Raw genomic sequence first — 56793 nt, forward strand, 5'->3', positions numbered from 1 at the left:
ATTTTAACTACAAAGAAATATAAAATAGGAGTGAGGAGAGGGAAGAGTGACTAGGTGGAGCACAGAAGACATTCAGGTCAGGGAAACCATTCTGTATGATACTACATTGGTGGATACATGTCACCTGTTTGTCAAAACCCCTAGGATGAACACCACCACGAGTGAATCCTAATGGAAACTCTAGACTGTGGGTGTTAATGATCTGTCAGTGAAGGTTCATCAGTTTCAGTTGTAACAAATGTATCATTCGGGGGGAAGGAGGGCATTGATTATGTAAAGGCTAATGCATGTAAGTAGCAGGAAGTATTGGGGAAATCTCTTCATTTTCTGCTGTGAACCTAAAACTGCTCTAAGAAAGTTTATTTAAAACTAAACATTTTTTTTGTGAGCTGCCTGTTTATATCTTTTTTTTTGAAAAAATTTTTTTTGCCCCCTATCAACTTTTTGATATGTTGTGCTCCTCATGTTTAAGAGTTTTTCTACATATTAGAGATATAAGACTTTGTAGTATGTGTTATGAATATTTTCTCCAGTTTGGCTTGGTTTTCTGGCATATACAAGTTTTATAATTTTTTTTACATTATTTTTTATTTTTTAATTTCTTTCAATTATAGTTTATATTCAACATTATTTTGCATTAGTTTCAGGTGTTCAGCATAGTAGTTAGACAATCATATACTTTACGAAGTGTTTCCCCTGATATTTCTAGTACCCAACTGGTACCATACATAGTTATTACAATATTATTGACTACACTAGAGGCCTAGTGCACAAATTCATGCATAGGTTGGGTCCGTTGGCCAGGCCAGTGATTGAGGCCTATCAGGGGGCTGGTTGACCAGGAGGAGGGACAATGGGAGGTTGACTGGCCCAGAGGAGGAACTGCAGGAGGTTGGCCGGCCAGCCCACCTACAATTGGGGTTGATGAGGGAGTCGGCTGGAGGTGGCCTGCAGGAGGTTGGTCAGCTGGCCCCTCCATTGGGGCTGATCAGGGTGCCAGCTGAGGGTGGGAGGGACTGTGGGAGGTTGGCTGGCTGGTGGTGGTGGTGGTGGGGGTGAGGGGCCACAGCAGGTCAGCTGTGGGAGCTCACTGAGCACCAGAGGGCAGTTCTTGCACTGAGCATCTGCCCCCTGGTGGTCAGTATACATGATAGCAACTGACCAACCAGTCATTCTGGTTGTTCGGTTGTAATGATCTCTTAGGCTTTTATATATATAGATTTCTTATGCTGTACTTTACATCCCCATGACTATTCTGTAACAACCAATTTGCATTTCTCAGTCCCTTTGAATTTTTTACCCAATCCCCAAACCCCTCCCTTCTGACAACCATCAGTCTGTTCTTTGCATTTATGAGTCCTCTTCTGTTTTGTTTGTTCGTTTTGTTCTTTATATTCCACATATAAGTGAAATCATATAGAATTTGTCTGACATACACAAGTTTTAACTTTTATTTTGTAGTCAAATTTATCAGTCTTGTCTTTTCCTGGATTTTGAGTCATAGTTAGAAAGCCATTTCCACAAAAGTTAAAGAGGAATTGACATATATATTTACTAGAGGCCCAGTGCACAAAATTCATACATGGGGATGGGCAGAGAGGTCCCTCAGTCTGGTCTTCATCGTCTTTAATCCAGAATCTCTCTCATAATCCAGGACCTCTGGCTCCTAGCCACTCACTTGCCTGCCTGCCTGATCACCCCTAACCAATCTGCCTGTCTGCATGATTGCTCCTAACTGCCCTCCCCTGCCAGCCTGATTACTCCTAATTTTAAATTTAAATATCTATTTCTTATAGCTATTTAAATTTTTAAATAAATTTAAATATCTATTTCTTATAGATTTAAATATCTATTTCTTATCCCATTGATTTGAGATGTTGCCTTTAACACATTCTAACTTACTGTAGGTATTTGACTATAACTCTGGACGTTTTATTGATTTTTTTGTAGATTAATTTTATACCTGTTACTTCACTGGATTGTTTGACTTGCTTTTTAAAAATATATATTTTTATTGATTCAGAGAGGAAGGGAGAGGGAAAGAGATATAGAAACATCAATGATGAGAGAGAATCATTGATGGGTTGCCTCCTGCACACACAACACTACGGATGAGTCCTGAACCTTGACCTCCTGGTTCATAGGTCAAAATGCTCAACTGCTGAGTCATTCTTATCATTAATTTTGTATGGTTTTCCACATACATCTTACAACATCTATAAATAATTTAACTTATTTTTTGACCCATTCTTATTCTTTGATTGACTTGCTAATTCAGTCAGTGGGATGTTCAGTAGAGCAAAGATAGCAGGCATCTTTTTCTTTTCTTAAGTGTTTTAAAAATATTCTTATGATGAATGGGTATTGGATTGTGTCAATGGCTTTTCCATCCTCTGTTGAGAAAATCATATAAAGCAGTTCCAACTTCCTATTTGAAAAAGCACAAGCTTTCTGAATCCTAGTGTTTTTTTTTCGTAATATAAAATGTGAGATTTAGATTTAAATGATCTCTAAATTTCCTTTCATTGATTACCTGCCTTTCTATTCATAAAGAAAGAATTGGATTTATATTTACCTTCCAGGTCACTGAATTTTTAGAATTAATTAACATTTATGCTGAGATTTATGCAAGTAGAAGAATATAGATAGAACATAATTTTAAAGCAGCCATTGAGAAGCAGAACAATGATTTTAAAGGATAAGAAAGTAAAAGCTAATGGAAAAAATAAATACATTGTTTATATTTAACTTTGCCACTGGAAATGTTCAAGGGTAAAACTCAATAAATCTGGAGATTCAAAATATTTACTTTTCATGAAAGATAATGATATTCAAGATGAGGTGAAAAAATAGTTCAGGAAATCAAATGGGACCAATTATTGCATTTATTTGGGAAGTAGAAATTCTGTGGTGGAAAAGGGACTCTAATTTGCTTGTTAAGAAATTAGAATTGGATTTTTTTTTTTGAAACCTCCAGCCTGTGTGTTCATAAATATCATAAAAATGAAAGAATTAAAATAAAAAAGGTCACTAATAGGCAATAGTGATGAGTAAATCTTTTGGGAGTTTACCATTCATTATTCTGTTGTCATCATGACATTGTAATAAAATGACATGGCACAAATAAGTGAAACCACTCAGACCTCCAGTAGTTGTAATTCTGATGGGAAGAGATCCTAGAAAGTTCCAAATATTGCATTCATTTAAATGTCCAAAGGAAATGCATAAAACATAAAAGAGAAGAAAAAAGTGGAGAAGGTAGAGAGAGAACAGAGGGTAAATATTTACATGTAAATAGGAAATGTAGACTAATTGAATTCTTTTGTGCTCTGCTCAGAGTGAAACAACAAAGAATATCTCAAGAAGTAAAAATAGACCTAACATTCAAAGCATTTACAATGAATTATCCATGACACAACATGCAATTATGTCATGGAACTTGCTACTACAGGATTTTATTCAAATAGATAACTTAGATTAGAAGAATTAGATATGGTAAATACAGTTTATAACAAAGTGTCAATCTCTGCAGTTCAGAACAAACAAAACACCAAACACACAAATAAAACACAAGTGACTTTAGATTTCAGGGAATATTTGAATATATTTTAGGATGTGAAAGAAATTTCTCTTGACTAATGTCTTATTGCTATTTTATTGATGGATTTTAATAATTGCCCTCTTCCCCAAATAGTGCTCCTGAATAAAAGGAAGAAGTGATGTAGTATGAAATTCATTGCTTTTCAAAGAGGAAGGTCAAGAAGTAGCCATAAATGTATTATAATAATTAATTTCCCCATCTCAATTGTGCAAAGAGAAACTTCAGGGGAGAAAAGTGGAAAAAAAATCTTATGTCAATGAATACAAGACAGTTTAGTGTAGTGAGGAGGATAAGAATTTTAGAGGCCTGCAGATCTTCATTCCAATTTTCATAAACTTCTCTCACCTTTGAGTTTGCCTCTTCACACCTTTGTTATGCCTAGTCTTTAAATGTAGGAACTTCCCAAGGAGTCTTCCTAATGAGTTGTTCTTCTTCTTACTCTGGACTCTGTGACCGAGAATCTCATTCATGGTTTTAATTATAACCTATGTGTAAAAGGCACCCAAATTAGTATCTCTATCACCAACCACTTTTATATACGGACCTAGATTTCCAGCTACTTTTCCAACTGGATGTCAGATGGGCATCTCAAGTTTAATATATCCAAAGCAGAGCTTATTATTTCTTCTCCCTCTGTCATGCATAGTCTTACTCCAGAATTTTTTCTCTCTGTTAATGACGTCCTCATACATCCAGGCGACAGAGCCTGAAGTTCCACTACTCTTTGCCATTGCCTTGCTAAGTATTTGCTAGCTATTTCCAGAACACATCATGTACATAAATTCCCATGAATCTTTACTCGTGCTGGTCTCCCTGGCATGCTTCTCATCTTTATTTTATAAGTTCCAATTAAAATGCTTGGTCATCGGTGAAACCCACTTCCAATGAATTATGCCTTCATCAGTGCTTTCATTGGTTTGCCTTCCTGTCATAACACGCATTCTACTCTAGGTCACTTTATTCATTCAGTAACATTCATTATGGTTGATACTATTATATACATGGGGAAAGAAAGGGAAATAAGTCTTGGTTTCTTGCTTGAAGAAATCTTCTAGTATCTAGAATATATACAACATATAACCTTACAATGGGGGGCATCTCCATGTTAAACTTGATTAAATAATTTTTAATCTTCAAAAAATGAAAACAAAAATGTTGTTCAGGTAGCTGGAGAACCACCACAAATAAAAGCTTTCCGAGATGGGCAGTCATGACATCAAAGCTATGTGGCAAAACATCCCTTTCCTGTGGAGTTAGTATGAGAATGACTATGAGAAAGCAGTGTTTGCATCACAGATGCTGGGGTTTCCCCTAATTACTTACTAAATTACTCCCTACTTAGATAGGGCATACACAGTTTGAAGCAGAAAATGATGTTTGGTCTAGATAGACCATTTTTGTTTTATTTCCCGGCCTTCTGTTGGGAAAGTTGAATATTTTTCTTCACTTTGTACCATGTCTTTAAAGAGAAAATATGGCTAGTGGTTACAGATGAAACCTTCATATAAACTGTTAAAGATGGGAAATTTATTTATAGGAAAGAAAATGGGTTATATGATGGTTTAGTGGTTTCCCTATTTTTGATTGTTCTCTTAATTGAGGCAAGAACCTACAAGAAGAATGTTTATGCACGGGCATCTGTGGGTATAGTGGGTCAATGAAGAAACACAGAAGAATCTCTGTTATTCACCTGGTCCCAAGGATAAGCCTCAGGCAAAGAGACTGTGGAGATGATAAGCTCTGGAAGATGTAGGTGCAGTAAGCATCCCTGCTAGGTCCTGGCAATAAGAAGTAAGAGTGAGGAAGCAACCTTCTTCTGATTTTTCAATGCAACCAAATGAAGGTGGACCCCCTACATGGGGTCTGTAAGGGCACCAGGAAGTAGTATTATTAGTAGGGACACTGGTGCTCTCTCAATGAGTACCAGAAACAGTGACAAAAGTGAGGAACTCCCCAAAATCCTAGAGTTTGAGGATGTTGATGAGAGTACCTGAACAGAAGAGAAATAAGGAATACCTATGTGATGGCTGTAGGTGGTAAACAAAACTTCAAGCTTCATAGCCAATTTCAGTTGTGGGTAAATAAGTGAAGACAAGAGACAGCCAAATTTAGGTTATTGAAATTCATGTGACCTAATCTGTACAGGAACTGGTAAGCCCATGGAAATTTGGGTTATCACTGTACAGCAAGGGAGAAGAATGTATACGACATGCTAGTTCCCATGGCTGAGTTTCCTTCTCAGACTTATGTCACTTTGGGATTGGTTAGTTGGGAGTAAACACAATAGTAGGAGGGTTGTCTGGATTAAAGTGGGGGAGAAAACAATGGTGAGAAGAGCTTTAATTATGGGTAACTGGTAATTCCAGGAGGATTAGCCATTTTGTGTGTCACTTAGATATCTTACCTTTTACCTACTAGCCATTTCACCACTTGGAAGTCCTTTATCCCTACAATAGGTAGATAATAGAAAGGATGTGGCTTAAAAAATACTTCTGCTCATTTTGGTCAATGATCACTGTATTCAGAGAACAGAAAAATTTATTTGTAAGCATATATTTTTCATATTAACAACAATTTTCTCCATCAGAAAATTAATGGCAACCACTAAATCAAGATTAATTTTTAGGCATTATTTGTGACTTTATTTCCGTCTGTTATGTTACTCATAAACTATCTGGAAGTAAGCAATAGCTGCTCTATTTGATTTTGGAGAAGCTCCAGGATATCCTTTGTCCTGGAAAAGAGGCAAAACTAGATGAAATTGAGAAGGAACTCTAAGATGATAGTCCCTGAAGATTCCAATAGGCTTTCAAAATAGAGGGCCCAGCCATCTGGGTAAGCAGTGGCTATGATTTAGAAAACATTCATCCAGAAGAACCAGGCTTGATGTTCCTCCCGTGCATAGCAGATGCAGGTGGGTGCAACTTCTAGCTCAACGAGGTGATCCTGGTGCCAAGCCTGGCATGCATTCCTCTCTGTGGCATGTTCTAATGGCAAAGGTCCTAACCTATCTCTGCCTAGACCTGACCACTTCTCAAAGGGAAAACCCAGATGTGACTTTCCATTGCTAGGTCAGAAGGGTGGAGAAGAGGCTGGCAGAGTAACAAGAATGAACTAGCACCCCAAGTTTCAGCTCCTATCTGAAACTGCTCGGTACAGGTAAGCGTCCAGGAGAGATTACTAACCTGACAGATAGGTCTCTGGAAAATTCCAAGTCAGAGAAAACTGGGAAGAAGAGGGAGTCGGGGAAGGATGGAGAATAGTACAAAGAGAAGCCACAGCCAAACTAGTTTGGGTTCCAAATGAACATCTGAGTTTAAGGAATGATGAAAATATTGTATTAAATTCAATTTTAGGTCTCTATGCCAAAAGTCTTTACACAGGATAGGGTTGGAAGAAATCCGACTACAAGAGCTCAGTGTCACATTGCAATAACATTGTACGCTAAACTCCCAGAGTCACTGCTGTGTTGCTTTAGTCAAGTGATGTCCCTCTCACAAGCAGAGGTATGTGCTGACACAGGCTGATAAACACTGTGGACCCTGGCATTCATCGGTTTGGCTACATTAAATATAATACATTGACATTGGAAGAACAGAGAAGGGAAAGTTATCTCTTAAATCTGATTCCCACACAAACTGAATGAACCTCATAGTGACCTCCTTAGATACTAGTTTGAAACCTCGTGCAAAGGCTAAATGTTTATAAGCTTCTTTAGGGATAGCACTTACTTTGACACAGGGAAACCATCTGAGAAGTTAGGCTTACACGTCAACAAACAGATGCTTGGGCAGGGTGTAGTTTGTACCTCAGGACAGCCTTTTGGGGTTGCCAGAGGGACTACCTTGAGCCCTGATTTCTGTCATGTGTCATGTCTGTCAGTCTTCCTGGTTTTAAAACCCAATTCTAAGGATTTTAGAAAAAAATATCAGTTTTGAGGTGCTTTCTTGGTTTCAATAGAGAGTAGTTAATCAGATTACTACCCAGCTCTTCGTTGTCGCCTTCTTAAGTGGGTGGGGAAAACATTTACCTGCGAGCAAGAACGGACCACTTTGGGGAAGGAGATCTGATTCTCATCATTGTTTCTACCAGATGCAGTGTGCACACATTATTGATTTGCATATTCAGATAGGCTGCTCCCATCTCTGCTGCCTTAGGTGAGAGATAAGCTCACTACTGAATCTCGAGAAAAAAGAGAAAATGCCAATGATCACATTCAGAAGCCTGAAATCTCCTCAGGTGGCTCCTCTGGAGGGATTGCTCTTCTGGGGAGGCAGCCTGTGTCACTGCCAAGAATTCTTGTGAGGTTTTGGGGTTGCCAGAGGGAGTACCTTGAGCCCTGGTTTCTGTCACGTGTCATGTCTGTCAGTCTTCCTGGTTTTATTTGGCGTATTTTTTTTTTCTTCTTTTTTTTTTGTGTGGCAATTTATTCTTTATTTCACTGCTACTCTGTTTATTCTTGGCTCAGGGTCCCTGCCCATCCTCCATCAAATCCTGCTCTCAGATCTATTACTATATCACAAGCACTGTGATCCTATCTCAGAGGCATCTTATTTTTTAAAAATATTTTTTGATAGACTTTTAGAAATTACAACTTGGACACATCGAAGTGCATTCAATATAGGCCTGAAGCTTAACAAATAAAACATTGCCAGCTCTTTCTCCATCTTTTTACCAATAAAATTCTCTCTTCCCATTAGAGGCAAGTAGAGGCAATCATATCCTTAACTAGCCTGCCCATTCATGTAAGAATTTTTAAAAATACGATTTTGCTTGGCTTGATCTTTTCATAGAAGGTACTCTGTTGTGTATTCTTTTGTTCCTGACTTGGTTCCTAAGCCTGAGTTCTAACTGTAGTGTGGGACCCCACATATCTCCTTTCATAGTGATTTTGAGTATCAGTGAGCTGATATGAAAATATTTTGGGGTGTTAGGAATACATTTAATGTGCCTCAGGACATGAGAATAGAATACCGTGTTATGGCATGGAGCACAGATTTGGGGTGCCTCAGGTAAGTGATGGTCTGGAGAAAGCCCTGGAAACTGGGGCAGACAGAATGGAACCATCCCAGTGGGAACTTCACCAAGACTGGAAGGTTTCCAGGATGTGAAACTTTTGGTGCTAAAACCAGGGAAGTCTCATGTTCATCACCTTGTCCTTCCCTCCACATATCAACCTCCATGCTGTCAGCCATTGCCTCTCCTTGCTCTTGACTCTGAGCTTTTACTTACTATTGTCCTCGACTCCTGAAAGCTCTCCCCACTCCCGTAATGATAAAGCAAGTGTATTATCTGCCTCAGATGGATAGTACTATTACACTGAGGGGTAGTAGCAGTAAAACCCAGGTTCTGGGAGGTAAATGCTATAAAATGGCTAAAGTGATCCAACCTTGTATGTTGTAGGGTAATAACCTTTAGTACACTATAAATGCCAGCCAAGTGGCCAAGGAAGGCAGGCAGGAAGGATGAAAATTATTGAAGGTTTATCCTGCACCAAAGCCATGCAGATGATTATATACTTACATGCACATATATGAAATATGCATTTAAAATGAAAATATAATTGATTTGAATTCTTATTTTCTGGATGAGAAAATGGGGGCTCTGAGAAATGAAGTTACTTGCTCCAGATCACACAGCTACTAGAGCTGCTGAGTTGGGATTTAACCTCCACCTAGTATTTTATCCTTCATCTATGCCAAGCTTATATATTATCTAAGGAGTGAGGAGTCCAAATGAGACCGAAAAGGTTACGTAAAACAAAAGCTATCTCCCCTCCCCTTCCCACTCTGCCTCCCTCTTAACAGGAGCAGCAACTCTCAACTGCCTTAAAAACAAACAAACAAACAAACAAACAAAAATCACCAACAACAACACTTTATTGAGATATGATTGATTCTTAGCGATAGTTTCAAGGGTCTATGTATACTTATTTCCAATCTCAATGACTTTTAATGCTGCTTGTTGTATCTTCCTCCAGGAAACTAAATAACACGCCAGTGCTGGTCTTTTAGGCTTTTTATACTTAGAAACTCACTTCCTTTCTTGGGAGGATCATTGCCTCTTGGAAGCTCTGTTCCCACATTCCCACCACAGTCTCCTCCTGATACTCCTATGGAGATATAAGTTTGCTCAATACAAATCATTACAAAGAAGAGAATATTATCCGCAGATGAACTATAAAGGATGATATGATACACATTTCACAGTGTAATCTTTGTTTTCTTTGGAGTTATTATCATTTTGTTTATTTTTTGTTTGGTTAGTATTCAGTGTTCCCATCTCTAATGTATTCCTTTAGATGGGGGTAGATAGCTCTCCAAACACATCTGTTCATCTGATAGAATATTCATCTTAGAGAACTTCAAATGGTCAGGCTATTCCATTTAGCATTAAAGCATACAGTTAAAGGTAGGGATGTCTTAGCTGGTTTAGCTCAGTGGATAGAGTGTTGGCCTGTGGACTGAAGGGTCCTGGTCAATGGCACATGCCCGGGCTATGGGCTGAATCCCCAGTGTGGGGCATGTAGGAGGCAGCTGATCAATGATTCCCTTTCATCAGTAATGTTTCTATCTCTCTCTCCCTTCCCCTTCCTCTCTGAAATCTATAAAAATATATTAAAAAAATAAATTTAGGTGTGCAAATGCTTGTAGGAATAATGTGTAAGGTAAGGTCAGAAGCACTATGTAAAGTAAAACCTTTCTCTCCTGAAACAGTCGGCTCACTTACCTCCCTCAAATCCAGCAATCCCCAATACCCCAGGCAGAGCTGCACTTCCCCCCATTCCCACCTCCTCCAGCACTTTGCTCTCTTCATTCCCCTCGGACTGCACTGATGCTCCTCTGTGATAGTTACATTTAGCCCTGTTAGACCAGAAAACCTTAAAGGTGAGGCTTTTTCCATGTTCCTTACTAGGCAACAGAATTGGAGGAGAAGAAGGAGGATAAAGAGGAATATAACAAACAATAACTAAAATAAAATCTGTTCTTGAATTTGAAAAGCATACCTTTCTACATATAAAAATACCAGTTGTACTACAATGCATGATTATCTACACATATAATAGGAAAGAACTGTGATATTAATGTGATATTAATATCAAAATGAGTAAAATTTCATGCTGAAATTTGGTTCATTACAAAATATCTATTTGACTACTTTGAATGGGATCTGTAGCTAATACTCTACCAGATTCTTTTAATTTGCTCCAAAAAGGGCCTGAACACAAGTCCATCTTAACGACATTATTTAAAACTACTATGGTCATCACAAAAGCAAAGAGGGAGTGTCTGAGTCAGAGGCTTTATATTTCACAGTCGTGCAAGGAACTCTTTCAGACTCACCCAACCAGCTGCTAACTTCCTCTATGAAGAAAGTAAGGTAAATATTTCTGAAGCCCAGAACTTAAAAGTCTTTGCAGACACTGGTGAGAGAGGCAAAAGAGAGCAGTGAATGAATCATGCTCCTTCTCTGTATCTGATAGTCTAAACTCATCAAACGATATCCAAATTGTTGCCTGGCCCTGTTCTCAACTTCTCTATCTCATGGCTCTGTCTATCGCTGGCTTTCTGTGGTATCCTGGTAGCACGGTGTTCAGGAGATCAAGACAGCTGAATACTTCATGTTCAACTCTTGGAATGATAAATAGCATTTGGGGAATTATGTACAAAGCTAGCCTCTATATTTCCAATATTGTAGGTTGAAATATACTAATTGCTGAGATTAGAATTAAACTCTATTTTAATTGCATAGCAAAGTGTACATCTGATTAGGGATTTGTTAATATTTGAAACCACATTTTTAATATAAATGGAAAGATTAGAAAATATTTGTATAAAGGAGTAACTCTATTTATAGCACTTAACTTATATGGTAATGATAAAAATTAAACATGCTATATATAACATGTAGTTATTCATTTTTTCCTCCAATCTGTGTATTTTGATTTGGTAAATACAGGAGTTTTTTTCCTCAGTAATATTCCATGAAATATGATTATTTTTCCTTTTATAGACAAAATTATTCTATGATTAGATAATATCTTAAACATTTAAGGCACATAATAGATTAATTAAGTATAGTAAGCTTGGATACATGAAATATTATCATTGTAAGTTCTTATTTTATTGAATGTGTTTTGGCTCTGTTTTTTCCTATGCTTTACTTAAAAATTACTTTTCTTTCTTTTTATCAGATTTTAAAAGATGCTTTAGTGAGTACATACTTATCCTTTTGTGTTGACAATAGGAAGAAAGGGATCAAGCATTTCTTGGGTTGAAACATACCATAAGTAAACAAATAGGCTTCAGGCTTCTGTGGACTTCTAGGTCCTCAAATCTGATGTTTGGGATTGAAAACTTGAGTTGTATTAACTTGAAAATTATAAATTAACTACATATCAATATATTGAGCTAAAGTATTTATGTAAGGAACATAAGAATATGGTATGCTTGCAGTAAAATATAAAGTTAATAAAAAGCCAAGTACTTACCATATGAAAAGAATTTTCCTTCATCAATATACTCTGACAGTGGCATAAAAGGTAGTATCATATGATATCTTTTCTGTAGCTTAACATTATTTATTTTTCTTTTCACTTTCCTTTAGTTATTTAGCTAGGACCCAACTCATCAGGTACTTGTTGATGGCTTGTTGAATTTTGCTGTGTGTTTTTCTCAAAGAGTTGTTTTAAGAAATTAAAGGAGAAAGAAAAAAAAACCACACAGTTTTAGTACCATGTTAACATTTATTTTTCTGTCCCGGATGGAAACTTAGCTGCAAAACAATTAAGTCAGCCTTAAATATAGTTCTCTGTTTGCCAAAGAGATTCCAACTTTATGTCAGGTGAGAAGAAAAGTATCTTGCATTCATTTCTGGAACTTACAGTGCACCTATATAAAGCTTATAAAATTAATTATGTGACTTGAACATACTTTTTGGTATTTATTTTCTATTTATAGCACTTAACTTATATGGTAATGATAAAAATTAAACAGGCTAAATATAACATGTAGTTATTCATTTTTTTCTCCAATCTGTGTGCTTAAAGATTGCTTAAAGATATATTGCATGCACAAGATTGCTTAAAGATATATTATCTAGTGCCATTTATCATTTTAAAAGCCATTGCTTGAAAATTGGTAATGGTCTAGGAATGTGTTGGTTCATATGTCTCTGTAATGATTATTTTTTCTAGTATGGTTTCTTTGCCATAAAACTTACCTAAGTGATTACAAAAATGTACTTGATGCCTAAATCCACATGTTTCTGGGTAGTTTTTTTCTGTTATGCATGTTTTGTGAAAAGTTGCCAGAATGACTAAAAGATTAGAAACTGAAAATTTGTGATTATTGTTTAGAAAGTAACTTAAAGGATGATTTGAAAGAGGTTTTTTTTGTTTTTTGTGTTTTTTTTTCCACACCAGAAGGTAAAATAGAAAAACATAAATTTGTAAAGAAATAGGATAAGATGAAGTCTGAGCAAAGAAGAATGTACAGAAAATGTGTTTTTGTGCTTTGGGATATGGTAGTATAAAGTAACTTCCAGACCCCATTGGACCAAGCAGTCAGGTCCCCTAACAGGGTCACTTAAAAATCTTTCAGGTCTTATTTTAAAGATTTTTATCCATATTATATCAAATATATTAAAATATACCCACAACTCTCTCTTAAATATAATTTTCATTGTAAATAGTTTAAAAGGATTATTATTACTTTGCATTTAATGTTAGTTTTCAAAGAGTGATTTATTGCATATACTATGATTTTTAGCAATCAACATGAAGTCTTAGAAATTGTTTCAAGATAATCTAGCTCACAATTTCTCTCCAAAATTAAAGAAATTTTATGACTATTAAATTTAATATAAAAACCAACTTGTGCTTCAAATTAGTGTATTTACTTATATGCTCATTAACTTTAATTTTACCATTTTTCATACTTTAGAAACAATACTTATATTTCAGATGCAAAATATGATTTTGAATCCCTGAAAAGTTTGGGGACTTTAGACACTGCCAATGTTGCTCACTGGATTCAATGTGAAATTAGTTAAATGTGTTTCAGATAGCTATTAAAGGAACATAGGTGTTCTTTCTCGGAGTAAAGTTTGTGTGGAGGGAGATTTTATCACCCTGTATTCCTGGGGGTATAACTGTAGAGTGGAACTTACCTGGAATTGATAAGTGCTAAATTTGATCTTGAAAGACATTCTCATTTATGGCCTGTGCCTTGGTGATGTTCTCAAGGCTTGAAATTCCAAAGTACAGAATATGGGGTTCTCAAACACTCTGGAAACGTTCAATTTGTTGGTTTACAGGATAGAACAGATTGTTAGCATCTAGAGAATAAGAAATGTAGCAGCTTTCATCTATAGCAGGTCAGTCATTTTATAGCACATGTGTCAAACACAAGGCCCGCAGGCCAAATCCAGCCCGCCAGGCCTTGCAATGTGGCCCGCACCGCGCTGTCATCACTGCACTCCGCTGTCAGTTTATGACATTGTCAGTTTATGACTGTTCAGTAAACCATTCGGCCCGCGATTTAGGCTGGATTTTAGATTTTGGCCCCTTCTCTGATTGAGTTCGACACCCCTATTTTATAGAGTTGTTTCTCAATTTTACTTTTAAACTCAAGCTCCCATTTGGTAAAATGGAAACTGAAAACTTGTTTTAATGTCATTTTTAATTTTAAAAGGCATTACATTTTTGTGATTTCAACAAACTCAGATGACAATTTTAAAATATTCTTGTTTCAAACCACTTGCATGCCCTTCTTCCTGACCTTCTTTTGTTTCCACCCCATTCCCTGACCCTTCACCCCAAATGCTGGTTATGGTGTGGTCTTCTTACAGGTGTAAGTTAGAAGAACGCATGTTTTTCTGTCCTGTCAATCGATCATTTCATTGAATACGATGAAATTTAAAAGCTCAGAGAAATTAAAGACTTGACTCAGGTCACATAACTATTAGCAATAGGGTTGGGATAAGGACTGAGTCTCTTGGGAGTTGCCACACTATCAAATGTGATATTACAGAATATACAAGGGGAATAATTTAAGTATTCATGTTAATCTGTATAGTCTAGGGCAACCTCTACTGTGGAAGTGGAGAAAGTATGCAAAAAATACCAAAACAGTTTCCTGAAGAATTCCATTCTGGGGACAGAAACAACATTATCAAGAATTCAGATAATATTTTTATTCTGGATTCTACATTTGCTTTTATACCTTAGGTTCTCTAGTAAGAGATAGAACTCTGTGTTGGAAAGTCTTATGGATGTTTGTGATACATAAAATGGTAATTACATTTCCATTATGAAAATAAGCAGAAAATGGCCTGAAAATAATAAATATACTTATAGGACCAAAAATGTATAATATTTGAAATTAGGATGGTTCTAAAGAAAGTTAGGATGTATGATTATTTTAAGAATTTATATGCAGACTATGATGGAGGCAATGGGCAAGAAAGTGTTGTTAAATCTCCAGGACTATAGCCCCTTTAATAGACTGTCTAATGTTGTAATATTTATTTTACTGCAAACAGCTTAGAAATCTGGGGTGACTTTAGAATAGGCCCATGAATGTGTCTGCTTAGAACTTTAAAATGCTGGGGGGAGGTTGAGTGGGAGTGATGGAGGAGGCTATAGGAGATAAATTGTGATAGATGGAAACTTGACTTGAGGTGGTGAACACACAATACAGTGTAGAGATGATGCAGTGTAAAATTGTGTACATGAAACCTGTATAATATTGTTAACCAGTGTCACCTCAATAAATTCAATAAAAACCAAAATATCAGAGGCCACTGGATAGAAATGCCATCAAGGAGAAATAGGAATCTGTCCTAGATAAGAATATGAGACTATGGACAGAAACACCATAGCATTGCACTAGAGAATATAAATGTGGGGAGAGGGGGGCGGGGGAAAGAGTGTATTAAAATATGGTTGCCAGAAGAGATCGTTTTAGAGTGTTGGCAATAAGAATACTGGACCAAAGGAACTTTTTGTTGATGTTGTTGTTCTAAGTTATTAAATGGTTACAACCAAGGCTAAAGAAGTGAAAATTTTAAAAATTAAAAGAATATACACCCATTATATTCACACGAAAAATACACTTGGAACTCATTTTCTTTCCTTATTCTTCTCCAGGCGACACTTCATTTCATAATGGCTTCTCTTGCTGCAGTAAATGCAGAATTTTGCTTCAATCTATTCCGAGAGATGGATAACAACCAAGGAAATGGAAATGTCTTCTTTTCCTCTCTGAGCATCTTCACTGCCCTGGCCGTGGTCCGCTTGGGTGCACGAGGTGACGGTGCTGCTCAGATGGATAAGGTCAGTCTCAGCTGTGGTTTCTGCAATGAATCTTTAGGGCAACTTGTTCTTCTACCCTGCCCCGAGTATATTTAATGGTCCCAGCTCAGTGAGGACATACCAATGAGCCCCTCTCCACATGTGAGGAATGCACATAGCTCGCAGCCCTTGTTTTTCAGCTGGGAGTCAGCAAGAATGTTTCCAGAACTGCATAGTAGTTGTGTGTGTGTTTTTTTGTTTTGTTTGTTTGTTTGTTTTTTCTTAGAACATGTTCTCAAAGTGTTTCCCAGACCAGTGGTGTCACCTAGAGGATTTGTTAGAAATGCAAATGCCACTGAAGCAGAAGCCATGGGGATGGGTCCCAGCCATCTCTGTTAAACAAGTTCCCTAGGGCCTAGGTGCACACAAAAGCTCAGAAACCACTGCTTGAGTAGATACGGGTGAGAAAGAAAAGCTCCAAGGAGACAGCAATGAAGTCCTAATTGAAATGCGAGTAACCTGGGCACAAAGAACATAATAGGGCAACAGGATAATAGCAGCCTCCTCGAATGGTCATCACATAGTCACTACCACCTTTGGAAAGTGCTCATTAACTCACTCTCCTATGCTGCCCTGAGCAAGGCTGCACTGGGAAGTGACATGGTCATGGTTTCCCACACTTTGTTAACAAAATTTAGCAGCAGAAGAGACACCAGGCTAGCCATGGAGGCCATTGTCATTCCTTTCATTCACCAATTCCTCCCATTATGACATCCATCTATATGTCTCCTCTAAGTACTACCATGGACCAAAGTCTTTTTTCTTTTGACGTTCAAATAGTCGCAGTTGGGCCAGTAGAATTCCCTTTAAACTTTTTAAATAAGTTTTTCCAGATGATACTAAAATATCTTTGCTTACTAACAGTGATATTTTATAGTCCTTTAATTTTCTTGGCTCAAAGAAAGGCCAGTTATCTCTGCAAAGCTTGGTCCTTTTACCGGATAATAGTATTAAAGCCTAGATTGGTCTAAGTGAGGTTTTTGTGGAGTTAAGGTGACCTGGAAGCTGCTTGAAAGAACCAGAAAAAGTATATTGATTTACAAGGTCATGTCTTCAGTTACATATTCTTTTATTTAGCTATATTTTAGCTGTATTTTCTTGTTTTAATATAAAAATCTATTTTTTGGAGCTTCTTGACCCTCTCATCTCTCACAAAACATTGAACACATTTAAATATTATTAGTATTATTATTCATCTTTAGATATGGTAGTTTTATTATTGGATCTGTAATTAGAATTCTGAAAAATATGGAAACAGATATATACCACCTTAATATCGTATCAGTCTAGTTTACTAAAAGCAAATTATAAATGTCAGAAAAAACAACCAAATTAGTCTCAAAATGGAGTAAAATTAGAAATAATCAGAGAATGATATTAAATATTGATGCTATTAAAGTTTTTCTCAAAAGTGAAGAAAGATTTCTGGAGATTCATATACTTTTTATATTGTCTGGGTTCCACAACGTTAGCTCAGAAGAGACATTGGGATCATTGAGTCCTGACACTTCAAGATGCTATTTTATTTTTCTAGTACATTCATTTACTTCCATTTGCCAATCTAGCCAATAATGATGTTAGGACCTTTTGTCTTTTTCTTTTCTCTTCTCTTCTTTTCTTTTCTTTTCTTTTCTCTTCTCTTCTTTTCTTTTCTTTTCTCTTCTCTTCTTTTCTTTTCTTTTCTTTTCTTTTCTTTTCTTTTCTTTTCTTTTCTTTTCTTTTCTTTTCTTTCTTTCTTACTTTTATTTAAAAAATAAAGCTACAGAACATTTAAAACAGTTAGTCTGACTTTGGGAGGAATTTTGGCTGAAAAGGAAGAGCTTTTATTTGTTCTTGCTATGCTTCACATTAACTACTAGGTTCTTTTCATGAGGGAGTGAGTAAAATGTTTAAAGGTGAGGGACAGACATCATTCAAAAGGTTTTTCCACAAAGGCATTTATGTTTTCCTCAAGGTTACACATTAGTAACTATGACTTCCAATGCTTTCTCCCCCTTCTTTTGCTTAAATATTTCTTCCTAAGCTGTTTTAATCCTCTCATCCCTGACCCACCTCTTAGAAAGGAAAGACACATAAGGGACCAGCTAAGTGCAAGCACGGGGGACACACTGGCTGGGCTTCTCTCCCTCTCCATCCTATACTGAGGTGATTGATGGTGATAGCTTCTCTTTGCAATGTTTTTGTTTTCATTTCAGGGACACTGACAGGTAAACTTATCCAGTTCCTAATATAAATGTTACATTGCAGAATGAAAAAAATGATGATGATATAATTGAAGTTATAAAGACTCATGCTTTTATTTCCTCTCCTTGTAACAAAAATTTAAATGACTCCATGGAAATGGAAGGTCTTCATTGAACCTTTTTCTCTTAGACAAGTTACCAGATCCATGTTCACCAATGGAGGAGTCATAGTCACAATGAAATTGACCCAAAAGTTGTGAAACAGAATTGTTTAAGGACCTTCACAACTCTACCAGTTAGGAAGAGATAACTATAATATTCTTTTTTTAATTTAAATTATTTATTGTTTGAAAAGATTACATATGTCTCCCCCCCCCCACCTTCCATTGACCTCTCCCCAGCTGCTCCTGCCCCTCAGCACATGCCCTCACCCACCTACTGTCTGTGACCATTGGTTATGCTTATATGCATGCATACAAGTCCTTTGATTGATCTCTTACCACACCTCCTCCTCTACATAGCATTCTTTAAAGCATTGAAAATCTTTGTGTTTGGCCAAAGCAAAATGAGAAAGGGGGCTGATGTTCTTCATGCTTCATAACATCAATTAGAAGGAAAAATGACACTCAGACTGCAAAGACCTCACTGAGAATTTTAAGTTGACTACTAAATTGTATAAATCTGCCTTGTTGATTTTACCTTATCTCTCATTCCATCTCATATTATTATTCAAGATTAAGAGGATTTAGCAATGAGGTAGGTTCCAGTTCTCTGTGACCTATTAAAACTAATAGTGACACTCCTGGCCTTGTTAAGTTTTCATAGCTCTTTTCAAGCTGTTCCATTTCCCCTAGCCCAGTGATCGGCAAACCGCAGCTCGAAAGCCACATGCAGCTCTTTGGCCCTTGAGTGTGGCTCTTCTGACAAAATATCATGTGCGGGCACACACGTATAGTGCGATTGAAACTTTGTGGTCCATGCATACAAGTCGGTTTTCTGCCTGGGCGAGTCTGTTTTGAAGTGGTTCTAACACCGAGGCACACTTAAGGGGCCAAAGAGCCACATGTGGCTCATGAGCCATGGTTTGCTGACCAGTGCCCTAGCCAATATGACGTTGCTATGAATTAGGGGTTTGAAGCCTTGAGATCAAGAGCCCCCACAGAGGCACTGATCAGAAGATTGACTTGTTTAATTAAATTCCCCTTCTGTTTGCTCCCACTGTCCACTAGGGATATGGTTCAAATATAGCATACAGGATCCCTTATAAAAACAAAAAACCTACGTATTTCTACAAAAAATCCAACCAATAAGATTTCAGGAGTCACAAACAGACTATGGAACAACTCCATCATTGTCTGGGAGCTATTTAGACATTTAAAGCAAATGTAAGTTAAAGGAGTCCCTGGTAGCCTCTCTGTGTTGTCCATCCAAGCCCAGGCAGCACACATTCCGTTTACCCCAGGTACTCGCACAAGTGATTGCCAGACCCTTTATCACTTCCTCGTAGAGGAGTTTGCATTTCAGATCCCATAGATGTAAGGGTCTGGGGAATTCAGCTAAAATACAACAGAAAATAAAGACTTGGGAATAGAACAATTATTGGAATAATGGGGTTGTGAGAACCACACTGGAAGAAGAAAAGCTTAAAACTATTTTATTTCAAATAATTGCAGGATCAAAAATTGTATCTCCCAAGTCCCAGTTTAGCTCCACATTTAGGAATTTCTAGATAGTCAATAACAATTCTCTGTATTATGCTTTCCCCCCACCCATGTGACTAGCCTTAATCTTGCCTCCCACTTGATTAAACAAAGCTTTTTATTTGACCCCTTTTATCCTTGTCCAAGTTTAATCAGTGAGTACTTATTAAATTACTCCCCCAGAATGAGTAAACTACAATAATTCAACACATTTCATTGGTAGCCATTGATTTAACTCTCTCAATTTATACTTTTTCCAATGAACCACATGTTGTAACCAAGTCAATAGGGTAGCTGCACATTTCCTTCCTGCTCTATGTTCTCTCTCTCTCTCTCTCTCTCTCTCTCTCTCTCTCTCTCTCTCTCTCTCTCTCTCCCTACACACACACACACACACACACACACACACACACACACACACTACCAATGAAGTCTCCACACCTTATTTTATTTCCCCAGGTCCCTTCTTGTTCAGCCTGACCTGTTAACTGTTTTCTTTGTCCCTATTTGCAGGTACTTCACACCAATTCCATGTCAGGACATGGAAACTCTTCTAATACTCAGGTAAAGACAATGTTTTCTTTTAGGAAAACAGACTGTAAGTCTAAATTTAGAAAAATTCCTGTCTCACTGACACATTTAATTATGCTCCCTGTCCTTTTAAGCAAAGGAACATGTTTCACTCAGATTTCCATGTTGCAAATATTTCAAATATGATTTTTTAAATATTATCTTTGTTGATTATTAATTTACCAATATTTTACTTGTGTATTGGCCAGATTTGGGCAAGGTAGTGTGGAACTAAATGTTTTACTTTTATCTTTGATATTCACAGCCAACTTACATTGGTAAAATGAATTATTAAGAGCACATAGTAGGCAAATTCATTATCTTCAGTTAATAATTTTATTCTAAGGTTAATCATTTACTTTAGTAAATCCTTTAATTAACTTTGATCACAAACACTACTGTGAAAAAGGGTAAGAAATTGTAGATTCATTTGATGGTTTTATAGTGCCACTATTTTTCAATTATTTTATTATCCAATATACATACATGTTTCACATCCTACATAAATAGAGTATGCATATCTTTTCAGTCTAATAATACATTTTATGAATATTTTTTAATAACAGCCAGGACTCCAATTTCAACTGAAAAGAATTCTCTCCGATATAAACACATTCCACAAGGAATATGAACTCAGCATCGCCAGTGGTCTTTTTGCAGAAAAAATGTTTGACTTTCATGAGGTAAGTTCAGCCTTCTGTCTTAAGTGGTTATTTTCATTTTGGACCTGAGCCTTACTCAATCCAGCATCTGAATAAGGGCTTGCATCTTTCTACTCAGCCATGCAAAGGTGTTTTCCTTCTTGTCACTACTAATTACATTCCCAGGTTGTACTCAGAGTCACTAGATGGACAGGCTCCCAGACCAAAGAGAACATGTCCCTTGGATGTGATGTGGACCCGCCACTGGGGTGAGAAAGCAGATAGCCCATTTAGGGTTGTCCCTGGACAGCAGGGGAAAAGTGTCATTTTTTTTCCCTCTGGGCTTTGTGTCTCCAGGTGTAGCTTTGCATCTCCAGTGTGGAATTCACCTCCTTTTTTTTCTCGGGCATGCTTTTCATTTCTCTTAGAAGGACTGACTTATTTATCTTTTCAGTAAAATCATTTATAAAAAAAAGTTGCTGGTAGTAGAGATGAGACCAACCATGGGCAGAGGAGCAGTTAAGACTTGACACAGAGGTTGGGGGGGGGGGAGGGCAGGTTTTCTTGAGGTCAGCAGACTGGATTTTAGTATTACTATTTGGTATTTGTATTATCAATGTATTCATCCTAGTATCTTCTCATCCAAATACCAATGAGATAAGAATGCACTCTATATATTTCTATGCTCATCCCATACTCTAGAACCATCATGGCTGTGATACCTGGAAGCTGTTTAGTGCTATTCAAGCAGACGCACTGTTTCTCTGGGAATGTTTGTTCTCCCTTTTAATTTTCTAGTTCTGAGATAACTATAAAACTGCACTTCTGTGACAACTCTGGACTAATTCCTACTTGCATCTTCCCAGGTCTCTGTGTTCCACCCAACCATTATTATGTTCTCTGCCTGTCACCCACTCACATTCTTTGCCCCTTTCCAGCACCACCCAAATCCTTTGTCAGCCTGCCAATTATAAAGCATTAGGCCACGCTGTTTTTCAATTTTATCCAAAGAATCCTAGACACGTGTTCCAGGGGCCACCCTGTATGTTCAGCCCCACATTTTTTTTTTTTTGTCTCTATTCCCATGCAACCTGCTGTGTCCCTGAAGGACTGTCAACTCTCTTCAATTGGTAGTTGACATGTCTATCATGCTACTATTTATAGTAGGGTCCCATGTTCCCTTTTCTGGCCATCAGTGTGTACATAGAGCAGACACCTAGAAGCACAATAAAGGTGAGAGCTGATCAAGAACTTGGAAAAATGGAGACATTGAAAGTCTGCTCATGATTTGCCAACATGAAGATGATGACAGTGACATTTATAGAGCAGTTGATTCTTACAAATCAAAAGCTATGCACTTGATCTTCATTAAACGTATAGGAAACTGAAGGTTAGCATGTAGTATTCACCCAGGTGGTTTTGCTGCAACAAGGGCTCTTTCCACCACAACTTGATGACCATCAGATATTTTCAAAAGCAAGAGTAACAGTCTAAGTATTATGATACCATAATGGTACTTTGAATGATGAAAGCTATTTATTCTTCAATTTAAAAAAAGAGAGAAAACTCTTTTATTGGTTATAGGATGAGGAAACCTCAGCTCCCCCTTCACTCACAGGAACACACACAATAAAAAATCTTAATTCAACAATTCAACCAGGTGACTGCATCAACCCAGACCACAGAGAAGAGTATCACCCAGGCCACTGATTAAAGAAGACAGTGTCCCTGATGGGACAAAGAGAGAACCATCCTATCTAATAAAGAGGGAATATGCTAATTGACTGTCACACCCTCAAAGATGGCGGCACCCACAGCTACATGATGGCGGAGCCCAGTCCCCTCAGCCCTCCCAGGGCGGCAGGTGCACACCTGCTACCAGAGTCCTCCAATCCCCTCAGCCCCCCAGCCACCCAGGGCTGAGCTAAGAGGTAGGCAAGCCTCAAATGTCAGCTGCTCAGCCACCCAGGGCTGGCCTGAGACACAGGTAACCAGGGCCAGCTGAGGATTCTGCTGCTGGTAGTAGCAGCAGCAGAGGTGTGATGGGGCACTGCCTTCCCCTGATTGGCGGGTTGCCTCCTGCCCCTGAGGGCTCCTGGACTGTGAGAGGGGTAGGCCAGATTCAGGGACCCCACCCCCCCTCCAGTGCATAAATTTTCATGCACCGGGCCTCTAGTAGTCTATAAGAAGACAAGAAGTATCAGAGGAACACTCTTTCCCAATCTGAAATCCTGCAGTACTATATGTAACATGGGGCCTCCCAAATGACTGAATCCAATATTCATTTTTTTTAAAAGGCATTTAAGGTAGAATGAAGAGTGCCAGGTTAAGGGTCAGGTTTACCTGAGTCCTAACTCTGTCACTTTATTGCTTTGTGTCCTTCAACAATCAGTTGATATGCCTAAACTTCAATTTCCTGGTTGATATAATGAAGGAATTATACTTAATAGTCTCTACGGCTCTCAACTTTCATGGCTGAACTTGTATTTTTGAATCTACAATATACATTGAAAATGGAAATTGTGCATATTATTTTTGTGGTAGCTAAACTAAAGTGTTATTAATGTATCATCCTCATTCAATATGCAACAACCATTTCCTGAGCTCTGACCAAGTGCAAAGAATCATACAAGATATAGAGAGGATGCAGAAATATAATGACAGGATTTAATGTTGAGCTAACATTTAAAAATCAATAAATGTAATTCACTACATTCTCACAAACTAGAAAAGAAATTTTCTACATAAAATGTTTTTGGTAAAATACCAAATATTTTTGCCTAACACCAAGAACAAGATGAGAATATTTTCTGGAGTTATAAACATTTTACTGGAGTCATAAGCAATACAAACATTACTTAGTTGGTGGTGATTTGGAAATATAAGAATTGCATATTATATTACTTATAGAACTGTATATTCTTTGTATTTATAGGAATATATTAGGTGTGCTGAAAAACTATACAATGCCAAAGTGGAACGAGTTGACTTTACAAATGCTGTAGAAGATGCCAGATATAAAATTAATAACTGGGTTAAAAATGAGACACATGGTGAGTGCAATGCTCAATTTTTCTACAGGATTGGTCAGTTATATGTGAATGTTGAGAACTGTCAGCATTACAATTAGGAGTCTTTTGTACACAGAAGGCACTGCTTTTCCTGATCCAAAGCAATGATTATTATTTAAAATTGCTTTAGTATTTGTCTGTAATGTGGTGTTGAGCAATCTTAATAATTTGAATGCTTTATGCTTTTAAGAAGTCATGGCTATTGCATGTTCTCATTTGATTGGGAAATAATCTTGTGAGACAAATAGATTTTATTATGGCCATTTCATAAATTAGTTATAAGCTAAGGTAATTTACTCAGTGACCCTCAATATCTTATGCTTGGTTAGTGAACAAGATTAAGAGCAGTTTATAGGACATTTTTAAATGACCACAACAGATTTCATTCTAATAATCAACCCAGCATCTTACTGTTCCTTCTTGCACTGAAGGGTCTTATTAAAATTATGACATCCTACTATCTAAGAAATATATTTAATATTATTGCTTTTTTTAAGGGATTAATTCTTTATTTTTAATTTAAAAGTTATTTTTATTTATCAAAATAGTATATGTGGCTTCAGGTAGTACCTTCAAGAAAAAATACATCTCTTTATAGGTAAGTCTCTTTCACAACTTAACACAAAATCACAGCTAATGTTCTGTACAAAGCAAATAAAGATATCTATTCCTTATTATTTTGTTAATTGACTGACTTCAATGTTAGCCATTTCTTTACCTAATGCTTGGCTTTGTTTTGTACTTTGAACAATATACATGTATTTGATGAGGCTGGCTCTGTGTTAGAAATATGAGACATGTGATTTGTACTATAAAAGGCTAACATTCAATAGCATATAATTAGTCCTGCAACCAAGAATACAGTGTCTCAATATTCTTTTTGTCATAATTCATCATTACATCTGTAGAGGAGACTTTGACCATTAGCTACCACATGTTTCAAATATACTATTCATACATCAAGAGAAACTACACAATTACTTTTAAAATAACTGAGTGAGCTTCTATTTACTGTTTAGTACTTAAAGGTCTGAGATTACTAGTACTCTTTTCAATTTTGATCATTTATTTCTTTTCTATGCAAAAAATGCATATATAATATTCTCATTTTGATAAGCATATGAACTCAGTGTTATTTGGGGAAACACTTCAAATACTGCCAATGTTATAGCAAACCCATGTAGGTTTTATTGCTCCCCATCCTGCACACACTACCAGAGCCATCCTTTTGAAAGACAAATCTGATTCATTAAAACCATGACCTTTCTTGTCTTCCAATGAATAGTGAACAAGAATTCTCCACTGCCTTCAGGATAAACCAAAATTCTTAGCAGACATTGTAGGCTCTTCATTATCTGGCCCCTGTCTTCAATTTCTCCAGCTTTACTCTTCCTGTAGCATCAGAATGAGTTAGGGTTGCTCCAGACACTCTGCTCTCCCAGGCTTCCAGGTCTGAATAAACAGTCCTGGCTTTCTAGAAGTTTCCCAGTCCCCACCTTGCCCTCCCCTCAGCAGGCCACCGAGCCAGAGATGAGTGCCTCTAGCCTCTGACCCAGCAAACTGAGCATGTGGCTCTGGCACTAGGTGCCTTTGTTCTGTTGGTCGTTGCCTTCTCTGTACTGGAGTGTGAGCCCAGTGATGACATGGACTGTCTTTCACTGTTGTGATTCAAGTACCCAGAGTTAAGTGCAAAAATCTCATAAATGTGGAATGAAGGAAGGAATTCGCTCTTTCTCTAGAATGGGTAAAAATTATACTTGGATTGCTGGGGCCTGGTCAATTCAATAAAGGCATTTTGGTGCCTGTGAATAGGGAGGGGATCTGGGAATTGTCTTCCTGGGTCGGAATCCTCTTGGCAGTATTTCTTGTTGCGAGACGTTGTACATATTACTTACCTTCTCTCTGCCCAAGTCTCTTTGATAATTATAGTCCCGCTGCACAGGGATTTTGTGAGGATTAAACTAAATACTGCATATACAGCATTTAAAAAATGCTTGATGGAGTAATTAATTGCTCATAGATTATTATAATAGCTATATGATAAAAAATATGCTTATCTTAATTAAAAAAAACTTACATTAAATATTTGACATTTCCCCCCTCAATTTATTTCTCCAAAGGCAAGATCAAGAACATCATTAGTGAAGGTAGCATCAGTTCGTCCGTGGTTATGGTGCTGGTGAACGCTGTGTACTTCAAAGGCAAGTGGGAGTCGGCCTTCCTCAAGAGCGACACTAGGCACTGCCGTTTCAAATCTCCCAAGGTATGGAGATCTGTCTAACTTGGGAAGTATTTTGCTGATAGTGTTTCTTAACAGCAATTGTGATGTTTACATAGACAAAGTCTGGATTCAGCAGTTCTTCCCTCATTTTCTAGTGTGTTAACAATATTATACAGTCAAGTGCTTATAAGATAAACTTTCTATTTTCCTGCTAATGCAGGTAATAGAATACAACTGGAGGTGCCCTATAAATTGATATTTCTTAAAACATATTTGAAATTGAGAAAAGAAATAGCATACGAATTTATTTGAAGGCATTATCAGTAGGGGGCCTGTAAGAAGAAAATATGACTAGAGTCTAGGTTTATTTTTCATGATTCTAACTGCAGGGTGCACAGAGTCATTTAATATCAATGATTTTCCCTGAGTCAAGGCAACTATGTGTCTCCTTTTATAAAACATAAAATTGTATTTAATAAAGTTATGCATTTCCAAATATTGGTTATATCTGTTCCTTAATTTAATTCTCCTTGATTTAAAACAATCTTCTAAAGTATGTATTCTTAAAAAAAATTAAATCAATTTGTACATAATAACCTTAGTATAGTAGAAACAACAAAAACCTTGGAGTCAGAAATACCACATCGGGATCCTCACCTCAATTCATAGACACTGCCTTGTCTTAGCAAGTTAACCAACCATTGCAGACCTCCTCACAAATGAAATACAGTGATTCCATAAAGGGCCTCTAATTTCTCTTTCAATCACCCAGTCTATTAAGCTGAGATAGAGAAATTCAGATTTGACTTTTAAACTTAGTTTTATTTTTCAAGTGGAAAATACAATTGAAATGTTCTTTCTACATTTCCCCTCATCAAAGGTTTAAGACAGAATGCTGGTAGAAATGAGAGGTCACTGGATGAGTGAGGAGGTGGGGAACGAAAGGCCATCTAGGCAGACTGGAACCACAGGTAGGGCAGGAGGAAGGCATTTCGGAGATATTTGAGAGGAAGGAGAAGGCATAAATACAGAATCGAAAGGTAATAGGCTGACTATCTGGCTTGTCTCGGTGACTGCCCTTTGCATGGAGCGCAGCCAGCCCTGCTTTGTGTCCCTGACTGCAGGGTCCTAAGACAACCTTGAGGAGGAAGTTTACAATGCAAGAGTCTCCATAGGAACAGAGGAGCACAGAAATATTTTGAAATTTGTATGTGAAAAAAAAATAATGTAATAAATCCTAATAAGAATGCAGCTGTCTCTATAGACATTATATGTATAATTGAATAGGAAGAATATTAGGCAGTACTAGAATTTTAGGAACCGCTGGAATTGATCACAATTTTCCTTCAGTGCCTCCCAGGTAGACTCTATTGATTCATTTCCTTCAATGAAGACACAGTGGGCCTGTCCCCTGCACTGCTTGTGGGTTATTTTCTTTTAAAGAAGTTTTTACTTAAATAAGTGTTAACATGTAATAATTCTTTAAAATAATCTTCCTGCCCATTGCATGTCCCTTATAATATAGTTATGATATACAGCATCTAACAGACTATGGAATCTATATCACTGCATCAGTTTTGGTGAAGTGACCTCTTTGCTAAAAAGTATGATTGTGTCAGTCTTTCTCCAGCATAACTCAGCTGTGTGATCCTTGCCCTGGCATGGAAATGTGATATTATAACTGACATCAGCCCCCATTTGCACCAGGCTCAGTTAGGCTGATCTGTTTCACTAGGCAGGTGCCTTTTCTACTTTACTGCTTCAGGTGTGTTCTTTATGATGTTCAAACTTTCAGTCAAAATGGATATTCTTTCCAGAGGGAGAAGGGCCTTTGGTTTCAGCACAAATCATTACCTTTCCTCCTCCTATAGAATTTTCTGTACTAAAGTGAGATATGACAGGCAAGATGACAGCTTTGCAGATTCACCATATCATTTAGGAAAAGGGTGGTTTATGACACTTCTATAGTGTTTCTAAATCTGCAAATTGTAGTTCTTAAGGTTACACCTACTGTATTAATCTGAGCGATATATTTTACAAAAGTTAAATAATCCTATATAATAAAAGGCTAATATGCAAACTGAATGGAGGAATGACTAATTGCTATGACATGCACTGATCACCAGGGGGCAGATGCTCAATGCAGGAGCTGCCCCTGGTGGTCAGTGCACTTCCACAGAGTGAGTGCCTCTCAGTCAGGAGCCTCTCCTGCCTCTTCAGCAGCCAGCTAAGGACCCCTCACGGGATTTCTGCCTGCCGGCTTAGGCCCACTCTCCCTGGGGAGTAAGCAAAAGTCAACAATCAGACATTCCCCAAGAGGTTCCATACTAGGAGAGGGTGCAGGCTGGGCTGAGGGACCACCCCACCCAGTGCAAAAATGTCATGCACCGGGCCTCTAGTTTTTTTTTTTTTTTTTTTTTTTTTTTTTTTTTATAAGACCTCACTCTTAAATGGTGTAATTTGATTGTACAGGGTTGTATTTTATTTCTGATGAGAGAAAAAAATTATAGCAGTCATTTTAAATTATAATGGTATTTAATAATTGTTTATTACTTACTAGAGGCCCAGTGCATGGAATTCGTGCATGGGGTAGAGTGTCCCTCAGCCCAGTCTATTCCCTCTCACAGTCTGGGATCCCTCACTCCTTACTACCCACCTGCTACAGAGCTGGGAGGGTTCCTGCCACCACTGCTGTGCTTGCCAGCCGTGAGCATGGCTTCTGGCTGAGTGGTGCTCCCTCAGTGGGAATGCATTGACCACCAGAAAGCAGCTCCTGCATTGAGCATCTACCCCCTGGTGGTCAGTGTACATCATAGTGACCAGTTGTTCTGCCATTCGGTCAATTTGCATATCAGAGTTTTATTATATAGGATTATATAGACATTACAGATAAAACACTAAGTGCAAGGCAATGTTCCAAATGCTAGATATATTAACTGTCATAACCCTTTGCAGTACAGACTATTATTATCCTCATTATTTATTTATTTTTAAGGAAGGGAGAGGGATAGAGAGTTAGAAACATCGATGAGAGAGAAACATTGATCAGCTGCCTCTTGCACTTCCCCATCTGGGGATATGTGCACAACCAAGGTATATACCCTTGACCAAAATTGAACCTGGGACTTCCCTAGCACAGAGAAGTGAAATAACTTGCCCAAGGTCACACAGCTGGGGAGTTTTAAACTCAGGCAGTTAAAGTCTATACTTTCACCACTAAGATGTGCACCAATGGTAACATGTGAGGAAAAACCTACAGGATCAACTGAATAAAACGGAAAACATTTTTTCTTTTGTACTTGGTCAATAAGTGAAATGGGTGGGCTCATTAAAATGTTTTTGTGACTTGACTTCCAGTGTCCTGGGAAAGCAGTTGCGATGATGTACCAAGAACGAATGTTCAATATGTCTGTCATTCAGGACCCGCGTATGCAAGTTCTTGAACTCAGATATCAGGGAGGCATAAGCATGTACATCATGCTGCCTCAGAGTGAAAACCTCTCTGAAGTAAGTTACCACCCTCACTCCCACTGCTGGGGATGACTTTTGGGATACTGGTACTCGTGCATTCATTTATCAGTTTTAAGGTTTCAGGTTGTTGGAATGCTAGAGATTTATCCTCTTATTCATTTATTTGCTAAATATTTCATGAACACCTACTATGTGCCAAGCATTGTTATACCAATGAGATTTTAGCACATATCAAATATTTTAACTTCAAATAATCTGCAATGATAGAAAACATAGCCTAGATAAAACAAGCAGGAGGTAACTCAAAAGATAGATTTGTTTTTGTACTTATTGTCTGAGTCATCTTTTCCTGTAATAGATTCCCCTAATGTGTGGATCATTAGGTATTTAGTATTAATATCTACTGAATCGACAAAACTACATAATCCTCTATTACTAAATAATAATGAGGAAGCTGGCTTTGCAGTGGGCTAAATGAGAAAAACAAACCTAGAATAAAAAGTTATTACAGGTTATTAACTTCAAACTGGATAATTTATAGAAAATTTAAATAAGACTAAATTTGCTTGTAAATTTGGATTCTTGATAAGAATACAGGTAAGGATGAATATCTGTTAATTTCACAGATGAATATCTGTGAAAATCTATTAATGATTCCAGTGAGCCTGAATTTGAGAATAAATGAGATCTGAAAACAATATACATGAAAAATCTTCCCATTAACCTATGAGCGGTTCTCAGGAATTAGTGAATTTAATATGTGAGTCATTTGGGGTCAGCAAGCATGTTGGAGAAAGACATGAGTTCTTAGCTATACAACTAAGTTTCCTAGCTGTGTACTTCGGGCACATCTCCCAACATTCTCTTGAGTTTCAGTCCTCCCATGGGTCCAGTAGGAGCGGTATTTAGGGCCCAAGCCTCCCTGATAGCATGGGTGACTGTGCTGGCAGCTATTGATCCCCCATGTCCTTGAGGCTGGAGCTCTATGCTCCTTTCCTTAAATCCATTGGTTTACTCCAGCAAGCTATGCAAATACCATTTTCTTTGCCGTCCATCCCGAGAAAATGGTCAGGCAACACTGATTTAAATGACTACTGAGCTCCTTTCTCCCTCTGAAGATCTCTGATCCCCTAATTCCTTCATCAGCCCATTGTGTCACTTTGGCCACACATGTTCATATGTAGGCAGAGAACAGAAAGTCCCCGGAATACAATTAAGTCACACCTTGTCATAGCAGAGCAAATTAAGCATGTGATTTATGAAAGAGTGCTTGAACTATTTGTTTTAATTATTTCCAATTTCCAAAATCTCCAGGGCCCATTCACATACGTACACATAAATACAGTGTCTGGGAGAGAATAATTATGAAAAGCCCTATATCTTTGTAGTTGTTGCTTTTTAAGCATGGGGTCCTAAATTGCCTTTTAAATATTTCTACAGATTGAAAACCAACTGACCTTCGAAAATCTGATGAAATGGACCAGCCCCAAAAAAATGAACCACCGGTACGTCAAGGTGTTTCTTCCTCAGTTCAAGATAGAGAAGAAATACGAAATTAAACGTTATTTACAAGCCCTGGGGCTGAGAGATATCTTTGATGAAACCAGAGCTGATTTCTCTGGCATAGCTACAGGAGGTCGTTTATCTTTGTCAAAACTGATGCACGAGTCGTACATAGAAGTTAACGAGGACGGCACAGAGGCAGCTGCTATCTCAGAAAACACCATCGTAGAAAAGCAACTCCCTGAGTCTACCCTGTTCAAGGCTGATCACCCATTCTTATTTGTCATCAGGAAGAATGACATCATCTTATTTAGTGGCAAAGTTTCTTGCCCTTGACAATCCAATTGGTTTCTATTATGATAGTCCCATCAATATCAAGGAACCACCACGTGTGATAGATAACATTAATGGGAAGCATATGGAGCTCCCTTTAGTTTACTTTCTTCTAACATTGGTCAGCAGAGGACTTTGGTGACTTGACCCTTCTCTGACACCTGGTTGATTATCCCCACCTTGCTCTTAGCATTTCTACCTCCATCTGCCCCACCCATTTATGATTTCATTGCCTTTCTACCCACACTCATTTCTACCAGTCTACTCCATAGCCACTTGCACAGAGTTCTGGGAATTGTGGACATGTGCTCCACTGGTAATGACAATGTAGATGTCATCCTGGAGATCTTTTCTGAAACCTCTAGGTGTCCCGGATAGTCTAGTTTTATTGTACATAATCTAGAAAATAAGCCCACCTGTTAGAAATAAGTGTGAAGGATCGCTTTTCCTTGCTGACCTAAGAAGACATTACTTGAACATTGATGTGAAATCAGTCTCTTAATCTAAAAGCGAAAAAAATATGGATTTGGGTTTGGGGGCCAACCAAAATATTTCATTAATAACTTCAAGTGAATGAATCTCTTTTGGCTTTTCCTTGATAGACACTTAGTATGTACATAGTTTTTTCAAATATTAAATACCTTTCTAACTGTTTCCAGTTGTTATGTACAGTGTATTATTTCATATGCTGTATAGTTTACATATGTTTTCTCTATTTATCAAAATAAAGAAAAATAACATAACTACACCGGTGTGATTGTTCTCCTATGACCAGTTGTGAGACGGCCAGCAATATATATATATATTTCTAGGCTCAACAAACAAGCTATGAAAAAGAAAGAAAGAATGATTTACAAATATCAGTCTGATTTGATTAAATGTATTACACATGAAAGTTACTTTTACATCTACTTATATAGGCTGATGAGCTAATTTCAAATTTGAGGACTTAAATTCATAAGGGGAAAAGATTAACACCTATGAATATTTGTAATAGGTCAAGGTAGCTTTATAAAACAGATTATAAATAAATTGAGAATCAGTAGACCACGTTGAACTTCCTAGTAGCCTATAGCATGGCTCTGTGATGCTTTGTGCTATACCTGGCAGATACTTGACTTTCAACAAATATTGTGGAATCCATAATATGGCATAAATGAGTGAATGTGACATAATTGTAAAGATGTAGAGTATCTCCTGACCAGAATAATTTGGTCACTAACCTGCCACTCCTGAAATAACTATGATGTCTTTCAGAGACGTTTGCAGGGAGTGAATTTAACTGGTATGCAGTGGTTTGTGTTTTGGGTAGACACTGTTTTTTCTGATTAACTCCATTCCCACCAACTGCCATTCAAGTATAACATATTCTTGGACTCTATCTTTAGAAAGATTTTGTTTTTAATTTGTAGAATTAATTTGGGAGCCTGGTAGTTTTCTTCTCAAGTCTGTGACTCTTTGAGTTAAATCCATAATTCTTGAAATGGAGGAGGAAAGATAAACATTATTGAATAATTTTTCTATTTAGAAGCTTTATTTTCATTATCACATTTAAACCTTACAACAACCTTGTTGTATCTGCTATTATCCCTATTTAATAACTAGGTTCAGAGAAGTCAAGTTAGTTACTCACATGTATGAAAAAAGGCAAAGTTCATTTTAAAACTCAAGTGTGTCTGATTTAAAAGCTCTCTCTTATGAAGACCCTGGGTGGTCCATTTCAACTAATTGTGTTTCATGTGTTTTGGATTATGTGGATCCAATTAGAATAACCTGGCATAGCCAGAGGAACATTTTTGATTGTAGGGTGACCATGTGATTTACCAGGTAACAGGCTTCCTAAAGAGTTGGGCAAAAGGTCGGGGGGGGGGGGGGGACGACACAACAACAAACAGTGGGTCTAGTGCCTCACAGACTCTGAGGAACACGTTTTGGTCTGTACATTTATTTCTGTTTTCTGTGAACTTGAACCCCACCTGACCCCAAATTTTTGCCTGCTCCCCACTCCGTTCCTAGTTATATGACAACAGGCAACAGAAATATATTGATGTCTTAGAGGATTTTACTTCCATGTTGATGTGAAGAGTGATGGCTTTTCAAGCAAGTGGGAACATTTCTGGTCCCTATAAGACATCAACCACCCACCAGCCAAATTATTAAATTTGCTCTTCTCTGTGTAGGAGTTCTTTAGGCTGCTTTATTGGAACTGCACCCCTTGGCCCAGGGACATTGCAGTTTGTTTTTCAACATTGGCAAGACATTCTATAAGTTAAGTTGTCAGGAGAAAGAATTACAACTTTTCTATTTATATTCTCACTCCAACTCAGCAACTTCTAGTTTTCCTTTTTAGAAGTTCCTTTAGGAACCTTATCAATAGAATCTCCCCTTTTAGAGCTCCAGGATAAAGGAGGCCATTTCTGTAGGTATTTTGATCTTCCTAAGGTGTACAGATTGTTGAAGAAGGTCCTTCTCACCATAAGATTGTGCATGTAAGTATATGTATAAGAAAATGTGTAAGCATTCCTCAGGAGATTTTCATGGTCCTTTCCCTTACATTTTTGTTTTAGCTGGAATCCAAGTTATTAGTGTAAGAATTTTACCAAAGGAAGAGAAACATAGCATTTATTAAAAGAGACAGACAAGAAAACTTAACCAACAATTTTGTACATAGCCATAAAGAAAGCAGATAGGCTATCCACTCACTTTGTTTTCTTCTGCAGCCTATGCTCTTCATTTATTAAATAAGTATGAGTGCTTTACATATTTGCTCAAAAATCTTTTTAGTTCAGCTGAAGATATTGAGTGCAGTTATGTCAATTCAACACAAAACTAGTGAAAATAACTCATATTTCATGGATTACCAGGTGTGATCCTACTGATTGTTTTCCCAAAGGTGAAATCAAGGGCCCATTGCCACCAGAAGCCTCACTCACATCTTTGCTCAGTTAGTGCTGGTTCATGCCATCTCCTGTGGAGGGACCTGGACATATGCATTTCAGAAAGGCCACACCAAAACTATGACTTTCAGGTTGAATGAGTTAGTCTCATGGTTTAATTTGCTTTTCTCTTAAAGACAAACCTCCAAGTTTTTCCCCTTAAATTCTGTTAAATTATTTCTGGCCTTCAGTAGGTAAATTAATTTCCAAGTGACTTTCCTTGCTACATTTTCAATAAAGTACAGGTTTGATTTTCAATATATTTAAAAGATTTATTGAACCTTAACAAAAATTCATCAGAGTACTTTTATCATATTTTGAAAGGAGAAATGCTGCTTTTTAGCACCGTAGTTGTAAAATTAAATACTGATGTAAAAAATATAAGGTCTTCAAAGGCCTTACAGTACGTTTAGGCTTTGGGCTAACCTTAAGTAATTATGATGCAATTTACTTACTTAAAACTAGAAATGAAGTCAGATGATGGGGAAGAATTAATAGATACTCCTGGAATAAAGAGGCAGGCCCTGAAACTAATTGAAACAATTTTAAAAATTAAAAAATGAAATAGTCAGAAAAACAACAACAACACACCAGGCAGATCATAAAATGGGTGTGATCTTAAGAAGAACATCAACATTGGTGAACAAGATACACAGTCAACATAAAAGGTTCCATGTACACTGTCCTACCAACCTTAGTCTTCCAACTTCTTTCCTTAGTGCCTCTCAAAGAGCAGACTACAATCAAAACAAAACATGCTATTGAACATGAAAGAATGAGTTTGTACATTATAATTAAGTCCTAAAGCTATCAAATGTATACACTCTATCAGATGTATTACCAACAAATATTTACAATTATTGGCCAATTTAAAATTTTTTTATAGTGAACTGTAAAAATTAGGAGAGCTTATACTTGTGAATAAATATTTTTTCTGTAAAAGGAATAGTGAACGACTTCAAGGAAAAATATAATTCTCTAGCCAAACACATCAGTCACCTCTGGAAGTATCTAGAACTCTCTTTCCAAAGAATATTGCCATCAGATATTGTGATCATAAGACAAATTATGAAATTATATATTTTGTAGCTCTTTTTTTAAATATAAAATTCCAGGGCCACAGCCCTGAAGATTCTGATTTGCAGCATGGGTATATGTATTTTTAAGTAGCTTCTATAGGTTTGTTCAAGGATCATCCCAGTTGGGGGTATCATAATATTACGAAGATGGAGTGAAATATTTTAGCAGGATTCATAGAGATACTTAAAGGGCTAAACATACACTGAAAACAAACAGACTTGCTAGAGAAAAACAATTAATAAACAGAATCTTTAATTTCTCAGTAAAATCTGGTCAATATAGATATCTTTAACCAGTTAATAGGCATTTCAAAGAGATAAACATAAAAAAAGGTTATAGTCATAACTAAATTTCCTGAAATGGCCTCATTATGTAGAACCTGAGTTCCACATTCTTGACTTACTTATAACTATTTGTAATCTGCAACTCAATGCTGCAGACTGATCAGATTTTACTTGAGCTGGAGAGATTTCTAAGTTATATTCTTGGAAGAACCTATTTGACTTTTAAAAATGGTTATCCTGATAAGATCTTATGGTGCATATTTCTTAGCTCTTTGAAGTGAATTAACTGCTTGTGGGCATCAAGAAAGGACAGTTGAATAAAAACAGAATATCCTTTGTTCTTCAATCGCTTCTTTGTTTAGGCTCCTATCACCTTTAAATCATCACAATAAATTCTCTGGAAAGATGAGTGATTTTGTTTTGATTACTCAATGTGGACAATTTTGGAGGATGAATATAAATGTAGATTTCCTGTCTTAAATGGAAAAATAAGAAGGCATTAGTATTGCTGTTTCACTGTGTTTAGGTTTACAGTCCCAGAGCAAAGCTTTGCAGATGATGTGGCTGCAAGAACACTTGAAATTGGACTTCATAAAGGAGTCTGGGGTCCAGGTCCTTGAGATGCCTGATACGGAGGATCACCAGAGTATTGTCATCCTTCTCCCCAGGGAGGACATCCACCTGGAACAGAAAAACCACGAAGCCTTCATTGCCACAGCCACAAGAGAAGGCTCTGAGCTTGAGGATTATACATACAGAAGCTGAGGCATTAAAAACAACCGTGTACACTCTACTTAATGCAGTGCTAATGCCCATTTAAAAGTGAGCAAGATCTCTAAATAAAGGACACCCATGCACTGGAATGTGTTGCTTGCACTTGTAAAAGTTTATGACTTTCAAAGCACAACCATGCACTTCCTCTTTGGGTCTTCTTGGTTGGTTACTTACTTTGATATAAATACAATCTCTTTGGATACCTGACTAATGAGAATTTTAAGTTGAGTTGGTCAATCAAGAATTATAATTTATGCTGGCAGAATTGGAGGATCTCAGGTTCCAAAGATTTCTTTTAATATGGCTACCAGAAAAGGGTGGACACTTATAATTAAGCAATTTATAGAGGAATCATAGGAGGAAGAAAAGTAGAAACTTCTCATGATGATCTGTTTTCCTGAGTGGCTCATGGATGGTTGTGCCCACGCCTAAATTCCATGCTTTGTATTATAGATTCAAAGGCACAGATTCTAGGGCTACATGCTCCAACTGCAATTCTTGCCCATGGCCTGATTTCTTCCACTTACTGTGATAGAATCTGCTTTCCAAAATGACAGTGAGAACTAGCTTTGCCTACTCATAACCTCTCATCCAATCCTTAGGATGCTTCATGTTTTAGTATAAATGTAATTTTCAAAATAAAATTTATTTACATGTTGTTTCTCACTTTCTCTCTCATAGGTTACCAAGGAACTCACCTGTGAGAAACTAAAAAGCTGGATAGGCTCAGCCAACATGAGAGACACAGCTGTGGTTCTACATCTGCTTCAGCTCAGACCTGATGGGTGCCATGAAGATTTGACTTCCATATCGGCAGCTCTAGGAATGACTGATGTCTTTGACCACTTAAGGGCTAATTTGTCTAGCATAACTGCAGGTCAAAGCTGGCAGTATCCAAGATAATCTATTGGCCATGCTAGAGGTTACTGAGGATAATTCAGAGTTAACCCTTTTAACCACACAAGCAAAGGGGAAAATCCTGAAATCTTCAGGGTGGACTTTGCGTCTTTTCTCTTCCTTATCCTTCACAAAGAAACCAAGACTATTCTTTTCTATGGCAGAATTTTCACCCCTTAAACAAGGGAGTGGCTGTACTCAAACAACCTGATTCTTCAAATTAGCTGAATTTCACTTGTAGAAAACACTCAATATAGGTGCAACTGAAAGAGTTAAACCATGGTTCTTAATAATGTTTTTAATTTTCAACTATCTCACATAGAATATCCATCCTTAGTTTTGTTTACATTAAACAAATTATAGCGTGCCATTAATTTTACTTATTAAAATTCATGATCAATATCACTTTTTTCTTAAGTCAACATCAACTTGCTCAGAACCTTATTTAAAGGTTATTAAACCTCACAGTATTCTTTCCCCAAAAGAAACAATATTATTCATCAGCAGCTGAACAAAAAGCATTTAATAAGAGGAGCTAATCTTTATTGGGTGTGTGACAGGTATCAGGCACTCCCAGGATGACCTAATGCGCATAGTCAGCAAACTGCCCGCTCGAGAGTCACATGTGGCTCTTTGGTCCCTTGATTGTGGCTCTTCCACAAAATACCACGGCCTGGGGGAGTCTATTTTGAAGAAGTGGCATTAGAAGAAGTTTAGTTTAAAAAATTTGGCTCTCAAAAGAAATTTCAATAGTTTTACTGTTGATATTTGGCTCTGTTGACTAATGAGTTTGCCTACCACTAATGTAATTTCCATAAAAATCCTGAGAGTCAGGAATTATTGTTTTTTCTATTTTAAATATGAGAAACTGAGACCGGTTTAGCTGCTTAACACATAAATGACTGGATGTATTTTTAAACCCAGAAAGTTTGATACAAGATCCCACCTCTTAATTATGATCAACCCTGTTCTATTCATAAGTCTATATTCTGGGACTTGGAGCCAGGGCCTCTATGATAAAAATGAAGTAGAAAGAAAAAGAGGAGAGTTGTTTTTCTCTTTTATCTCACAAAGCAACAGGCACAGTTTAGAAATGACACTTGCAGAATTTTTCAAGTTTACAAAGAAGTTTCATACTTGAAATTATTTAATAGGAAAATGTGTTTTTATTTTATTATCTCTCCTGTGTGTGTGTGTGTGTGTGTGTGTGTGTGTGTTAATTTTGCAATCATTCTGTATTTTTAGTTTTATCTGATGGCAATGATTCAGAAAAAGTTTTGAGTATTTTCTACAGGCACTTAAAATTTGAATAGTATCTCCACTTTTAAGTGAGCTGGGAACATACTCCAGCTTACAACTAGTTCAATACTTTTGCTCATGTCAAACCTAATTCAACTTGAAATTTACTGATATAATAACTATAATATTAGCCACCTTTCTTAACTCGCTGGATTGGAAACTTGTATCAGGTGAATCATTCCCATGATGCTGCTTCACTTATAATAAGATTGCTTCTCTATCTCCACTAACTCACAATTTAGATTTTTAATAGCTTTAGAGAGAACTGAACAAAAATTCTGTAATGTGTAACTACTGAAAAGTATTGGTAACATTGCACTATTAAACATTTACTAGTGGCCTAGAGCACTTTGCATTGAGTAACTTTGCATGTCCTGTGCTACACAAGTGATGGGGTACACCCTAATAACACACTCCCAGAATTTGTTGTAAATAACTTTCATTGTCTAACCTGCATCTGAGTCACTATAGTTTCCAAATGAGTACTGTCAGAAGCAGCCAACTGATACTGGTCAAGCCAAGGGCGTGAAAGAAAGGTGAGGGGCAAGGACAAGGGCAATTGAGATGGTGAAGCATTTCAGTGGCGGATTTTTTTATTTGAATGCTGGGGAGTTTTGTTTTTGTTAATCTTCACTTCAGGATTCCGTTTTCAGAGAGAGAGAGAGAGAGAGAGAGAGAGAAGGAGGGAGGGAGGGAGGGAGGGAGGGAGGGAGGGAGGGAGGGAGGGAAGGAGGGAGGAAGGAAGGAAGGAAGGAAGGAAGGAAGGAAGGAAGGAAGGAAGGAAGGAAGGAAGGAAGGAAGGAAGGAAGGAAGGAAGGAAGAAAAATACGCTGGTCCCAGATACATGCCCTTAACTGGAAATTTTGGTGCTTGGGCCATGCTCTAACTACTTAGCTACACTGGCCAGGTTGGAATTTTTCTTATTATTAAGTTTTTATCTCCACTCCCCTGCTCAGCTATATAGGAAAAAAAAGAAAAGAAAAGAAAACTGTGATTGAGGAAAATGGGACTCACATAGTTTTGGGAACTCTTTTCTACAAAAATAAAAGTCTAAGAAAAGAGGCAGAGTACTAAAGGAGTGTATCACTAATGTAAACAAAACAAACAAGTCTCCTCCCCAAGGCTCTCCTCGCTCAGGACATGTTTCTGGAGGGTGTGGCAGCCAGCTCTGCTGAAGGCAGCCTTTAGTTTCTGGATGGCAGCCTGCTCTTCCCAACAAGTAGAATCATGAAGCTTAATGGGCCATGGTTTTTTTTATGTGGCGCCTCATTTAAAAAATGTGATTAGTTTAAAAAAAGAAATGTTTAAATAGTTTTAGCATTTTTTTTATAAGTAAATTTATGAAATGCCTGGATTTGTCCTTGAATGAATCCGTGGATTATACTTTCTGAATTCTACATTGGATTATGTTATTGGTTACCTGATCAGGTGCCATTAGTGATATTTTTTCTCCTCTAACATTCAGACTATTGAAATTATTTGCTAGACTTGCACTTCAATAATGCTTAGATAATATGGGCTTGTGACTTCATCTTTACATTCATTGTTTTACTCTTCTGCCTTCTCCCTGCAAACCGTCCATCCTTCCCCCGTCACAGTACACAGTCATACTCTCACTCTCCAGCTATTGGTCTGCCCTTCTTCACACTTCCATTTTTATTCTTTTAGCTGGGTTTTTTACTCTGCTTTTCTTCCAGGGAAAGATCATTTTTCTTCCGGGTCTACTAGAATGTCATTGAGAAATATTACTCAATGATACTAAACCATGCCAAACATTAGGTAAGAATAAGATAGTTTCTTTCCACTATAATGTATTAGATCATCACTTTAATCACAAAATCACTACTGAATGTATAAGTAGTTTGACAACTTTGATTAATATATTTTTGTTTAAAACACCATAGGATCCATTTGATACACAGAAACACACTGCAATCAGACTTAAATTGCAATTTCTATTTCCTAAAGACAGGTCTAGATAAGAATGCTGCATATAGGACATACCAAGAGTCACATAAACTAACCACCACCCACAATTACACTACATCTTTTAACATCTAAAGACAGAAATTTTAAATAGAAATAGAATTCTGTGAATTCTACCTGCCTGATGTAGACAAATAAAAACAAAGCAGAAGGAAAAAAAATCTCCACTCAGAAAAAGAGAGAGAGAGAGAGAGAGAGAGAGAGAGAGAGAGAGAGAGAGAGAGAGAGAGAGGGAAAGGATCTGTATAAGACAGAAAAGAATATATTTTAAAAAAACAATTATTAAGAAAAGCAATAAAGAAAACTTATATATTTATATACCATTTAGAATGACCCCTAATAAATACTGATTTTTGAAGATAAATGTTTTTAATTTTACTTTAAAATTTTAATATTATTTTTTAATAAATATTACACTTATATGATTCTTACAAAAAAAGGTACAAAAGGATGTAAAGGGAAAAACCTCCTTCTCACTAAGTCCCAAGCACTTCAGTCTCTAAAAGCAACTAACTAATGCTGTGAGTTTCTTACATATCTTTCCAGAGGCAGGTATATACAGCACATATAATCAAATTTGCTTAGTTTTCACCTTCTCTTTCACTTTAAAACAAATGTTAACTTTTCTTTAGTTCGCTTTATTTACTTAATGCATCTCAGAGCTTCTTTCATTAGCCATGATTTACAAATCATATCTGTTGAATCAATATTAATGTGCATTTGTAACTTTGATATACATCACCAAATTGTTCTTTATAGGGATTGTACAAATTTGTATTTTTTACACTCAATATTATTTTGTATTAGTTTTGTATGTACATAGTGGTTAGACAATCACATAACTTTACAGAGTCTCCCCCCCGCTCCAATATTTCCAGTACCCATCTGGCAACATTCATAGTTATGACAATAGATAAATATGTTTTTTAAAACTAACAATGGCTCTGGTAGTTAGCATGGAATAAAGAAAAATGCTTTCACTTAAAAAAAAAAAAGTATTTCAAAAAAGTTTGGAATGTGTGTGGAATACACACAGACAGGCAAAAGTGACTGCAGAGTTACATACAGGGTGGGGCAAAAGTAGGTTTGCAGTTGTTTAGATGGAAAGTAATACAACCATCAAGAAATAATTGTACAAGAAAAACTCTTGTGTTTTGAGTACATACACCTATAAATCTATTTTTTGCCCTACCCTATATCAGCATGGATAATAGGTTAAAAAATCCATATTGCATACTTGATAAAAATATTTTGTTTCTCTTCATCAACATTTAAGTGTTTACATGCCTCATATTGTATACAGCTTACCTGGTTTGTTAATGTATAGCTACAAATGGATTTATACATGAATCAATGGGAGTAATAGACAAATTAGTCAGCTCCTACCTGTTGTTTGAGCATCTACAGGGAACATGGTGCCACCCAAAGTTGTCTCCACCTTCAACATAGCAACAAGGATCCATAGTTGCTCAAGAAAGCTTTGCCTCCCTCACAGCCATCATTCCAGGGCGGAATGCCTGAGGCCTGTTCTATGTGCAACTTTGTTCTAGTAGATAAATGCTGGTTTATTGTGTCTCTATTTTAAGAAAAATATGGCACACGATGAAAGATAAAATTTGAAACAAAAATATCTTATGAGTTAATCTCTGTGATCTTGACATTGAAAAATCGAGGACAAGGAGTGAGGAGAAATCTGCCAAAATAACAAATAAATCATTATCACTAAGTTGAACACTTAAAATAAGCTCCTCTTTCACTGTCTGAGACCGAGACGCCTAGATGTTCAAGGGATCGGGAGTAAACACCTGTAATTAATTATAAGGCAATAATTAAAATTTTAGAACAGATAATGTATTTCTTTATGAAGAACAATATTGTTTGAAAAATGAACTGTAAATGTTTGCATAAGTTGCTGTTTGGAAACAAACATTCTCCTTGGGAATTGTTTCTAAAACAAAGAACCATAAAACACCATGGACTGGAACTTGTGCAATCTCACATTTTCCTTCCATCCCTCCTCCCCTGTGACTGTTCTGCCGAGTTTTGACAACCCAGGACACATACTTTACCATCATCTTAATGAGTCATTTTAATATGGGCAATTAAAACAAAAATAAGAGGAATGGTATTTATTTGCCTCCATTTCTAATTAATAATTTTATCTGGGTCATGATTAGGTTATGTCAGAGGCTGGCACTAGTATTTCTAAAATTGGGTAGGGCTTTTGATCAGTGAAGAAACAAAAGAAATAAAAAAAGAAGGACAAATGAGCCAAATGCCTTGAATTTATGCAGCTCTCCCAACGAGTTGAAAACCCTCCCAGCAATGGCTCATATCTTTCTTTCTATGACACATTGGCACTTTCTCTTTAAAGAAACAACTTAGCACAGCTGGTGGTGCTCAGTGGTTAAGCATTGACAACTGCGTACCAAGACTTCATTGGTTTGATTCCCCGTCAAGGCACTTGCGGGATTTCAGGCTCACTCTCCAGTCGGGGACAAGCAGAAGGCAGCTGATAGATATTGATGCTTTTCTTTCATAGATCTTTCTCTCCCTCTCCCTTTGTGTCACTCTAAATTCAAAAACATATTTTTAAAAAGAGAAAAAGAAATAGCCTAGTCATATGTGTTTAATTTTGGAACTGGCCAGGGGTCTTTATTTAAATTATAACGTAATAACTATATGTGAATTAATAAAGTATGAATTAATAAAGTGAGAAAGAATATTTAAAACTATATTAGTATCTTCTTTTGCATACAGTTTTTAGAGGTAAGTCAGAGAATTTGTTATTTGTAGGGCTCTTTTCTAACAAGCTCTAGTGAAATGTATAAATAAGATTCCATATACTCAATCCTATATAATAAAAACCTAACATGCTAAGTGTCCAGTCCTCTGGTTGTCAATTCAACCAATCAAAGTGTAATATGCTAATGATATGCTAAGGCTGTTCAACCACTTGCTATAATGTGCACATACCACAGGGGGGCAGTTGCTCAAAGCAGGAGCTGCCCCCTGGTGATCAGTGTGCTGCCACAGTGGGAGAACTGCTCTGCCAGAAGCCAGGTTCATGGCTGGTGAGCACAGTGGCAGTGGCAGGAGCCTCTTCTTTGTGGCAGTGTTAAGGCTTTCTGACTGCCAGCGTAGGCTCATAGGGGAACTGGCCTAAGCAGGTAGTCAGACATCCCCTGAGGGGTCCCAGACTGTGAGAAGGCACAGGCTGGGCTGAAGGGACACCACCACTACTGCCCCCCCCCCCATAAGTACATGAATTTCATGCACCAGGCTTTTATTCTTATTATATTATTATTTGCTATTGTAACATATTACAAAATTATTTGAGATATACATTATATATATCATATTATTATTGTAATACTTTTTGTTAAGCTAGTTAGGGGCTACTTATGTGTAAAATCAAGAAGCAGTAAAGAAAACCCAGTAAAGTTTTTTTCTCAAAATACTTTTTCATCAGGACTATTCTTCACTTGATCTTAGCCAAAAGGCCGAGAAGCAATTCATCAGGACTATTCTTAAGGCTGTCTATTCCCTTGTAATACTGATGGCCACTCCCACTTTAGCAGAGGCCATTTCCTTTTTCAGTATAAAAATTTATTTCAGTTGAAGCTTATATTCAAGTTTTAGAAAATATAGTGATTGTGATGAGAAAGAGATACTTTTCAAGTACATGCTTTATTTAGGCCCTAAATACTATACTCCTTTATCTTTAAAATATATACTGTTATTGTTTTCAGAGAAGAAGGAAGAGAGAGAGAGAGAGAGAGAAAGAGAGAGAGAGAGAGAGAGAGACATCAATGATGAGAGAGAACCATCGACCAGCTGCCTCCTGCATGCCCCACAACCTGGAAATGTGCCCTGAACAGGAATCAAACTGTGACTTCCTAGTTCATAGGCTGCTCAACCAATGAGCCTCGCTGGCCAACCTATAGTCCTCATTTTATTTTATTTCTTTAAAATATATTTTATTGACTTTTTACAGAGAGGAAGGGAGAGGTATAGAGAGGTAGAAACATCGATGAGAAAAAAAAAATCAATCAGTTGCCTCCTGCACACCCATACTGGTGATGTGCCTGCAACCAAGGTATATGCCCTTGACTGGAATCGAACCTGGGACCTTCCTGTAGGCCAACGCTCTATCCACTGAGCCAAACTGGTTTCAGCTGTAGTCTTATTTTTAATGACACCTTTCAAAAATTTACCATCAAGCAGCATGAACTGGACCAAGAGTTTAAACTGGAAAACCCACACTTAGCATAAATATATGTAGGTTCTATGAGGAACAATGAACAATATTAATTTCAGTAATTTCCAGGGGGAAGAAAAGACATAGGAGGGAAATTTTAATATTGAATAAAATCATATGGGATTTTTTTGTTGCCTCCATCTTTTGAAGTCTATTTCTGAATTTTAACAGGTTCACTTACTCCTGGGGGCTACAGGTGCCTGAATGTGGAGATTCAAGAGCCCCTTCAGCATCGAACCCATGCCTTCATCACACACTATGTCTTCTGCTCTGAGTGCACCAGGAACCAGCAACTCAATATTTCTGGTCATTCTGCTGAGAGATGCTTGTTCATACCTATTGGGTGTCGGACACAGTGCTATGTATTGAATGCACAGTGAGAACAAAACAGACCCGCTCTTGCCCTCATGGAGCTTACAAACATTTAAAAAGCACCCACAAGGGTATGTAAACAATTACCCATTTTGATGAGCACTATGGAGGGTGTGTGAGAAGAAAAATCCTGGTGTGTGAGGAGAGAAACCAGAAGGGGAAATCTTCTCAGAGTGAGTTTTTAGAGAAGGCCTCTCCAAGAAAAATAAAAGAATTAAACATAAAACCCAAATTTGGGTGGACATCAGAATTCTTCCTTGTATCGCGTGTGTTTACCTATTTACACTAATATCTGCAAGTCACAGCCAGCCTTGAAAAGTTCCTCCTCATTTTGCTCCATTTCATATTTGTAGACCCCTTCTCCCACAGTGAAAAGACCTGGTCCCCCAAACCACTGTTACTCACTTCCTACAGTACATACCGCAGAGGGTTTTGGAATGAATGTGGAACCCTTTTTACCAGATGGAAGGTGACACAGGAAGGGATTTTCATGAGTACTTACTGACCCCTAGTGTTTCCTTTGTTGCATCTGCAGTTTTCAAGCATCAGGTTTTCTCAGCCTCAACACTTGACATTCTGTGCCAGATGATTCTCTGTGGTAATGGGCTATCCTGTGCATTAGTATTATATATAGAATCAGTATCCATAGCTTCTACCCACTGGATGGGAACAGCACAACTTCCTCCCTGAGTTGTGACCTTCAAAAATGTCTCAGACATCGTTAACAATGCTTCCTGGGGGACAAAATCACCAGGTTGAGAAGCAATGCTTTGTCTATACCGGTAGCGAGGAATGCTATTACAATGACTTGCTAAACAAAAATATCTAACTTTCTGATTACAAAAAAGCGAGTTACTACTAGATTCTTCAGTCTGTTGCATTCAACGTTGGGTTCCCACGTTCCTAGGACTGTAGACTTTGTTATGGTGGAGTTTAAAAATTGCTATGCCGTTTACAAATAGAATAATATTAAAATAAATCAACCTTAGAAAATAAACGTGGCCCTAATGTATTGTTTCATCATCAAGATGGGAATCATGGAGAATTTTTGCTTTGAAGTACTCCTTGCCCTGCTTTTTTTGAATAGCCTGAATGTAATTCCCCTTTTAGTCTGGGTCAATGGTCTCCTACAGGGAGGAATGGGAGTCACAGACTCAGCCCCTCAAGAATACTTCTCCGTTTTCAGATGCTTGAATTCTCTCTCTAAATCACTCTTGCAAAGCTCTGCAGGGCTTTTAAAAATTAATCTTTATTAAAAATGTTATTTTTTGGATTTTGATATATCCTGGAGGATATATCAAACTTTTACTCTTAGATTATTTCATCTACAAATTCAAACAACTTGTCATCAAGGCCCCTATGATGTCATTGAAGAATGTATCCAATGGTTCAGCCAGCGTGGCTCAGTGGTTGAGCATTAACCTATGAACCAGGAGGTCACAGTTTGATTCCTGGTCAGGGCACATGCCCAGTTGCGGGCTCGATCCCCAGTGTGGGGTATGCAGGAGGCAGCAGATCAATGATTCTCCTTCATCACTGATGTTTCTATCTCTCTCCCTCTCCAGTCCTCTCTGAAATAAAAAAAAAATCTATTTTTTTTTTTAAAGAATGCATCCAATGAATGTTTTCCTTGAGTGTGATGTGAGCAGCCCTTAAAACCCTGGCCAAAACCTTCAACCATGGCTGCAATTGCTTATCTTAATGAACTGGGTTAAGGCCTGAAAAGCCTCATTAAAATAAAAATGTAGTATCTTGCAGCAGTAATCAATTAAGTTTTGAGGCAACAAGACTAGACCTTAAAGCCATGGCAATCTGGAGACTTAATTTGCCTCTCTCAATCTCTGCTTCTTCCCCAGTGAAAACAAAAAAACTAGCACCAGCTTTGGAAAGTTTTTGTAAGTATTAATTTGATGGCATATATAACACACTTAGTACAGTCCCAGGCACATAATAGACCCTCAATAAGTAATTGCTTCTGATAAAATTCTTCCAACATTTACTTCTGGCAGAAAATAACCTGAATAATTGTCTGTTTTTGCCAAAGTGCTTGTAGAAGTAAAATCTTCATGGAACCAGGGGTTCCTAATTTAAGATCCCTTTTAGATTCCACTATGTGTTCTTTCATAAAGTGTTAACTGTCACCATCCTCACTCTAGATGAACACATTTTTTAGAAGGGGGGTGGCAGGTGGCTCTCATACTAAACCACATCAGTTTTTATTTGATGCAAATCAAATAAAAATAGCCCTGGCCAGTGTGGCTCAGTTGGCAGATGCATTATCCCGTGCACCCAAAGGTTGTGGGCTTGATTACTGTTCAGGGAACATACCCAGTTGTTCAATCCCCAGTCAGTGCATATATGGGAGACAAATGATCGATGTTTCTCACATTGATGCTTCTCTCTTTTTCTCCCTCTCTCTCTAAAATCAATTAAACACACACACACACACACACACACACACACACACACACACACCCACACACCCCAGATTTCTGTCAATATGTCTTAAGGTCACTTCACAGTGTGAAGATGATCCAGCTTTCTAAATTATTTTTCTGGAATGAGCCTGACCCCTAGAGGACAGGCATTGCATGCAAACCACCAAGAGCCAATGTCAGCTGCAGGGTAGGTATAGAGTCAAAGATTGTAGGATCTTAACTCTGAACCAACTAGCTTGAGCACAATTTTATATTTCCTTTACCTCAAATATATACATTTTAAAATTATTAAAATATAAACATATAATAAACTGCACATGATTAAAATAAACCATTTGGTCAATTTGATAGTTGTATCCATACCAGCACAATCAAAACACATTTCCATCACCTTCTAAAGCTCCCTCATCCCCTTTTGTAGTCCACTTTGCCTTCACCCCCATCCTCGGACAACCCTGGTCTGCCCTCTGTCACTGTACATGAGTTTGCATTTTCTAGAATTTTTATAAACAGAATGACACAGCATGTAGTCCTTTGAACCTGGCTTCTTTCACTCAGCCTAATGATTGTCAGAATAGCTGTGTAGCAGTGATTTGTTTCTTTTTATCGCCGAGTGAGAGTTTATTGTATAGACACACTACACCTTGATTGTAGACTTAAATGTAAGAGTTAAAACTTCAAGAAAATAGCAAGAAAATATGGGAGAAAATGTTCATGACATTAAGGTAGGCAATGCTTTCTTAAAATACAAAAAAAAAAAAAAGAGAGAGAGAGAGACAATAAATGAAAAAAAGGTAATTGTATTTTATCAAAGTTAAAATATTTGCTCTTTGAAAGAAGCTGTTAAGAAAACAAAAAGGCAAGATTGGGAGCAAGTACTTGTACTCATATATCAGATGAAGGAATTGTATTCAAAATGATAATGAACTCAAAGACAAAGATTCAAGTTTTAAAAATAGGCAAAACATTTGAGCAGACACTTCACAAAAGAAAATATAAATGTGGCCGATGAACACGTGAAAAAAGGCTGAGATTTTTTAAACCAGGAAAGTGATAAATGTATATGGTATTTTCATGCCTCTAAAACTGGATTAGATGTTACAATTGGTAAACTTACAATTCATGTAGAGTTAATATTTTTATTTGTAGAAGCAACTATTTATTTGGCAATGTCCTCAGAACTTTGCCTGCATTGTTTCATTTAATATTCACAAAACCCTATGAAGGAGGTGCTATATGTAAACCTATGTTCACTGTTGCTATTGTTATTATTATTAATTGAATCAAAACATGTGTTATTTTCACTTAGAAAAAACTAACACTGTCTTTGTATAAGCACAAAAATTGGCAAGGCCAAACAAGTGATGATTTAGTCCAACAGTGATGGGCAAGGACTGTGGGTTTAAAGGAGGAAGGAAGAGATTACAGGATGCCTGGAGGGTTCACAGAAAAAGTGCTGGAATGCCAAGAATGAGGAGTTTGGGTGCCTGGGGAAATGATTCAATTGAATCCAATTCACACAACACGCACTAAATCCCTGCATTACTCAAAGCAAAGGTACATTACTTACTGTAAAACCAGAGCTTAGAGAAGACAGGCATGTACAGCACTACCTGCTTGAATTTGGGATGAAGGAACCAGAAATGTGTGGTGAGGGTTTGGGGAAGTTCCCATCCCAGGAAAGTTTCATATCAACAAAAAGGTGCAAGAGGAACTAAAAGTTTGATGGGAACATCTTTATGTATATTTTTTCAAAAGCAGAAAGGAAAATTCAAGAATTGCCAAAGCCAAAGGAAGCCAAAGAGCAAGGATGAAAAACTTGGACACGGAACCAGAAACTGGGAGTCTGGAAGGTATAAATAAACATGTTTCAACATCTTGGACGTAGCTGGGTGGGGTGAGGTAGGGGATAGAGAGTGGCAAATAGTTGGCATGGCTGTTTGTGCTCATGGGTGAGTTTTATGACAGTACCATAAACTTTTAAATTAATATAGTGTAAATCCTCATTTTAAATTAATTTAACAATTAAGGATTTATTAAATAAAATCATAATTAATTAATGAATTACTAATAAATAATCACAACCTCCCCACCTTACTTCCCTCTGTTTTCTTTGCTTCTATTATGTGGGGAGATTTCTTGCTTCATGGGTGATCTCCAGGCAGGAGACACTGAGTAATGCACAGTACACAGAGGAAATGAAAAGAAGCCAGATGGTAAGTTAACAGACACACGGAGGTGAGGAGAGAGGCAGGATGAATTGTTGTGGAGTGAGGGGATCCTGGGTGAATGAGGGAGTGTGACAGTAGAGAGCAAGAGCTTGGGGGCGGAATAGAAAGGCAAGAGTGACAGTGAGATGCTGTGGGGAGGGCCAGTGTTGAGAGATTTGAAAAAGAACTGCAAAGATATTTACAAGGTGGTGCTATTGTTGCCAATTAGAAATGCTTCAATGTTTTTTCAAGGATGGCAGTAAAGGATGGAACTCCTTTTTGATTTCTGGTCAGTACTCAATGGTCAAAATGCACCTTAAGCCACACATTCCTGTTGGTGTCAAATGTAGAACTCTGGTGAGCTTTATCTGGGTGGAATGTTGGGAAGGGGGCATCCAGAAAGACTCAGGGACAGAAACATTTAGAAAAATAAAGTCAACTTTAGATTTCAGAAGGGAAAAATGTGCAAAATCACCAAGGTTTCCCAATGGATGGTAATCCACTCGTGCTGAAGAAATAACTTTCATGTACCTTGCCTGTTCACAAGGCTCAGGGCATAGCTTCAGTTCTCAAAACAGAAAAAATAAAAAATTCATTGGTTTCCGTTAGGGAATCTAGGTTTATTCCAAGTTTTATTATTTTATTATTTGAAAGACCATCACCAGTTCTGACTATGTTCTTAATGATCTCTGAATGCAATGCTTTTCTTGTTAAGAAAAGTGTTGGTTTTTATTTCCATGGTGTATTATAGAAGATAAAGAAATAATTATAAATGGACTAGATTGGGCCATTGCTACAATAAGCTATTAAAAGGCGGGGAAGACCGGATTCGGAGGATTAGCAAGGACAGATAGCAAGGCAAAATGTAAATCAGACTCCCTGCCACCCACATGTGTGGGAGAGTGTGGTCCATGAACATCTATCATTGATCTCACCCCTTTAAAGGCCAAAATAAGATGCTTCAAATCTCTCCTCAGTGATGAAAATTGTTACTTGAGTGAAACATTTGTTTTACCTTTTACATTCGTGTTTCTATTGTCGACTGCATCTAGAATTCTATTATTTTGTATTGTGTCTGCAGGGGTCATGATACACAATCACTTTCTATTCCATTTCCTATTATGCTCTGCAGTGATTTGGAGGAACCATAAAAATAGGATTTTGTGAACATTTTCTTCAAAATGTTGCATGTGAATTCATTGTCCGTAGAAGGATGGTGCTTCCCATTACATGCCTGTGGCTCAGCCTGCCTTACACAAATGTTGCAACAACCCCTGCACTGCTGGGTTGCCACATGACACAGCTGTGAGATGGGCTGCCATTACAAATGTGCAGGAAATGGGTTTTGGGTGTGGAGTGACCTTCCTGTCTTTACTCATGATTAGAGAGATGTGTTCTTGGGGACGAGTGCTGGGTCAGCAGTTCCGTGTTGATGTGGAAATTACTAGATGCTCTGGTGTTCTTCCCTGCAGAAGGGGTAGGGCCTGGCGTGCCAACGTTAAGAACTCAAGCCAAGATCTAAGTTAAAAATTTTGAGATTTGGGGATGTCTGTTGCTGAGACTTCTACACCTCCTGGAGATCCCCAAATAATAATTGGATGGTTTAGAGGTGAGGGGGCGCATGGGCCAGCCCTGCCTAGACAAGTATTCTGGGATGATGGGCTCCACTTCTTCATGACCACATGATCAGGAAGTCAGATAAGATTTCAATTCAACTCTATAAATAAATTGGGTTCAGACACCCAATAAGTCATTCACCTTGTCAAATGACAAATCATTTGCTTTATTCAAGGGAAAACAGTCCTTGGATTGGGGAGTGCAGTGCCTCACAAGCAGTGGAACATTGTGCCGGGGAATTTGGGACAAGAGCGAAGTGTATGGAGCATTAGAAGCAATATGGGAATAGGCAGTATGGGCTCAGAAGTGGGAATTTCTTTGGAAGCCTAGCAGGTCCTATTTTTTAGGGTGAAGTGAGCTAGCTGAAACTGTGGTGGAGGATCGTGATGGGTACAGGTTTGGTGCCCTTGATCTGTGTTTCCTATAAGTGCAGGGTTATTTAGGCGTAGACTTATGACATGGGCCAGGCCCCTGGGGTGCCTCTGTTTTGTGGGTCCTGATACATATGAATTAACTTTATCAAACTAAAATTGATGAAGTGTACACTGTGTGCCAGAAGGTGTTCTGGGTGCTGAGAAACAGCAGCATACAATCTCTCACTGTGGAAGTCTTCTGCTAGAATGCCTCTCTTAGATTCTGTTAGAATCTAAAACCACTTTGGAGGAGGCCATCTATTTTAGTTGAATCCTCTCAATAGCAGACCTTAAGTTTAGAATTAACGGAGAAGTGATTAATTTAAGGAAGTGCCCCAGGGGAACAAGGAAGGGCTTAGGGAAGGCCAGATGAGGAAGGAGAAGGAGCCAAATAAGGTTGGGTTTCAGGTGAAGACTCAGACTCAGCCTGACCCTGTGGAAAGCTCTGGAGGGCAATACTTCTGAGTAGGCACCACATCAGAACACAGGAGGTGGGTTCTTGTATTCCCACCGGAGCCAGCCATTGGCTATGGCCTCCTGTGGGAGGTGGAGAACTCCCAGGCACTTCCAACTCTCATCACTGGAGACATGGTTCTAGCGTAGAATGGAAATCCTCTGGATGTTACAGATGCAATCCATTAGCAGCAATTCATATAGAAGCTGGGGGATGGGCATGTAGGTGAGACACTAACAGTGTTCACCACACCCACCACTGTGGAAGGTTGTAGATGTTATGGGCGACCCACGAATGACAACCACCAGTCAGCCAAATTGGAATTTAGGAAGCCTTTATTACAAACTCGAGTCCGGGCTCCCGTCTCAACTGACACAGCAGCGAGCAACGAGAGCCCCGACCCACTCTATGCGTGCTACTTTTATCCCCATTTTAGGGATGCCTGGCAGATTATGATTGGCTAAAAGTTTTAACAAAGAAACATCAGTTATAAGTTATAGAAAAATTCCACTAGTACAGTAACATTTAAAGTTTATACAACACCTGGGGTGGGGGTTAATTTTCAGCTTAAGCAGTCTCTGTTTGACCTGGTTTGGTCTGTTTGTCCTGCCTTGCGGCTACTGGACACAGGACGTGCCTGCCTGGGGGTTGAGCCTTACAACAGAACTATTTTATGACTAAAAGTTATGCTACATTCTTTGTTGTGGGTCTGGTTGCTTGCACCTTCCCTGGCCTGGAGTCCTGCCTCGATAGGGTCTTGCTGGCCATCTGGAGCCCTGCCTCGACCGGGCCTTGCCGGCCACAACAGTAGACAAGACATAAAGAAGGAAAGAACACCCAAAGAACACCTAATGGGGACCCATCACCAAGGAGGTTGTTAGAAATGTGGAATCTCTAGGCTTCATTGAAGGTCTCCTTCATCAGAATCTGAATATTAAGATCTCCAGATTTCTTTGTGCATTAATTTCTAGGAAACCTGGCTTCAAAGTGTTAGAAAAGATGATTTACTAGCCTCCTAAACTGGCAGGACTAAGCAGCAAGGTCAGACCTGCAATGTGGTGGATTTGGAAAGTTCTAAGCCTGGCGGTTCCCTGGCCTAGCAGCTGAAACCAGGGGAAAGAGAATCTGTGAAAGAAAAGAGCCACATGCTAACCTGACAAGCTCAGGGGAGGCCTGCGTGGCAGTCTTGCAAACTTAGAGACCTAAAATAACCACAAAAGATAGTTTGAAAATTAAATATCTAACTACAAACAGGTTATAGTGGGTAGTTCATGTTCTAGGCCAATATTTTCCCAGATCTTTTTACTGAGCCCATTTTGCCTTTTTTCCTCTAAGATAACATATCTATGAGATGTCTAGGTAACTTGTAACTTCCCTTTTTCTGGAGCCCCTGCAGCACAACCAAAAGTGGTGGGCCCCTGGACAGATGCCTCAAATTCCTTCGTTATCATGTTAATTGTTCCTGTCCATCATTTTACTTTTTATCCAATCCCAGGAGTTTCCCACCGATTTGCTTTCTCCCACCTCCTTACTCCATCACCAATGAATTTCATGCAACCCACATATGTCCCTCCTTTAATTTCAATGTATAAATAGAAATGTAACCCCGCCATTCTTTGGAGCATTATCTCAATCAGTTGAGGTTCTGCTTACCGGCATATGTAAACTCACAAAAATTCTTTACAGGTTTCAGTGGTTTTTTCGTTAACAAATCATTTACAGGTGAAAGCAGGGAAGTGCCCACTCAGTGTTCTATTTCATTAGGCTTGCAGGTCCTAAGTTCCCCTACTCTGCAGTGTAATTACTTCATCAGGAGCCAACTTAAGTGTGGGTGTCAAAGGGTGGGAAGGGTGGAGAGAAAGAGGAAGGTGTGGGTGTGAACATGGAAAGAGCAAAATACAAAATAAGGCAAGATTTATAGCTGCCACCACAATTTAAGCTTGAAAGGCTTTTGGAAAAGTCACAGGTAAACCAGTTGACTCAGATATGCATCATTAAGGACTCATGACCCAATTCATACATGAGCTGAAACCTCCGGGATAAAATATGTTGGAGGTTTTTGCCCCAACAGTGCAAAAATATCTTTTACAACATTGAAAATTCCTGCTATCACAGTCACAATGCAGTCAGTCATCTAACACAGGGACAACTAATATGGAGGGCTGTTGTGAGAAATTTGGGGAAACATTTGGTTAAAAGTTAGCAATTACACAACTCATTTAACCTCAAGTCCTTTCTAATATTCCCTTTTATTTAAAAGGAATAAAAAAGAATATAATACTAATACATTTTGGAGAACACTAAGTCACTAGTATAGAGAAGTTCAAATATTGTGCTCAGTACCATGCTCTGCCAGTGTGAAAAAAGGAAGCCACACTCTCATATTAAGGCAATAAGCATATGGATGCAAAATGGAAATCACAAAGAAGTATGATTAAAATAGTGTTGGCAGGATGATAAGAGCAAAAACCACTGAGTAATAACATACTATGGGGAATATTCTTTCCTTTGACTCAGATCTCAGGTAAGCAAGAGTTTCAAAGGGATAGATTAAGTATCTAGAACCAAAAAGTAAGCCATCACAAGTCCAGACCTGATGGAACTCTGAGATGCTCTGATCTGTGTATGATCTCATTAGCCTATTCATTTCAATGCCTAGTACATAAACACTTTAAATTATTTCTTTCCCTGAAGCCAATATTCTTGCAAATTTTATGTAATCTATTACATGTCACATAGTATTTAGCATCATCATCAACGTTCCCTCCTCCCCCAATTAAAAGTTTTATTTGTTTCTGTTTGTAGTCAAGTGTCCAAAACAAAATTTGGGAAATTAAGTAGCTTTCTTCCCTTGTGAGTTCTCCTGCGGCCTTAATCCTTACCCTCTTCTCTTAGCTCTTTGCCTTTTTCCTTAGTACTTGATATTTGTGAGAATCTTAGAAATTCTGTGATCTCAGCTCTGTTGACACCTCCTCCCAAGTCCTGGAAGAGAGGAAGTATTTTCCCTTCCACAGACCTTCTCTGCCTATTGCAGTTATCCAAGATCAAGGTTTCTGTAACTTTGCCTATGGAGTCCTCTCCCAGCACCTGCTCCTCAAGTTGTCTAAGTTCCTAGACACAAAATCCCAACATCTCTATTTTGTTGGATTCAACCTTAACTTCTCCCTATTGGAAGATTATTGTCTATCCTTACAGAGAAGGGGGAAAAGAAGAAAAGCCTAGTTTTTGGGTTATCTCAGTAGTGCTATGGAGCATAAAAGTTGGGAGGCAGCCAAAACCGGTTTGGCTCACTGGTAGAGCGTCAGTCTGTGGACTGAGGGGTCCCAGGTTCGATTCTGGTCAGGGACATGTGCATTGGTTGTGGGCACATCCCCAGAGGGGGGTGTGCAGGAGGCAGCTTGTCGATTTTTTTCTCTCATCGATGTTTCTAGCTCTCTATCTCTCTCCCTTCCTTTCTGTAAAAAATCAATAAAATATATTTAAAAAAATGGGATGCAAAAGTCTGTGTTCAGCTTAGGTAAAAAAAAAAAAATTGGGTAGGCAGCCTCAATGAGCACATATTATACTAAGAAAAAAAAGGATATACTCAGTTTCTGCTTTTAAGAGACTAAATGGAGAAAAATATGTAAAGATAAAACTTTAATAAAAAATTTTTAAGTACAGTAACAGGTAAAAGTTATAGTATTCATTAATGCTAATAACTTTGAGTACCTAGTTTTTGCCAGATATTATGATAAAAGCTTATCCAGACTCTTGAATTTAATGCATGTAAAGAGGAAGGCAGGGGCCAAATCACAGATGGTCTTGGACTCATGTGATCCCAGTTAGCCCTTCATCCTATATTTCATGGGGACTCATTGAAGTATTTTAAGAAGAATGATGACTAGGTTAGATTCACATAAATATATCAAGTTTATGGCTTAAGGGACAAGACACTAGAGACAGGGATAACAGGCCAGAAATGATGAAGACCAGAGCCAGAGTAATAGTTTTAAAGAAAAGTAATTCAAAACTGAAATTAGTGGGACTTGTTAAGTGATAGATATGAAAGTGGATAAAAAGAGGAGTCCAGGACATGGCTCCTTTTTGACCAGTAGACAAGTGGGAAGTAGATGAGAATAAA

At 37.8% G+C, this 56793-nt stretch overlaps 1 protein-coding gene and 1 pseudogene across 3 annotated transcripts; both read left to right on the plus strand.

Annotated features, from left to right (window-relative positions):
• Positions 1 to 10942: 10942 nt before the first annotated feature.
• SERPINB7 (serpin family B member 7) lies at positions 10943 to 31652 on the plus strand (the record flags this gene model as incomplete). 2 transcript variants are annotated; one of them, XM_084887062.1, is made up of 8 exons in its annotated part: positions 10943 to 10981; positions 15753 to 15938; positions 20353 to 20403; positions 20976 to 21092; positions 23986 to 24103; positions 26242 to 26384; positions 29700 to 29849; positions 31254 to 31652. In XM_084887062.1, the coding sequence occupies 7 exons, from the start codon at positions 15771 to 15773 to the stop codon at positions 31650 to 31652; spliced, it is 1146 nt and encodes a 381-aa protein (XP_084743188.1). The 2 variants fall into 2 exon arrangements, with proteins under 2 accessions (XP_084743188.1, XP_084743187.1); XM_084887061.1 differs by lacking the exons at positions 10943 to 10981; positions 20353 to 20403 and having other exon boundaries at positions 15771 to 15938.
• A 4079-nt stretch (positions 31653 to 35731) lies between these two features.
• On the plus strand, positions 35732 to 37800 carry LOC311624838 (serpin B12-like; annotated as a pseudogene). Its single transcript has 3 exons — positions 35732 to 35735; positions 36476 to 36639; positions 37405 to 37800. The product of its transcript is annotated as a serpin B12-like (transcript).
• Positions 37801 to 56793: the final 18993 nt, after the last annotated feature.

Source organism: Pipistrellus hanaki, assembly GCF_964339955.1.
Source record: "Pipistrellus hanaki genome assembly, chromosome: 6".
Taxonomy (NCBI): Eukaryota; Metazoa; Chordata; class Mammalia; order Chiroptera; family Vespertilionidae; genus Pipistrellus; species Pipistrellus hanaki.